Here is a 72,089-nt window from a genome sequence, read left to right as displayed (position 1 = left end):
GTTAACGAAGAGATTAAGACTCTCAGATTAGGTTTATAGTATGATACCGTATGTACGTTTTGATTATGTACTTAAGGAAATAAAATATGGGAGGGTGACAATCTAAATCAAAACTACAATGTAGTTTACATACAAATTCGAATATCAAAGTCTAAATAGAAACATCGTTTCTATACCTATTAATGTTTGAAGTAATTACAAAGAGATCATATGTATATATTTCATTTGTATAATTTAGTAGATGTATATCGCAAATTATTAATCAATTGTGAGAATTTATGATCTTGATATCTGATTTAATCTAGGCTTCATGTTGAACACATGAACTTCAATTGTTTCCTTTTATAAATTGTGCCTTGGATGGAGAGTTGTATTATTGGCACTCATACCACATCTTCCTATATCTATATAGTGATAAAAAAATAAATCACAGAAAAATTCTTACATGTCCCTTCTTACAAATAAGCTGAAGGAATCATTTAACGGTAATGAGGACAGCCATTTGTTTGATATGTGATTGTCTGTCGTTCTAGTTTGTAAGTTACCAAGCATAGTATTTCACTTTAATGCCATTTGTCAGAATTCTAGTTATAGGTTTTTTAAATCAAATCTACCAAACAATATGTACACATATCTTATTAAAATCATTTGTCATCAATTAATCCTCATTAATTTCAGGAATGCTATAGCAGAGGAGGTATGGATTGGATTAAAGGAAATTAATTCGAATGGTATTTGGATTTGGGCGGACGGTTCTGCATCAGACCAAGGCATTGGTAGGTACCATTACATTTCTTCGAAATGATAACAATTCAATGGGATATGATAAACAGTAAGTGATTTTCGAAATCAATGTGTTAAAAAATTCAATTCAAAAGAAGACATAACACTTTTACGCGATATCTATATTGTCATGTGCATGTCTTAAATTCACAATCGCCAACTAAAACGTTAAGAGAATTATCAATTTCCAAACAAACGCCTAGTAACTAGTTTTACTCCCGTTTTTTTAATAGAAAATAATACTATACGGCACAATGTGTTTGTAATAGAAACGCTTGGTATATGATTAAACAAAAAAGATTAGTCTTTAACTCTTTCCCGAATAAGACATCTTGTGCACACAGAATAAGAAATGTGTTTGTGTTTAGTGATAGATGCAGATGATTTCGCGGATTGTGCAAGACTAAAAGATGATGGCAACGTTTGGGACATACACTGTTCTAACATCTTCATGACTATATGCCAACGAGATGCAAATCTGGGTAAGCAGTACATCAGCTAGTAAGAAATACATAAAAAAAAACATGAAAAGAAATAACAGAATGGTTGTTGAATCTTAATTCTTAGTTGTTATTTCTTTCTTTTTAAGTCCCTGTATGACGTGAGCCTCAGAAGAAAAAAAGACAAATTCGTCAAAAAAGGGGCACTGTTAGTTTCCATTGGAATATCGATAGTATGTTTAAAAAAACAACATTCAAACGTAGATTAATTAGTTGCACCTGTCCTAAGTCAGAAATTTGATGTTCAGTAGTTATCATTTGTTGATGTGGTTCATAAGTGTTTCTCGTTCTTTTTTTATATAGATTAGAAAGTTGGTTTTCCCGTTTGAATGGTTTAACACTAGTAATTCTTTGGGGCCCTTTATAGCCTTCTGTTCGGTGTGAGCCAAGGCTCCGTGTTGTAGACCGTACGTTGACCCATTATGGTTTACTTCTATAAATTGTGACTTGGATATAGAGTTGTCTCATTGGTACCCATACCACTTCTTCAAATATCTAGTAACAAATATGTTTTGAATAAAGAAATCTAACAATTTGATATTGTCAGTTTCACAGAATTTTGTGTTTGAATCATAGTGTTAGTTTACTAAGTAGATATAATTAATCGCTAATATTCGTACCTAGCACTCTAAATGATCTCTGCATTGGTTTAGTATCCAAATCTACTTCAAGCCACTTCTAGAATAGGTAGTTCACAATTAATTTAAAGCCCGGCTTTGATTGCTGATACACTTGATGTTGATAATTTAGAAAGAGATTTCGTAGAACATATGGAAGATCTAGAAATATAGCATAGTTTGTAAGAACACGTAGGTAGTCTAGGTATCCAATACAGTGGTGGAATATCCAGTATTTCGTCTTTGGTTGCAGTTCCAAAGGAACATAGAAGAACTAAGAGTATTGAGGATGTCCTTGTCAGTAAGTGTTTTGGGGTAAATATTTAGTTTCTACGTAATTCATTTATCGAGCAGTGTATGTAATGTGACTTACACACAAAAACGATGGTTTTAACTCAGGGTACAATAACATATTTTGGGAGGTTGGAAAAACAAGTAACATTTGGGTGTTGAAAGATTGATGAAGCATGATTATCAATAGACCCAATGAGTTTAGAGACCACTTGTTATCAATTGTGTAAGTTGCAAAAACCTGATCACGGCATTTAGATAAGTCTACAGTTTGGAAAAATGTTAAATGTGAAAAATTTTGTAGTTTACCCTTTTCATTGAAGCTTTTGTCATTTGTGTTGCAATTGATTACACATCTTCGTAATGTATGATTGATTGTTTCATGTCGTTTGCTTGTTATTATAATGTTATGCTCTTTTGGGAATCTTGCGATTTACATATACATGTATACTCATCAATCTTTTGGAATTGATATTTGTATTCTAACAGATATGGCTAGTACTAGCAATTCATAAATGGATATGGATTTTTTTTAGCATTTTTTAATATCAGAGAATCTCGAACTGTACAGAACATATTCGTACGAGTGTCAGGTAAATGCCATCCAACTTATACTCATAAACGTCAATATAGCCTAAATATTGAGAATCTACAAAACACGTTTGTCTTCAATTAAACATATCTAAAATTTCAACTTACAGGAGGATCGATCTTTCATGGATTTCAACTGTACCTATTGATATACATCTACATTATAAAATGTGCCAATGCCTTAGCCTTTCGTTTGCATTTCTGGTTTTAATTAAAAGCGTTTGTTTTCTAATATATGTACATTCAACTATTTTACACGTATATTTCTTCAGATTTTAAAAGTAATGAATTCCAAGTAATATTTGTAATACTTTCAAATGTAGTCTGCCATTTCAAAAGGTTAATACAAAAACTTAAAGTGCTCTTTAACAATTTACAGAAGCATCAACTAAAGTGTCGACTACAAAAGAGTCAGTATCATCAACAGACAGTGAGACTAAATTCGTACCAGAAAATTTATCAACAACGTTAAAAGTATCCTCCCATGTATCTCCAGTCTACAGCAAAACTACGGCACAACATGTATCAACAGCGTTAAAAGTATCCTCCCATGTATCTCCAGTCTACAGCAAAACTACGGCACAACATGTATCAACAGCATTAAAAGTATCCACCCATTTGTCGTCAGTCGTCAGCAACATTTCCACGGAAAATCCTCAAACGCCTACTCCAACGACTAAATATACAGATACTGCAACATCCCAGACATTATACACACAGAGTAATAGAATAACACCAACCACCATCTCTTCGCCAATGGGAAAATCTAATTGTTCGAAGTCCAGTACAAACTCTTGTCGCTGTCAGAAAAGAACAATGGCTAATACTTCTGAAGATCAAGAAATGCAAACTTTGAAAGTTACAGATTATATCTGGCTAAATAAATGTGCCTTGCAACCATTAATAGATTCTGGCATGGTTGATGTAGCAAATTGTCCGTATGAGTGTTCACCAAAAGGTAGCTTAACATCTCAAGAAGATATGTTTGCATGTGTAAGGCGACCATAATTTTTGAATAAATGTATGATCCCCGATTTGTCCACAGTGTAAGGAAACCCTTTCTTATATCAAGAGTGGTTAATAAAGCAATCCTTGAGAAGATTATTTTGAGTAAGCCGGTTTTTTTTCTTCTAAATACCAAATATTTTGGTCATATGTCTAAAATATGACGAATACTTCTGTTCAATAATACAGAGTAAAAGTATACATTTGTATAGATAATCTTTCACAGTACACTCAATGGTAGTTTGACTAAGTTAGAATAAAAAAAAACACTTTTAAACGTATACCTGAGTAGATATAAAAAACAGTTACCTTATGCCGAACAGTCTTTTTTCATTAATTATTAATGCTGGTAATTTTGAATCAAATTTTAAACGTAAATGACCAATAAAAGAATCATCATGCAATTTATTGATCTTTAGAAATGAACGATGATATTTTTCAATTTTGCAAATAAGACCATTTCAAAATAGGTTATTGCATTTATAAACTATTTTTATCTGAGAGTAAACACAATAACAAGAGTTCACAATATTTGTTAGCTTTTCTTCTACGGTGTTCTGTCATGTGGTTGGCATTTATTTAGACAATAATTCCTTGTCTGATATCTGGATTTATATGCTGGGCAATATTTATCTTAAGTAATGAAGCATATGGTTGATGAACAAGACGAAGAATTGAAATTGGTATTAAAGGCAATTCTGAATCATAATGTAATATATTTATTATACTGTTATTGATTATAATTCTACTTGCTATGTCAAAAAACAATCAGGACAATAGCAAAGTGTATTTCCTTATCAAATATAATATCATGACTGCTTTATGAATTATTTAGTCAAATTTGTTTTCGTTATTTAACACATTTCCAAAGGTCAAATTATAATCTCCTTACGTCGTAACTACAATCCCCTTCCCTTTCATGAATGTGACCTACCAAATTAGACTATTTATCGGATTTGTAATCACATAAGCAACACGACGGGTGCCACATGTGGAGCAGGATCTGCTTACCCTTCCGGAGCACCTGAGATCACACCTAGTTTTTGGTGGGGTTCGTGTTGTTTATTCTTTAGTTTTCTATGTTGTGTCATGTGTACAATTGTTTTTCTGTTTGTCTTTTTCATTTTAAGCCATGGCGTTGTCAGTTTGTTTTAGATTTATGAGTTTGACTACCCCTTTGGTATCTTTCGTCCTTCTTTTATACCTTAATACAATGTATAATACTTCAACAATTTCAAGGATTATATACAATACAAAATCTCAAACAACAATTATAATGATCCAATACTGGTACAATATTGAAACAATATTGAAACACACTTTAAACCAGTAGTGTGCCTCGGATGGGTAAAGATACCATATTATTTATTAATTTGACCCTTACGAGTTTGTCCGCAAAAGATTACAATGCCAGATATTGCAGTTGTTTTTCGTTTTGACAGTGTAGGGTTGAAATCTGACTTTTTATATTGCCAGTTTTCGTGACATCTTACTCTTTTTGAAAACAATGAATGTTGGTGTATAATTAAGCATGAACATTTCATGGGACGGATAATTGCTGATATCCAAACATTTGACTTTTTGATTATCGAGGCAATACTGAAAAAGCCTTTTAACTAAATTGATTATTTGACTGTTAGTAGCTTAACATCCATCGGCAAATATTCTAGGCACCTTCATGCCAGCATAAAATGAACATTCTTGATGTATAAATTCGACCAATTTAATAACAAAGAAATAAAATTCCAAATGTTTGCGAATGACTTAGTCAAGTTTATACATGAATACATTCCTTTAAAATTTGTTTAATCCTTAAAAATCTTTAAAATAGGAATTGAATTTTTCAACTCGTAACCTCTATTACACGTACTATGTTCATTCGTGTTATTAAATTTGCCTCCTACATGCATATATTATTTTGGTTAAGGAAAAACTATGTACTCCACTAAATTTGCTATCTGATAAAAAAAAACTACAAAATTGTTTATGATCATTCAAATGAATGTGGTGTGTTTATTATCTTATTAACTTTAACGATGAACGCAAAATGAAACTTAATGATTGCATCATCGAACTGGATCGCCGCCGTGTGTTTTTTGACATTGGTTATACACAATATTTAGGTCAAGGTCTATCGAAAAATATATAACGTCAAGAGTCATTTCAGGAAGCCCTCTCAACCGATCATATTTACATAATGTGAAGACGCAAATCATTTGAGCATTTTATAATGATACACCCACTTTCAAAGAAGGAAAACAATGGATACATATTGGCATGTTAACGGACGATGACGAGCGAAGACAGACGACGAACGATACGTGATACACAATGGATCATTTGTATATTATATTGCATGAATATCGGCAGAGGTTATTTAATGTCATATCATAGTTACTCGAATTCGGTATTTCAAATTTTCTGTGGAAAGACCTATAGTATACCTTTGTTCGAAATTCATAAATCGATTGAGAAAAAAACAATAAATCCGGGCTACCGTTTTTTCTTCACGTATTAACTTGTTTCGCTTAAAAATATTTAAGATATTATATCGAACAGTTATTGCACTTACAAAACTCATCTTTTTTAACTGATTTGTTTTCGTTGTTATACATGTTATACTTCAAGTCCCAAACAAAGTTTTTCTAGTGAGTGCATCTTTTCCGTAACCAAAAGATATGTGTTCGTTACATACTCGGGAATTTTTGAATGATTTGCATCAAAGCGATTTGGTGAAATCTTATAAGAGTTATCCATCTTTAACAAATTATTATAATGGTGTTACTCATAAACAACTACCTGTTTAAAGTTAGAGTATTTTCATTTAAGGTCCTTGGGTTCTAACTTAGAAAATGTCAAAAGTTAATGTCCTGTTCAATTTAGACATTTGCTTGTTTTTGCATTTTCTTTGACACTTTCAAAAATATATATAAAAGAATTATTGCAAAATCGTTATTGTTTAATGATAAAAATGTGATTCATTAGTGTTTCAACAATACAATGGCATCTTACAGTAGTTATTGCCAATAGACTGTTTAATTTTAGTTCATATTGATTATTACATCACATTGCTATACGATAAAGCCGCAAGATCTATTGCAAAATGTTTGATGAAATATAATCATATTACTTTCAAAATGTCAACCGAAAATGACATTAAATGAACCGGAAGTAGTCTTTTTTGCATTTGAATTAATATTTAATATTTCCTAGAAAACATGTACTTATAATTAGGCATGAATAAAGCTTTCATTTGAAACCGCACATGACATTCTATAACCAGAAGTAACAAATTGTTTTCCTTATCACTGGCAAAGATATACGAGATCTATATATTTTTTGAATCAATATGAACGAGGCTATGATACGAGACCAGAAGAGATATATTCTGAACCGAAAGTAGCCAAATTCCTACATTTTTACATTTAAAAAAGTATACAGTGTATAAACCATATATTTTTAAAATCAATGTAAACACAGCTTTCATATGCAATTGGAAGTTATATTTCCTTAATCTGCAGTTGGCAATTATCTCTTGTGTTTCAGGCAAATGTACATACACACATACTTTTACATAGGTACTATTTCTGTACGAAAAAGTTGTAGTACTGGAAATTTACTTTATTCAGTACTATTTTGTTACTCTAAAATTATTGTAATATTTAGGTACCTGTATTTTACAGTACTTTATTTGTACTTGAAATTTAGGTACTACAAATTTTTGGTTAATACCGTTACATTTTCAGCATATTGAAAGTTTTTCTATTTCAAATTTCTTAAAGTTATGATTTTCAAACATGGAATATTGTATTATTTCTGTACCACAATATTTTGTTTAAATCAAGTACTGTAAATTACAAGTTCCTAAATATTACAATAGTTTTAAAGTAAAGAAATAGTACTAAATATTAAAAGTAAATTTCCAGTACTGCATTTATTTAGTACAGAAATAATACCTATGCAAAAGTAGCTGTATATATAGAAACCATATATTTATTGAATATTAATCAGTATGAAGAAAGCCATTATTTGACGTCAAAAGTTACTTTTGAGTAAACTGGAAGTAGTTTAAAAATTTAGGAAATTGGTGTGGAAAGACCATAAATTGAATTTAATCCTTTTTTATATAATGTGAATATTGTGATGTTGATATCTGTCTAGTTTCTCACTCAAGATCAAGACCTCAAGATATTGTATAGAAGTCTACTAAGTTGAAAACTGCATCATATACTCTACCCACATTTTGGTTGCATAACTAACTCATTGACATACATCTAACATATAATAGTATCCATAGGTTTAGTTCTTCATAGAAGAAACATAGAAATTCTGGATTTATAGTTTTAAACATTTTCTCACTCTTTCATCTGTAAAATAAAGGATTGTTAAACTTTTGTCGGAACACAATCCAGGAACATTATTAACACAATGGTCAAAATAAGCACAGCAATGCCGACACTTCCAATGTAAAGTGATGATTTTCTGGAATCCCAAGCACTCTGACGTTTTCTTTTGTAGGATGATAGTTTCTTTGTATCTACTGTGTATATAAACCCCTGACTGTCTTGTGTTTTATTTACATGGTTTGAGCAGACAAAAACTAAAGTGCAATGCTCTGTGTTGTTTGTTTCAATGCCAGATGACGAAGTTGATAATACTTTAGGAGAATTCGATAGAGTGGATGACTCAACAGATGTTTTAGCGTAAGTCGATAACTGTGCACTAGTTGCTGCCTATGGATCTGTGTCAGTAGTAAGTGTGGAGCTTTCCGATGTTATAGTGTGAGTCGTAGTAATTTCTGTAGATGACATAATGTCAGCGACAGATGTTGTTTCTAAAAACAAAAATACATACCAAGAGACACACCCAATATGCAGAGGTCAATAGTCAAAAATTCATAGTCTGGTCAAGAGTTCCTTATCAAAAAAACACAAAGCAGATTTTGAGGAAAGGGTAATCGTGCTACACAAAACTAACAAATATATTATCTTTATATCTAAAATAGATATATTAAGATGTAGTATGAGTGCCATTCGGACAATTCCTCATTTAATTCAAACAAAATATACAAGTTGTACATTGAGGCCAAAGGTCAAGCTGACATGAAGTTTCTATTGTCACTAGACTCGCCATCTTATGACAATACATCTACATGCAACATATTCAGAAGTAAAGCAATTGAAAATTATATTTTTAGGTCAAGGTAGTATACACTCTGTATCGCGATGACACACCCAACGTGCATAGGTCAAGAGACAAAAAGTCATATTCTGGTCAATAGTTCCATGTCAAAAATATACACAGCAGTCATGCACGAAAGTTCATCATGATACACGTAACAATGTCTTATGTCATAATGCACTACACATGCCAAATACAGAAAACTTAGGTCAGAGACAGAAAAGCAAGACATATAACTCAATGGAACAGTACATGTATTGCAGGTCACTACAATTGCCTTCAACCTAGAACATAAATTCTCGCAACACTGTAAAATTAAAACCGTATTTCACAAAAAGTAGCAGGATTCTTTGCAACGATTATCTTACCACTATCAATTGAGAATCGAGTCGTGCAGTTATGTCAATAAATTAAAACGGTAAGCACTAAAAACTAGGGTTTACCATTAATTTCAAACCTAACCATGTAATAGTTCTATAGTAAACTGATGGAAACACATAATACAGTCATGAAATTTAATATTTGCAATAGTACGACCAGAACAATACAATTATTTATCTAAATTGTACGCTTGCGTTAAACAATGGAAATTAACACTGTATATTTATATAAACGATCAATCTTGTAATAAATAAAAATAAATTAGGTCAGGGCAACAAATGAGGTGGCTCGGGACTATTCGACTGCGCATAATTTCACGCATGAATTACAAAAGTATTTGTCATAAATTCGATATATTTTTTTTTAAATATTTTGACTGATTAGAAATGTTAAATCATTGTAGTTATGTGATTATAGAATATTTCCGTTATTATCCGTATTTGTTAAAGGGCCATTTTTCAATGAAATGGTAGGGAAAATAGAGGTGTTGACATATTTTTATCGGAATATCAAAAAAACGTTCTATGACACTTGGTCCAAAACTGTAATATAAAAAGCTGAACTATATTTGTTAAAGGGTCAAAATGACATTTCACCCATTTTCACCATTTGCCCGCCAAAATTTGGGTTTTAAGGCAAAATATTTATTTTTCCTTATCCGTGACCTATTTTTTATATGCTCATTTTTTGAAGCTATAGTTCAGCTTTTATATTACAGTTTTGGACTAAGTGTCATAGAACGTTTTTTTGATATTCCGATAAAAATATGTCAACACCTCTATTTTCCCTATCATTTCATTGAAAAATGGCCCCTTTTACATACCTGTTTAAAAGTAAAATTTTGAACTTAAAAGGTCCGTGACCCCCTATTTTTTTTCGACCAATTTGATTCACTTTCTGTAAAGAATAAAATAACAAAAAATACGGCACTTCTGATAGAAACTTCGAATAGGCCCGAGCCACCTTTTCTGTTCGGGTTTATGTTTTAGACAATAAACTTGAAAATAGGGATAAGTTTGAGATAGTTCATAACATTATTCTATATTTCAGCAAAATATATAGAGTGTTTTGAGTCTGTTCAATCTTATATCAGAATTTAACAACGATTCAAAACATACACATTACATTCTGAATTCCTACCTTCTCCCACTTCATATCTGCTTACCTTTCCGGATCAACAACACTTTTGAGTGGGTTTCGTGTTGCTCAGTTTTTAGTTTTCCAAGTTATTTTGTCTAAAGTGTTGTTTTTGTTTTCGCCTTTATTTGTTTTAGCCATGGTATTGGCTGTTTGTTTCCGACTTATGAGTTTAAATATCCATGTATTATCTTTCACCTCAATAAACATGTGGTATAATGACTAAGGAGAGTTTTACCATCAAAGTTCAAATGACGTAAATGAAAGCAATTATATAGGCAACTATAACGGCGGGAAAAATCCAAATCGTGTAGGTGACTACTAAAAACCCCGACATGACAAATGGGAAACAATTCATTTGAGAATACCAACAACATAATATATAACCAGAATAATAATTTCGTTATATTTCAATAACTTCGATCACTACATTAACCTCTGGAGGGCAATGACCCAAATAGGGCCCGGGGGGGGGGGGGGGGGTAATTATTCGAGTTAAATTGATATATTTTTGTTTTTTATTACATTTTATTATGGTTTCGCAACAATCATATGTACATTGCATACTTTCGTTATAGTATAATTTTATATTTGTATGGATTTGCAGTCTCTGTTGTGGATGGCCATATAACCTACGTCATATTTATTAAATACTACGAACGTCTATATGATGTTAAAGTTTGAATGTTTTGTTGTTAATATTCAAGATTGTTGTAGTTTTATAATCAGAATAGATTTATGATTCTTTTCACATCATAATTACTATACTATATATAAAAATATTAATTTTCGCAAACCATTCAGGTCACGGAAATTCCAAAATATGGCATCAGTGAGGAGAGTTGTACACATAATGTGAATACACAGAATCCTTATCCAAATCATCTTTAGCTAAAAGTATTCATCTTTTTTTAATTTTATATGTATTAACAACATTCTATTTTTCGAAAATTTCGGTTAAAATATTCCAAAATCTGAGTTAAAATAGGTCGAATGCCCCAAATAAACATTGTCTGGTTGGTTGAAGTACTGTGGCGTCGATGATAAGCATAGCAAGCCTCGATGTAAAGCACACGCTTCACAGGAATAAGGAGAGTTTTACAAATAATGTGAATACACAGACCCTCTATCATATTTATCTATTCCTGAAAATTTTGTAGTGTTCATCATTTTCTTTGTTTCTTCTGCTAACAACATTCTATTTTTCCGATTTAAATATGTGAAACCCCGCAATACAAATAGAGGGCCTCAATGATGTAAAAGCAATGCAAAAAATTTCCGTTAATATAAATATGTTGAACTTCGACCCTGAGTCCAACCGGGGTTAATAAAACGATTCACCAAAAAAGATCTCCTTGCGCTCAATTGTAATTCTGAGTGAAGTATACAGACAACTTCGTTTACAGAAATATATACCAACTGTATCATAAATATATTGGCAGGCTTCTGCATATTCTCGTTTTTTTATGCTGAACTTTAGTCAAATTTAATTCTATACAAATTTTATTACGTAAAGCCAAAGGAAGAAGAATATGTTAGCGCCAATTTAACCAGCATCATTGCCATCATCAAAAATATTTATCGTTATCTTTGTGAATTTTCAGTTAAATAGTTTATTAAAATAGAGAAATTTTGGTAAGTAACACTTATTAATGTTGAGTTTCGCCAGATGTGCTTCTCTAACCCTTTTTGAGGGTCAGTTTTATCCCATTTATCTCAATATTATCCCCGATGACAGAAATGTCAACCCGACCTATTCGTGTCAAAAGTGATAATCTAATCTATTTGATGAACTAATTTCTTCATAAACTGAACATGCATTATTTCTGTATTATTTGATAACCAATCACATTCATGTTGCGTGTAGCAGTGTATTTTAAGGGCGGTGCAAATTGTGACCTCAGGTGCGCGATCGCGTGACATTATATTGTAACAAACCAGCTCTTCGTATAACACGTGTCTGAATTATCCGTTCCAAGAAGTCGAGGTATATAAGACATAGTTCTGAGTTGAATTTTTATATAGAATTAGTAGGTAAATCTACATGTACATACGTCTAAAAGGATGACTCAACTTTCCCTCTAATTTTTCCTGTATATTAGAAACCTGCATACTAGTTAAAGAGCATTTGCTCCATTGAACACTATTTGGCCCCTCCACCACCTCAATTCTCAATCAGGCACAACTTTTGTCATTGGTGCATATTATGCCCTACCTATGTGTATCTTCCTCCATGTACTTTAATTTTATTTTTGCTGTTACAATTGAGGTTGCAGATGTTTGGGTAAGTCAAAATGTCCTGTTGTTGCAATAAAGGCTGAAATGATTTCTAACTTCCCCGTCATTACCCTCAAAATTTGCTCAAAAGTCATACTCCGAGTCCATTTACAGTAAACGGCTGATTCGTGATTTTGACATTTTAACTACAATTTTCATATTTAACACATTCAACCATTCAGTTCCCATGTATTTGTGTCTTATACGAAGGATGCTTTAGGTCATGCTTTCCTAAACACTTTATTGCTATTTGTCTGTCTAGGTTGTTAAAACCACAAAACCAAATAACCATGAACATGCAAGTTTTCAACAATCCGAGAAAATTGGCATCCATGAAAAATAAATGAATCCACAGTAAAATAACTTCCCTTTAGGTTTTGATAAATTTGTGAATGATACATATAGACCTTAAATTCGTTTTGGTATATCCCAGTGATGACATTTGCGTGAGAATTCGTTCATTGACATCGTAATATTATTTACCTTGGATTATTATTATCTTTAGATATAATGTTTTAGGATTTAATGTGAAATTATTTGTCTCTTCTTCTATAGTACATGAGCTTGATGTCAGATTGTACACATGAAGTCTCTAGTCTAAGAAAGACAGTAATAGAACAATAAACAGATAAGCAACTGTCTAGGGTTAGGTAAGAGAGGTTAAAAAAGTCAGAATTAGTACTATTACTCAAACAATAAACAAATGCAGTCGGAACCAGGGGGTGGGGAAAATTTAGTTGATTATATAGGAAATTATTGAATCATTACTGTATCTTTGTCAACTAAAACTGTTTTTCTCGCTTGTTTATTTTGTCAAATATTTTCATCCGATTCAAAGAATAGCCTTTCAAAGTTTCATCATCTTTTTTTATTTCTTTGAAATTGCTGTTGTTAGTGACTAACAGAATCATCACCATCATAAATACTATTATTCAAAAGCAAAATTTTATCAGCAGAATCTCTTTCTAATAACGGTCTAAGCCTTATCTCGTCTTTAACTTAGATTTTGCATAAGAAAGTTTTACCTTTCTTTTTGTGCATATGGTATAGTTTCTTACTCAATTCGTCTACCTCTTTCTGTAACTTTTTTTCTTTAGTATCTATCTTGCTTGAAATATCTAGTACCTTAACCCTAGAAATATTGTCTTATCAATGTTGCCACACATATATATAGTATATCCTGTCGACAACGCCATTTTTGTAACCTCCCAAAACGATAAAAATGGCTCACGAAAGCACAAAATTAGGTTCATGAATTTATTGTAAATTCTTATATTCAAATTATACATATATAAAAAAACATTATATTAATTTTCAACGCCGAATAGTTCAATATTTGTGGAAAATAGAAAAACACAAACCGAATTTTAATGTAGATCATAAACTAACCTACACAATGTAAACTTGGAATAAAGATTGCTTATTCAAATATCAAAAAAAATGCATCAGAAACATTTATATGCAAAGCTATCTAAAAATTACAAGAACATGTTTATCTCCCTTTCTGAATATATTAACAATTCTTAACATTTCGCAAATCAAAGTATTAAACAAGAGAAAGTAATCAACATTTGTTCATGGATAATCAATAATGGTTCAATAAGAAATATAAAAAATAAACTAAACACAATCATAATATCAATCAAGGGCACATAATTGCAATTCAATATACATAACCTAGATAAGGAAATGGCAGACAATTTCACTGCAAAATACCATCCTCTAGTAGACATAGATATACCTGTGAACAATAGTGACTTTATCAGAACCTTTTATATTTAAAATGTGAAACACATCTTTCATAGTATACATATTTCTCAACAATGCCTATCAATTATATGAATTAGTTCAATAAAACCATACTTCAAATTCAAATGATTATACATTTTTCCAATTTTATTTAATTTTCAAATTTCACTTTATTTGCTGAACTCTATACAAAGAGAGATAACTCAAACATTTCTAATGTTATTTTTGTCATGTTACACTACTATGAACATACATATACTATACATAAAATGTACATTGTATTTGCTATTTGCTATTTACTATCAATTCCAAGTTTTCCATCAACTGCGGTCATATATAACATACTTAACTTTTTCTTTCTTTTTGGCTACTTATTATATGTTTATTTGATCCAACCAGGGGCGTAGCTAGAAAGAAACGATGTGCAAGCAACTACCGCCGAGCGGAGCGAAGCGAACAAATTTTGGGACCCTTTTATGCAGAAAAAGGTGGGTTTTTTTTCGGTTTTCGGTCATAGGACAGTTTAAAGAGGATATTTATTCGAAAACTAGACAACTTATTTCTACACTTCAGAGAAGGGGACCAATGGCATTCGAATGTTTTTGTACAGCACTGGTAGATGAAGGCAAGTCCAGTTTAGTACAGCTTTTAAAAGAGTCAACGATTGAATCAGAAGTATCAAAAGATCGAGTTATGATACCTATAAGGAGGTGATATCTTTGTCGTCGTCAATGAATGGGATGACAAAGTGCTTATTCACATCCGCAAATACGAAAAGAATTCAGCAGACACATATGTTCCTACAAAAAAGGGAATAGCATTGCGTTTGAACCAGTGGCAGCTTTTAGAAATGTATGTGAACGAAATAGATGCGGCTATAGGTCAGATGATTGATAAAACGTGACAGGGGTTCCTGAAATGACTTTTCATCTTGGTAAAGGTGTGTACGTCTCTGTTAACAAAACGTATCCAACCGCTGATGTCAGACAACGATGGAAGATCCCTGATTCCAATAAGATAGTTTCAACAAAGAAGGGTATTTCTCTGACATATGATAAGTGGGAAGCGTTGAAAGGCACATTTCCTGACGTCAGAGAGAGTGTTCCTGAACTGGAAACCACGACCCCTTGTATTTTATCAGAGGACCATCAAAACCAAGAAGGGATGCTCAGGTGTTCAAACTGTAACCCGTTCGCTGAACCTTTATGAAGTCATGGTATAAAAACGTTAACAGTTAAAGAGTAATCCATTTTGTCTCCTGTTGGGTCAGAGTACAACATGAATTCACGAGCAATATCTTTTGAGTCTGTAGAACGAAATGATGAGCAACCAATTAGGTTTTCTATGGGACATAAAATGCCGTCTCAGTTAAGTTTGGCATCTAATCTTTCCTCAATGTATGAAAAATATTCAATGCATTTGGACGTGATTAAATGGACTGGTGTCGTTGAATGCTTGCTCTAATGTCCACAAGTTTAGCGGTAACCAGTGAAATGTCTCGGAGGGTACCCACAAACCAGACGGACTGTAAAAGGATTACGATAGCTCATAAAAACAGTGATCCGACGATGAACAACACGACCTGTAAATATTTTGAACAGTTTGATCTACCGGGGCACTATAAAGTCACTGTGTGTTTATTCCGAAAACAAGTCCAGGTAGATATAAGACATCATAAAAGGTGCGGTATACTGTTCAGCACTAAACAATGGAGATATCTGCAGAGATTACAATCAAGTATCAACAGTGCTATGAAAAAAGCGGGTAAAGAACTGAGACAATATACATGATCGATTAGTTTGATGTTATATTTAGTATACTGTTTTATTATAATAAATTTTTTAAATAAAATATCAAATGTTTTGTTTTTATTTTAACTGAGAAGTGAACTATTTTCAATCTATCGACATTGACAAATTAAAACATACATTCACACCCAAAAACTGAAACTTCAACCGGAGATTAAGACAAAAGGTAACAGAATAAAGAATTTGATCTTAATACATCCTTAATAAATAACATGTTCACATAAAAAAAACATTATTCGAGATGAGTTCGTTAAACTATGAGGACTATTTAGATAAAATATGGCATGACCCTAAGCATGCTGCTGCATTTACGGGTTCTGACAAATTATACAACATAGTTAAACAAGAGGGGAAAATAAAAATAGGAAGACACAAAATAAAACAATGGTTACAAAACCAGGACGCTTACAGTCTATCACGGAATAATGTACACAAATTTAAACGGAGTCGATATGTTGTGGATACAATAGATAGTCTCTGGGAAATGGACTTGGCGCAATTAGATAAATTTCAAGACTTCAACTCAGGAAATAAATTCTTGTTGTTTGTTATTGATTGTTTTTCCAAGTTTCCATGGATACAACCAATTGTGGATAAAACCCACACCAGTGTACTTAACGCCTTAAAAACAATTATGAGTGGAAACAGGAAGCCTTCCTCTGTTAGACCAGACTTGGGGAAAGAATTTAAAAACCAATACGTACGGAAATATCTTTCAAACCAGGGGATTAACACGTATTATTCTCTTAACGATACAAAATGTGCAATTGTCGAGAGAAGCATTCGATGTCTGAAGTCGATTTTATTCAGGTATTTCAGGCACAACCAAACATATAAATACGTGAATGTCCTGCAAGATATGATCAAGGGGTATAACGCAAGACCGCATCGTACCCTTGGTGGATTCGCACCGTTCGAAGTAAATAAACACAATGCAGGTGAAGTTCGTTTAAGTGCATATCTTGCTCGAAACCCTAAGAGAAGGGAAAAGAAAGTCGTTAAAAAAACAAAGATCAAAAGTAGGAAAAAAAGCTTTAGATACAAGGTAAACGATCTTGTCAGACTTACGTTCAAACGTCATCCATTTCAACGTGGCTACCTACAGAAATGGACAGAGGAGATATTCAAGATATCACGTCGGTATTTCCGTCAACAACTTAGTCTGTACAAGGTCGTTGACCTTCAAGATGAAGCAATAGAAGGGACCTTCCAAGATAGTGAAGTTCAGAAAGTACGGAAGGATGGAGAGACCAAATGGGAAATAGAAAAGGTTATTAAAAGACGAAAAAGAAATGGGACTAAGCAGGTACTGGTGCGTTGGCTAGGGTACCCTAAAAAGTTCGACTCATGGGTTCCCGTTTCAGATATCCAAAATGAATAAATAACACGATCTCTTGTCATAAAACGTCATTTCTGTTCAAGATGAGTATACGTATGGTTCTTAAATCGTCCGATGGATCACATTTGTTTGAACAGAATATGGCTTACGACTTCCTAGTACAATTAGATAGGCAAATAAATCTTGAAGCATACTGGGTTGTGGCATTGACAGAAATCGATATCACTTATAAAAACGCGTCGAAATATATAGACGATGTTTACGTCTATTCAAACATTTGTGAAGAGAGTTTTGTGGGTTCATCCGAGAAACCACTCCTACGGAAAGTTCACATCAGTAAAGACGCAACAGACGCACGCGTCATTAGGAAGATGAAACACTATAGGACAAACGTGATCTTTAACACTCCATATTATGTTCCTGTTCGTTTGGGGCAAGTGAATCAAGTTCATATCTATTTAAGAGACGACAAGGGACAACCGTGTTCAGTTATCAATTTGGAAGCCTGTGTAACACTTCACTTTAAAAAGTATCCTTTTCTGTAGAGATGTCGAAATCCCCATACATAAGTGATGCATTGTTATGGCAAGAGGCCATAAATAAAGCGAGCTATTTAAAAAAGGAACATAATAATCAACTTGGAAGAGGAATTTCGAGACGTTATGGTAGAAAAAGATTTGTAATTCTGAAGAAAGACCTACCTACAAATGAAACCAGGGTGGAACAGGTAGCCCCAACAGCCGCAATCGAACATCGTGCTGTTTCAGAACTTATACAACAGACGCGAGACAAAGACCCGCACATCAAACAAGAAAAAGCTAAGTCAGTGGGTATAAAAGGAAAGAAATCAAAACCAAGAACCATTCAAGTCGAAAAACTTAAAGGAGCAAGAGGTAAAACGCAGAAAGCTAAAAACAGGGCACCACCCAAGACAAAACACTATACAAAGAATAGAAAGATCAATTTAGAAACTGAACCATCCATTTTTGATAAAAGGACAACAAAGAAATGGCGTATCTAAACGAAGAAAATAAAGACATTAGCATTCCAATGGAGTTGGATTTGTTTGACGAACCTAAGAATCAAGTAGCTATCGATCGAATATTTTTTTCGGAAACTAGGCCTATGTCAAACTTCACTTCGCCAGATGTATCTACAGTTGATTTTTTCGTTTCGGGACAAGGTCCCGAATATATGGATTTAAGACGCAGTAGATTATATGTTCGGGCAAAAGTTGTCAAGGCTGATGGAACGGCACTAGACGATACCGATACGTCAAGTATTGTAAATTTGCCTCTTCAAGCTATGTGGGCACAAATGGATGTGTATATGAACAATAAACTAGTGTCGTTAAATACTTCAAACTACCCATGGAAAGCCTATATCAACACTATTCTTACCAGTGGTACCGATGAACAGAAATCACAACTTCAGTCACAATTGTTCATGAAAGATTCAGGTGATTTAGCGAGTATGGATGGAAAAAATGGAGCTAACACTGGATCGCCATTTAATACAAGGCGTCGATTTGTATATAAAACTTTATCGTAGTAGCGACCAGTTTTTTGTCATTTCGGGTGAAGACACCCCCGCTTACAAGTTACAGTTGTTAGATTGTGTTTATAAGGCATGCAAAATTAAAGTAGACCCAGGAATCATTGTTAACCATATGAAACAGATAGAAACCAAGCCTGTCCGTTACTATTTCCAAAGGACGGAAGTAAAAAGAAACACTATCAATAAAGACTCTAGGGAGTTCATTTGGGACAATATGTTCAACATCCGTCCAAGTACTCTAGTCTTAGGGCTAATTTCACAAGAAAGTGGAAATGGTACGTACGATACTAACCCTTTCTGTTTCAACCATTACAATGCTACTGACGTAGGACTGTACGTAAACGGAGAGAGCGTTCCAGCGAGACCGTTAAAGCTTGACTTTGGGGATAACCGACAGTATGCAACGGCATACGCTAATTTATTTGAGGTCTGTGAAAAAATTAACAGAGACGCAGGACTCGCTATAACAAGAGAAGACTATGGAAAAGGGTACACCTTGTATGCTTTTCCATTGGACCCGAAAGGACTTGGAGATGACTATATAAACTTTGGTGAAGCATGGAAATGTGAGAGCGGAAATAAAGTTCAAGACTGGACTACCCTCTGCTGTCACTTGCATAGCTTTTGGAGTATTCGATTCATTTCTAGAGATAGACCATTCCCGAAACGTTCGCTATATACAGTCATGAACGGATACGAACTAGAATGTGCCCTCCGATCAAATTCGTGTATACATCGGCACGTGAAAGGAGTATTTGCTAGGAACAGTTTACCAACAAATAAGATACATTACCCCAGTGCCTACATCGTCAACAACCATACTAGTGATCTGCCGGGAGAACATTGGATGGCAATTGTGCTTAAAAGTAAATCTCACGGGATGTTTTTCGACAGTTTTGGCAGACCACCTGAATTTTATGGAGAAGAATTAAAACATTTTCTGAACTGTAAGGTGAAAAAATACGAGTGTTTTAATGTTCAAGTTCAGCCAAAGTCGTCTTCTCATTGTGGATTATTTGTGTTAACTTTTCTCATGTTGAACCTATGTTTTAAATATTCGTTAGATTGTATTGTCAAGATTTTCGATTCAAACGTTAATGTAAGCGACCATTTTGTATTTAATTTTGTCAACACCTATTATAGTTTGTGTCAATAAAATATATACATTTGACCATCGTATTAAGTTATTTATGCTGTGTCCAATTCCTTCATACCTCATCCGGACGTCAAGATGACAACTTCTCACGACGTGTTACCTTTTCAAAGTCCATGCACTTTCATGATATCGGGGGCTACTCAAAGCGGAAAGACTACGTTTGTTATGAAATTACTAAAGCATGCAACTGCCATGTTTAAGACCCCTCCGGTTCAAACAGTGTATTGTTATACCGAGTTTCAACCTGTTTCCGACCAAGCTGAAAAAAATATACCCAATTTTATTCTGCACGAAGGCTTCCCCACAAGAAGTGACCTTATGGAATGGACCAACCCGGACAAGCACACACTCCTTGTTCTGGATGACATGATGAGGTTGATCAGTAAGAGTGATGAGGCTTTACACCTGGCTACCGCTCTATCACATCACAGGAACTGTTCGGTAATTTTCATCACCCAAAACCTGTTTGAAAAAGGGACACATTTCCGATCGATAACTTTGAACACCCATATTTTTGTTCTAATGGCTAATAACAGAGATAAAAAACAACTCATCGCCTTTGCAAGTCAGGCATTTCCCGGGGACACGAAATATTTCAAAGACGCTTATGATTAAGCTATCAATTGTTTTTCAGTTGGTGGGTACCTAATATGCGACTTGTCACCTTATACGAATAAAAAGTACCGCTTACGTACTTCGATATTTCCAAGTGATGACGTCACCATTGTATATGCCCCAAAGTAATAAAACCGTGACGAGCAAACGTAAAGCACCAGTTGACAAACAATATGCCGTTGAGTATCACGTCATACAGTACATTTCTTAAATTTGCATATGATGCTGCCCCTAGACAGCAGAAAGTCTTAATTCAGTCAGCTTCGAACGACCAAATGGATATCATATCGGAAATAGCATTGAATGTGTACAGAGGAAGTATACCGGTGAGACCCTCACATATAAGAAAACTACGACCTTACATATTACACATTCGTTCCTTGTCATCCCGATCGATCACATACACACGGAAAAGGAATATTTTAGTGAGACATCCTACACTGACTTGCCTTTTGATTAAACCTGTTTTGTTATTTTTGAACGAACAGTAATGGCCCAAGAGCTCATACTAGTGTCTAAAGAACGATACGAACGTCTCGTGAATCAAACACAAACTACCCTTCAAACGGACTTTAGAAAAAAAGAAATATCGAAAACCGACCATGGAGAACACCCCGTCACTAACTTCATGCCAATGATAGATGGTACTTTACCCCAAAAACAACATGCTGCCGACCTTTACAGATTCGTTTTAGCTCAAGACAAAAACGTGGTAAATCATAACGAACAAGGCGAATTAATACGAAACGGGAAAACAGTGACTGGTTCGCATATTGTAGATCTTATTCACTACACCGTGTCAACACGGCAAAGAAAAGAGACAATTGGAAGTAAGGAGTTTCAAATCCTTTTGAGAAAAATGAATGTACCAAAGACATTAATAGCAGAACGAGGGAAAAAATCGTTAACACAGACAGGAGGATTATTCGTTAAGAAAAAGGGGAGGAGAGACATCATGCCTGGGACGACGCAGAAAAAAGAAAAGATTCGTTGGATAAAATACTGACTTTATTGTATAACATATATTATATATATTTTTTCAATAAAAATCATGCTGAAAATCATTTTTTATTTCTATAAATACCCATAAGGAACTGTATCGAAATTGTCAAGAATAACACGTTTGTCATACGCGAATTTATACTTCTTGTTTTCTTTTCTGCTGAATATTTTTCTCTGGTGAGGTAGTCGACTTATTTTAGTTGGATTTGTTAACGTTTTGGACATGTCCCTGTCCAATGTGATCATCTCCTTGACAGAATTGAAGTTAACAATGTTAGAATTCGTAAAATTAGGCGTGAAACCTTTGACTTTACACGTTTCAGTCTTGAGTGTCCGATAAGCATAGTTTTTCGGTCCACCGGACACAAATTCTACAATATGCCCCTCGTCTAATGGTATTTCGGACGTCAGTTCCCCCAAATAATCCCCTAACGACGGTTCAGGTTTTCCCTTCTGGCTTACGTAGATGCAGCTATCAGTGTCTGTGTAAAGAACTCTATCATCCAACATGTCTAAAACTTCAGACAGTTTTAATCTAGCCCACATCGTTGTGAAAATAGCGATGAAGATGTTGGTCTTCGCATCCACAGGGGGAAACTTGGAGTTTTGTGTCCATTCTAGTTGTATTGTATCGTTTGATACAATGTGAAAATTTTCGACTACTTTAGTGGGGTCTGATATGATCTGAAAGAATTTGTCGGCCTCTGATTCGTGGAAAAAAGAGTGCTTTTTCAGGAACAGTCGTTGTCCAAATTTCCCCCAGAAACTGTTGAGACACAGTTTGGCAAGACTACGTAAACCTGGATTTACCTTGATGTTGTCGTAATCTAAGTCTATGCCTTCATTTTCTTTATACAATCGAATGTAGTCTCGTTTTTCTTCCTCTGTCCGACAGTGTGGGGGGAAACCACTGGTTTCCTGTTTTATTTTAAGAAACAGCTGTACGTAGTTTGTGAACAATCCTCCGGAATTAGATTGTTTATCGTACTGTGTATCATCCGGAAAATGCCACACTTCGTACAGTTTTAACACTCGGTATCCTTTTTCTTTCACTACCATTACTTCAGGTGTAGCATAAGTACCTGTAATACTTCGTTCCTGTTCATTATGCGTGCATTTACCTTGATGTTTTGTATCAGCACATGTTCTACATAGTGGGAAAGTGAGCTTTCCGTGACATCGGTAAGGTAGAACATCGTGATACAAGTATCTAGGTGGTAAAATTTTCACTTTGCACAAACCAAAATATGTATCCAACTCTTCAAAATCTTTAGTAATGATCTCTGGGTGATGCAATGGATAGCGACAATATTTGTTTGTCCATGGGTATAAAGATGTGAAATCGACGTATTTGATCTTTTCTTCATTTTTGACTTTGTAATACAACTTTTTAGTATCTGTTCGTCCACCCTGTTAAAGAAAATAATAACAATAAGGAAATTTGAAACAAAACATTTTAAAACACTTTCAAAAAAACACAAAAGCGTTATTTTTCAAAATACATTTTTTTTTGTAAGGGGAGGAATTACAAAAATTAAAATGCTTATATACTTACAAAAAAGGCAAGGCGAGGATCAAGACGTTCTTCGATATCAAGATTACTCGCAAATAGTTTCAGTTTGGTTTGATTTCAATTGACTAGCGAAATCGTGCTCCCATATCTTTCGATATCCAAAGCCAAGTTCCCGTATGGTCTTCTCTCTTTTTTTGGTCACCACATACAATTCATCCATCGATTGTTTCGTTAAGAATGTTTTTGTTCCGCTTCTTTCACATGGAAAACATTTTTTACAGCCATGCCAAAGACACTGAAACAGAAGACAAATCAGTAAATGACAGCTCATTTTTTTGGTTTGAGTAAACGCGTTATCAAGTGACACCCCCATGGTAACGTTTCCCACAATACGCGTATCTAAGTTATCCGTTAAAACGCGTATCAATAATATGCACGCGGCGGCGGCGGCGGTGGCGGGCGGGCGGGCGGCCTACCCCTCCGTGACAAAGGAAAAACTTACCCCTAAAAATTCAAAGACTTCGTTGGTTTCTTGACAGTACCCATCGACATGAAACTTTGTTCCAGGAATTTTGAATTCCCCTCGATTCAAGGCATGTTGAATAGACATCTTTTCTTCTTTCATCATCCATTCCAACCATACTATCGAGCTTTTGCTATGATTGTATCTTTTGGTGTATCCCTCTGATGGTACGTGGGCCAGCGGACTTTTGACAAATTTTCGCTGACCAAATTTACTTTGTGGATTTTCGGAGAGAAATGTTTCGGAAGACTTCCAAGTGTCATGATCTAAAACGTCGAATCCTTTCTCTGTAAATGTCATGGGTATTTGGTCGATATCGTCAGTGTCATGCCTCAATACTTCCAAGTCATATTGTTCTTTTAAAAAAATAGTCTTGTAAACACCCATGCACACACTTGCAATGGTCACATAATCTAAAACATCAACCCCTTGCCCGTGTGTGTTTTTCGTTTTCCCCGTTCCAGTTACCTCCAACATCAAATCACGAAATCTTAAGACTCCTTCCCTTAAGATCGTCGTGTCACTGCAACAGTATTCTTTTATTTCTTTTGCAAAGTCAAATACTTCGTTTGTTTTCGTTTTGTACCACGACAAAAAATCACTCCTGTCATCTTTACTCATGTAGTCGCAACCGTAATATGTACTGTCCGGGTATGGGCCAATGTAATTTTGGTTTTCCATTGTATTGAAAAAATGAGGAAAGTAGCCTTTTTTCAATTCCTTTAGTCCAAACGCTTTCGGAATTTTCATAGGTACAAAGTTCAACGAATCTAAAACTCGGATGTTTAAACCCCGATTTATCGCCATGTACATGATTTTGGATCCATTGAAGATCACGTCTGGGCGAATAGAATTCTTTATCAACCAGTCAATCAGAAAATAATTATCGTAACCAGATCCATTGTGGGACAACACGACTGCGTTTGTGTACTGCTCTGAGAAAACCCTTCTACAGAATGCATCAGTGGCGAGTTCACCGCGAAATATTCTTTCCCTAAAACCACATGTTATGAAACATGGTTCTTTTTTAAATTCTTTTTTGTCCTTTTTATCACACATCGAGCAGCGAACACCGCAAAAGTTACATTTTGGTTCATCAGATATCTGTTTGTCTTTACAGTGGTCACATGCTGTTTGCATACAGATGAAATTCACTTTGTGTTCTTTTGAACCACACCAAGATTTGCCGCAGTTTTGACAAAGTGTACACTGATTGCACGCTTCCTCTTTGTTTTTACAATTTTGGCATCTCGAAGTGGATGGTAGATTCCCGTTTTCACATTGTCGTTTCACAATCGAAGAATATCATTTGTCTGTCGGTTCTCTCGGTATTGATTGCCCTCTGGTAGCAAAAATGTTCTTCGGGTTGATAATCTCGGCAACAGACACATTTCCATTCTCCGCATTGGTGAAGTTTGGATGGTCGTTCCTCTCGGACTAGCACTTTCTACAAGTTTTACACTCGTATTTTTTACCACAGTCCGTGTAAGAAACTCCTTTCTTTGTAATTTTTTCCTCTATGTGCCTTTGAAAACAAGCGATGGATCTACACGTTCTATTACACGCCCGACAAGACAAACTGTTCCCTGTCAGAACACAATCCGAACTGCAGCATACGGTACAATGCGTTTGGCAAGAATGTTGATCTTTGGCACTGTACGGTTTAAGACAGTCTGTACAGAAGTAGCTACAACAAAAGAAACCCGATATACTCACTATGGCTGCAAAGTGTCCACAACCGTTCTCTTCAATAAGGTAGAGAAACACCTTTTTTTCTGTCCGTTTCTCCTTCACCAACACGAATGAATTTGTTTCCTAGTTTTGAAATGACTAAAATTTGCAAGTCCACCACCTTTTCAAAGCGTTATATGTCATTAATGTTGCATTGTTTCTCCGTACTGACATCGGCTAATGCACAGAGACGTTTCGCAAAATTAATACATTCCTTTCTCCCCTTATCAAGTACATGATTGTAGAACCATTTCGGGGTGGTTCTGTGTTTCAGAACTTTATCTGTCATACACTCTGTGTCGTCTGACGTCAGTGTTTTCCATTCCCTAGGGGATACAACGCGACAGGTTTTCAGGAAGCAAACCGAAATTTCCATTGACATGCACATTGTGTCACTAGGCCTACTGATAATAGAACGTTTGCGTTTTTAAACTGTTATCGTCACCCGTCAATTTTGTAATATATACTCGACCACCACCGGATGGAATATCTATTCGCCCTACCGTAACAGAAAAACTATCGTCTACAGGTAGCTCTTCGTTGCTTTGCAGGACTTTGCTTATTTCATCCATCACCGTGGAGGCATCCATTGTATGAAGTTCTTGTAAAGGGACGACGATTGGGTCCGTTAAACCATTATGTTCGATGATAAGTCGTGCAAGACTGTTGTCTTGAGATCCTACAAGCACTTGATCGAAAACATCGTCGAATACGTTGTGTAAATCGTCGACTATGTCCGTCAGTTTTTTTTATTCTGCAACTGATTAGAGAATTTAACTTCATACGTAATGTCTGTAGCCCCATTGTTGGCGTAGGTGCGTTCTCTTTTCTTGTGAAATGTGTGTGTTGTAGGATTGTCGTCACCGGCACCATACTGGTCGGATGGGAAACTTGCTTTTTTAGCTGGAGGTGGTGTGTAAACGTCACATGAATCGGGAATGGATGTCGTCCTTTTATTAGAGTTGATAGTCGGTTCTATATGATTTTTGTCAGGAGGAGTGTCATCAAATAAACTTAAGTCAAAATCTTGAATTGTCTCGTGGTATAACATGTGAAACTCGTAGTTTTCTTGGTTACTGAACCATTCTCCACATGTCGTGCATTTGAAATCCATTGAATTGGTTTGTCTCAAATGAGTTAAGCGGAGTTGAACATACGGATCGTCCTCCAAACCATATGCTCGAACAAAAGTCAGCAATTGATCAGTGGACGTAAAACAGTTTATGATGTCTGTTAGAATCGGACACCCTTCCATCTGAGAAAAGAAATGAGATCCAATATGTTAAAAGAAACATATGTTCTGAGCAAGGGGGTGTTTACCATTGTTTCAGCTACGTATAGCGGAGGTAAATTTCCTCAATTTTAGATTCGTTTTTTCATAAAATATTAAACATACAAGAATCAAACAAAATATGAGTACGTGTACTAATCTAAAGAAACATTATTACAGTATTCACTTTCAAATATCCGTTATTATAGTATTAATGTTAGGGGTGGAGTTTGATGTCTACTAAAGGTATTGAAATGATTAACAAATTGTTTTCTTGAATGACAATGTCACACAAGTATTATTTTTTAAAACTTTTGGTTAGTTTAGTTTATCATTGTGTATTGAAACTTCTACTAATGTTAATGTAATAAAAACTTCAATTACACTGTTATGATTACAATCTGTGAATAGAAATACATTGGCTTTTTCAAAATCATTCATTGAGAATAACTCAAGGGTGTTTTGTGTCTCACTCGTTGTTGATACATCGTGAATAATTTAACAATGGTGAACATAAAACTTTATTATCTCAAATAACGCCTTCCCCATTTGAACTTTAGGGTAACAAGATTATAGTGTGTTTAATAGACAGCTTAAAAGAAACACTTTAGAAGAATTACACGACAAACGGATAGCAAATTAATGTATCTGACATAATGATTCTTGCGATTAAAATAGTACTGTTTTTTTTTAAACTTGTGTCAATGTTCAAAATTGAAATATAGTCCTAGTCTACTTAATGTTTTTTTTTCAAACTGTTTTCTTTTTCTCTTTTCATTTTAATATCTATTCACGTTTTCATTACTTCTTCGTTAATTAAATTAGAAAAAAATATCTGTAGTCAAAACTATTTCTAAAAAGGAACATGTCTTCAAATTTTTCTTTCTTAATATTTTTTTCTCTTGAAAAATTTATTTTGATATTTTTATTTTTTTTTCTATTTTCATTTACTTAATATTCGATTTCCATTGACATTCGCTTTTAATTTCCTTATTCGATTTTGAATTTTCTTTTTCAATTACTTTCAGTTCAAACTGTTTTATTCTCATTTTTCCATTTTTTTTTATTTATTCACGTTTTCATTACTTCATTATTCAAATTAGAAAAATATATCTTTAGTCAAAACTATTTTATTTGTCAAAAAATAATTCTTGAAATTTCTTTTTCTTTTTTTCTCTTGAAAAAATCATTTGGAAATACAATTTCCTTTTTTTTTTTAGAATTTTTATATTAACCCTATCGGATATTTAATTTATCCCACAGGATTATTTTGTTAGCTGAATGTCCTAAAATATAAAAAATATCCCGTAGGAATAGCTTTTATTTTTCTTAAGTGATTTTGTTAGTCCTGAGGAAGAAAATATATCCTATAGGATATTTTTATTCTCCTAAGGGATAATAGACCCTTAAGACTTAAATATCCTATGGGATTATGTCTTTATCCTATAGGATTGCTCAAAAGGATTTTTAAATATCCTAAGGGAGAATTCGAAAGTATTGATTTGCAAAATCTATTTGGTGTTTATGTACTTTTAATTCACGTACGTGGAAAGACCCTGTATTTCCCCACTGGGCAAGTAAGTTTTGAAATGATCACCCCCTAAAAAACTTAACATAATTATTTGTATACTTTAAGGTTATTACAACCTAAAATTCATTCAATTAAACAATTAGTAAAGATTGTATTGTCTACAGAGGATCCGGATGAACACAACAACTTTGACACTGTTTGGTGGAAATTTCTGCGAAGAAATCTTTTAGTATAATTCAGCTTTATATTAACACCGACAATCAGAAGGTCTCTAAAGATAACAACAAATTGAAGTGAAAATAAGATCAAAAGGTGTATGTTAAGTAAAACGAGGCATTTATTTTGTACAAATATTCTGGTACGCCGTTCCGTAATTTATATGGTTCGTTTGATTATATTCTTAATCTATTTATGTGTTCCAGTCAAGACGGATTATTCATCTCTAACCTTATAAGAACGTTCAACTGATTTTTAAAGTTCGTTCTTATGTTGTACTGTTATACCATTGTCCCAGGTTAGGGGGAGGGTTGGAATCCCGCTAACATGTTTTACCCCGCCACATTATTTATGTATGTGCCTGTCCCAAGTCAGGAGCCTGTAATTCAGGGGTTGTCGTTTGTTTATGTGTTACATATTTGTTTTTCGTTCCTTTTTTTTTATATAAATAAGGCCGTTAGTTTTCTTGTTTGAATTGTTTTACATTGTCATATTGGGGCCTTTTATAGCTGACTATGCGGTATGGGCTTTGCTCATTGTTGAAGGCCGTACGGTGACCTATAGTTGTTAATGTCTGTGTCATTTTGGTCTCTTGTGGACAGTTGTCTCATTAGCAATCATACCACATTTTCTTTTTTATAGCTAACATCACATCATCGCTACCTTTCCCTCTCTCACAGTACCGAAGAAAATTCTAAGGACAAACGTCCTCTTGGACACGATTCGTGGCTAACCACAGAGTGAGTTAATTCTACAACATTGTATTTGAACCCATCAAATTGCTCTCTTCATATTGTAACCTTTTCTCCGTGAAATACCTGAACTTTAACCGTTCTTGAATGTACAACATTTGCTTGCCTTCAACGGACTGTGTTTGCTATCAATTATATTTGACATTTCGTTCACATAACATTAATTCAACACATTTTAAATTTTCTTTTATTTGTTTTTCAGCTTTTTATCCATATGTCAGATTGGTTTATAATTAATATATATCAGCACCTGGTAGTCTTTTCTGCTTGAGCCCAGATCGTCAGTTATACTTAACAGTAAAAAGTCTACAACTTGCCTGTTGTATCTCACAGATAACGCCACTCCACTTTAGTTCTACAGCTACATATATAACAACCTACCTGTTGAGCCCTGCATGTACGCGTCATCCCTTGACGTACAGTAAATTGACAACAACCTGTCTTTACATATCTAGACAAGGAACGATAACGTAGCAACGTACATTCCTTTACACTGACAGTGGACTACATAGCTTGCATTGTGTTTACTAGGCAGTAACCCAACAACTTCGAGTCATCATGGATCCCAGTCACGTGGAACAAGAAGAGATCCAGCCCCCAGAGGGAGATGTCCCTGAACTTTTACAAAATCCGTCTAATACAACACTTTCAGATAAAAATGTCGCGACTAGGCGAATGCATGACCTCACAGAAAAAGGTAAAGGAGTTTTCACGGAAAAACGTGACAAGTTCTGTCAGGAAGTAGAGACCCTTTGGTTCGATATTGGAAATCACCAAGCCTCCTAATGAACTCCAGCAACTCTTAACAGTACAGGACAAACTTGTAAAAGCCTGTACGAATTATCGTAGGCTCATAGACGAATATCTGGAATTTCACAGTAATTGGAAATCACCAAGCCTCCTATTGAACTCCAGCAACTCTTAACAGAACAGGACAAACTTCTAAAAGCCTGTACGAATTATTGTAGGCTCACAGACGAATATCTGGAATTTCTGAAAAGGACCAGGACATTGGAGATCCAAACAGACATAGACGCGTGTAACCTTTCATTGGATTTTCGCCGTTCAAAGTTGAACTAGTCATGGAAACCTTACATGAGCATCGCCTTGCCCTTACAAAGGCTAAATCTACAAAAACAAAGACATCTAAAGGCAAGTAAACCTCAAACAGTGGGAGCTCCAATGTATCTGACATGTCAAGTCTTTTACGGAGGAAGCATGCCAAAGCAGAGGCTGCCAGATCTCAGATAGTCTTTGCTGAAAAACAGGCCTTGCTCCTAAAACAGGAGGCAATGATAGAAGAACAGACTCTTTTCAAGCAAAATGAAATGAAGGCCGAAGCAGAACAAGAAGCCATCAGAGCAGAGCAAGAAGCAATCAGGGTGGAGCAAGACGCCATACGTAGAAATGCTGAGGTTGCACACCTGAAAGCTGAAATGAAACGTGATGCCGTACGCAGGAAAACTTAAATGGAACAAGAGGCTGCCCGTGCAACACTGAAAAAAGCCGAATTAAGGCTGCTATGAACATTCTAGAAGCACAAAGAGAAGGTGCAGCCACAGAAGCTGAGGCTCGTATCCTGGAATACGACGGCAGCCAAGCTTTTAGCGATCTCCCTGATGAAACAGAAGACCCACTCCAGCATGGGCAAGATTTTGTCGATAAACATCCAGTACCAACTGCTGTACTGGAAGTAACAGGACCTCAAAAGATAAAACAAATTCCTGTTAAAATTGAGCTGAGTCATGAAGCACCAGCGTTTATGCCATCCGTGACACTGAGCATGCCGTCACAGACATCTGCTGTCATGTCTTCAGATGCTTAGTCACCGGAAGTTACCTTAATCCCAGATCTGGGAATAGTAACCGACATACAAAAACTAAGCCTTCTAGAGGAGATCCCTGCTGAACACCAAAAACAGAGCGTTAAAGCAGAGATCCCTGCTACGCATCTGTAACCAATCAATCATACATCAGAGATAACTAGGTTTCTTTTACGCAAGGACCTACTATTCTCCCGGTTAACAAGCTTTAACGACCGGGCAGAATCCTTCCATACATGGAAAGCTAGCTTTAAAAACGTCGTAGATGAATTACAAGTTTCGGACTCGGATAATATAGCTAGAGCCAGAGGCTGGTAAACATGCCATGAGTATAAGGACATCAAATGCAAACAACCGAACAAGAGGTCTACAGAGTTTATGGCAAAGACTGGATGAGCGATATGGTGCTCCAGAAATATTAGAGGCCTCTTTCACGAGTAAACTTATCAATTTCCCTACCTTGAAAAATAAAGACAACACACGTCTCTATGAACTGTCTGATATTCTATCAGAAATAGATAGAATATCACAAGGAAAATCCTAAGCTGGGATTTTTGCTCGCTTATTTCGACTCTTTGTCCGGGATAAATCCTAAAGTGAAAAAACTGCCGTACGGACTCCAAGAAAACTTGATGACAAGGGCTTCAAGATACAAGTCTAAATACGAAGCTGCCTTTCCGCCTTTCATAGAATTCTCTGCCTTCATCAGGGAAATTAGCAAAATGAAGAACGATCATGGTTTCATCTTTGGGTCAAAACTTAAACCAAATACAAAAGATGCTGCGCCAAAGTTCACACCTCAGACGTACTATAATATCAACGTACATAAGACGGATGTTGAATAGAAACCTGGAGACAGAAGTAAACAACATCTGTGTATCCTACACAAGACAAAGCATTTCTTGAATGAATGCCTAGCGTTTCGAGCCAAATCAATCCAGGAACGCAAAGACGTGTAAAGACTGAACAATGTGTGCTACAAGTGTTGTGAGTCAACCACACAAAGAAGTCGGGACTGCAACGCAAGTATCAGTTGTAACGAGTGTGGAAGTGAACGAGATACCACAGCACTTCACACCACTATAGACCACAACAATCTGTAAGTTCTCAGTTTAGCTCACACAGTCAAGCCTACGGTGGGGAGCCAACACAAGTCTACGGTGGGGAGCAGACAGAGTCAGCTGAAATAAAATTAACCTCTGTGAGTTCGACCTGCACAAAGATCTACAATGATCATAACAGCGAGAAATCTTATGCCAAGATATTACCTGTGGACGTGTACCACAAGCACAGGACAGACAAAATTATCAGGATGTTAGCCATTATTAATGACCAAAGCAACCGGTCTCTTGTCTCACCTGAATTCTTCAGTCTATTCAACATTCGTGAAAAACCTGAAAACTACTCTTCTACATCCTGCTCTGGCAGAGTAGCTACTTCCGGGATAAGAGGAAAAGATTTCGTCATAAAATCTGTACATAGTGACGTACAATTTGATCTGCCTACATTATTGAATGTAATAATATTCCCAATAATTGAGACGAAATTCCTACTCTTGGATTCGCAATGAATCCTCATCTAAAACAACTTAGAGGAAGCATTCCACCAATAGAGGAACGTTGTCAAATTCTTCTCTTAATTGGAAGAGACCTGATAGAGGCACACCACGTCCTTGAACAACGCATAGGACTATTCCGAACTCCATTTACCCAAAAGTTGAGACTTTGTTGGGTCATAATTGGAAATTCATACATTGACAAGCAGACTGTTCCTATTTAAGTCAACACGAAGATAACTAACATTTCAATCGTGGAACCAGAACAACGTCTTGCCTCAAGACCGGAAATAGTCAAGGACAAGAATCCAATTGTTGTTCAGGCTAACGACCAATACTTTCATTCGAATGCCAAGGTTGCAAAGTCGCAATCCATAAAATTCATTGAATGTACAGGACCTAATACATGTAGTACCAAACCTGGTAAACGCATGAATTCCTTTAAAGGGACAGCACTCATATCACTAAAAGCAAAATCTGTGACTGCTATAGAAAAATCTATAGATAAAGAAAATGTCATTCCAAAATCAACAAGACCTGAATTTTATGGAGAGGAAATCAGTAGCATTCTCAATCCTATTTCTAAAGAAGAACCGATTGCCAATCTCAAACTGCCTGTGAACAATCAACATCTTGTAAGCAGTTTCGCCAAATCTGACGACTTTTAGTGAAAAGAAACCAATGTTCTAATCAGGACATCATCACAAAGTAACACCTTCTCTTGGACATTACCACTACAAAATCAAACATCGAAGACGACACTTTACGGATGGAGCGACTAGATCTGCAGGATTGAACGTTAGGACGAAACGCCTAATTTCGTCTGATACTCACAAAGATGCGACATTTCGCCAAAACAGACAAGTACAAAGTACTTACTCTTGTCATACTTACCGGAGGACCATCTTCGATCGTAATCACCGTCTAACAACGTTGGAGAAAACAGTTTCTATTATCGATACAGCAGTTATGGAACATTCTACAGAACACAACAATGTCGTCCGAGTGGACATTTCACCTGTATCTATTCAATTTATATAGAGATTTATTAATTTATGTAGATCTTGTATTCATATGCGAATAATTGATGGAATAGTGATATCAGATAGACATCAGACGGGAGTATTCTATTTACCCGTTCCGTAATTTATATGGTTCGTTTGATTATATTCTTAATCTATTTATGTGTTCCAGTCTAGGAAGATTATTCATCTTTAACCTTATAGGAACGTTAAAACATCGCTTCCTTTCCTGTCTCACACGTATCTGAAACTGAAAATTGCAAGGTCATACCAGTACCGAAGAACATTCTAAGGACAAACGTCATCTTGGACACAATTCGTGGCTAACCACAGAGTGAGTTAATTCTACAACATTGTATTTGAACCCTTCAAATTGCTCTCTACATATTTTAACCTTTTCTCCGTGAAATACCTGCAATTTAACCGTTCTTGAATGTACAACATTTTCTCGCATTCAACGGACTGGGGCTACCAATTATATTTGACATTTCGTTCACATAACATTAATTCAACACATTGTAAAATTGTTTTTTATATGTTTTTCAGCTTTTTATCCATATGGCAGATTGGTTCATAAATAAAGTATTAGCACATGCGAGTCTTTTCTGCTTGAACCCAAATCGTCGATTATACGTAATGGTCAGGCCATTATACATGTTATAACAAATGAAATTTATTTTTTAGAAAAAGATGTCCTTTTAATTTCACATTTTAAATAATGTACGAACATTTTACTTCATTTCTTAAGGAAACTATTTTCGAATAAAAGCTATAGGAATGAATCATATTTTGATTTATAATGTGACTGCGTAGCAATGTAGGCAAATTCTGTTTTTATTACATATTCAGGAGTTATACAATATTTGAATAACACGAGAAAGCGTCAACTGATCGATGACAACATTGGACGTGGGAAACACATCAACCATAAGATAAAAACAAATGAACAACATGAACACAAAACAAACGCCAACATATATCGACACGAACTAGCTACATGCCTGACTTAGTACAGGGCATTTCATGAAAAAGGGGTGGTTTGAACCTGGTATAATGGCTAGCCAAACCTCCCGCTTTATGCAATGTCTAAAATGACAACACTACGTGACAGAAATACAACAAAAAACATTCATCACATAGAAACGCACAAACAAATAATAGTATAGGCGACACAACATGCAAACTGCAGAACAATGACAAACATATTCCATCAACGACAGACAACAAAGGCTAATGATACGATATCAGTTTTTCGTTTCTATATTACTACAAACCTAACGCATCTGCAGGTGGAGAATTTATATTTTGAATTATGCAAAATAATATTAACATGGAGGCCCTTTAGATTTCAGCGGTAATGTCGAAGTCATCCTTGCGATAATTTTACCAGTATTGGAAAATGACTAAAAATAATCCTTGTATTAAAGTTATTAATCGCATTCTTAATCCCTTCTTCTTTCTCGATTGTTATATCATTGCATAATCATGATATTTCTCACAATTAACAAATCGGCGGGTGCTTTTCGAGCATGATCTGCATACTTTTCTCGTCCACATGATATTAACCCCAAGTTTTGTTAGGCTTTGAATTTCATAGTCTTTTGTTTTTATATGGTATTTTGTAGATTAATCACTTGTTTATTGTATTGTATATTTTTTTTAATCTTTAGGTTTCTGTAATATTTGTTTTTACTCATTTCATTTTATTACGAGGAAAACCAATGTTGACACTTTTTATTGAAATTGATATGATTATTAATAACCATAGGTTATAGATAATGCATATTTTAAGGTTTTTCTTGTCGTGGAACACACCGAGGGGTGTCAGGATTGATCAAATGAAAGACCGACCGGAGGGAGGTCTTTTTTTGAACAATCCTGACACCCCGAGGTGTGTTCTACGACAAGAAAAACCTTAAAATATGCATTATCTGACTTATATACCGCCAAAAAATATTAATTTTATAAAGATTTGTAAAAGTTAATATCCTATTTTACCGACAACACTAAAGTGGGATATTCCTTTCTAATGCGTTCAGGTTTTAATACGCCCTGCGGCTCATTTAGAATGTGAAATAAAACTCACTAAATAATTTAGATATAAACCTTTTAAAAATTATTATCCATACACAATAAAAATATTACTGTAACTGCATGAAGTAAGATACAAATGTATTGTTACCATCCGATAACGGTGTATGACAAATACAAGACACATTGTAAGTAATTTATTGTACCACTTAGCTTATGGAAAAAGGGGGAGGGGCTATGTTTTTTTTCTATTTGTTATGTTATTTCTATCGCGGAAAAAAGTTTATGAATTTTAACAATTTTACTTGAATCGGATGAAAAATTCAGAAAGATTGTCTTTCAATTTGAATAGCAATACATTTTATTAAAAGATAATCAGGATATAATTATATACCCTCCGCACCCAACCCTTTCGTGAGTTACGTTAATGTTATTCAATAGAATATAAGATTATCTTATTAGTTGATCATTTGATAGAGTAAAAGGTATGCATAAATTTTAAAAAGTTAAGAACTGACACGAAGACGAATATAAATACATGTAGGTCACAGTATGAGTTCCTATTCAGTGTGTATCGATCTGAACATGCATGACATATTTGCCACTGGACGTTAAGCAAGCAATCAAAAATCATTCAATTGCAACCTATTCAGTTTGACTCAATAAGATTTTCAAAATCTTACACACGAATATGTTAAATCTGGATTTATGTTATGAAAGTCTACATTAAAATTCATCTGACATATATGATAATGTTTCTTTATTGTAGCAATAAATTAACCAAACTTCACGTTATTTGTTTCTAAAACTAAAATGCGGCACTACAATGACGGTTTCTTTTACACCTATCATCGATTTGACTTTAAAATATAAATTTCCAAATCGGCAACAAAAAACTATTAGACGAATAAAGTTTTGAAGTAAATCATAGATTGCATGTTTATCAAGGAAAATAATGACCTTATACAGGTCATTATTTTATGTTATTTTATGCCTTGGAGCATATATCATTGAAACTTGGTATCGTCCGGGTTGATTCTGAAAAAGAATGACCTGTCGTTCTGAAAGAAAATAACTCCATATAGGTATATAATGTTAAAGAGTTTTTAATTTAATCAAAACTGTCAATCATCAGGTCCCAAAAGAAAAAAATGTTAATGCAGTTATATAATACTAGTACTCAAAAGGAATAAATACCGCTAATGTTTAGCCCCATGCTTTTTATATTAAGTTCTGCAACTTCAATTATTCATAGCTAACTTTGTCTTAAATTTAAATAAAGTGGTAGTCATTTAATAACCAAACAACATATGTTCCAGCATTGTGCTGACAAATCAACATCACTTTTATTGAATTTAGGGTCCCACTGGTTCCCGGAAGTTAGGTAATAAAAACAACCAAGTACTTCTGAACTTAGCAACAAGGTAAAAATGCTCTGCTAGCTTAGTTTATTTATAAATACTCTAGTGGAGTTTACATGAAGTGTAGGTGTCTGAACGCCGCGTTTATTTTTGCAGCCCGTTTACATGTAATGCTTGATTCGCACACACAATTGTAGCCGATCTGTATTATTCTTTGTTATATGTGTTATATATATTTTACTATTTTCTAGCAACAGGCTTGAAACATTTGTCTACCCGTAGATGCACTTTTTTTTTTTTGTGCTCTTAGGTTGCTTTTTTTGTAAAAAATTGTTTATGTAAACATCAGAGTTTTGTGTGTCAGTAAAGTACTGTATGTACCATATTCAGCCGCGTTATGAAGGTTTTCACTATATTTCCCTGACATATCTTCCTATGCGACTCCTTACTCGTAGAACTCATGCTTCCTGCTTTAAGAAACACAAGTGCCAATGTTTGCAAGAACTAGGGAATTTAAAAGAATTTCGAAACACGATCGAACAAACACCGACCGACATGACCATCCGGTTTTGAAGTTACCTTTATTCTGAGTAAAAAATAGGAGGTCTTTCGATTCTGCCTGTCTGATTTTTTGAAAAATTCTGCAGATAAAGTTTGGAAATAATGATAGCAAATTACAGAATAAGCTCCCCTTTATCGATTCTTGTCCATTTCAACTGAATTATATATAAAAATACCAGAACAGGAAAAGCAAACAAATGTCATATTTGTGCATCATTATACATTTTGAAGTAAGTGTATTGTAAACTTGAGAGGGTTTTCGTTTATCTTTCTTTTACCATTGTCTGAATCCTAGCCAGATTTGCACTTCAAAAAAAATAATTGCATACATTGATGAAAAAACAATTTAATGTTTTTTTTATTATTAGTAAAGTTATTTTTTTTTTTAATAAAATGTGCATCTAACTGTACATGGCAAATTTTCTTAAAGAGCATATTAATCAATTTTCTAAAGAGCAATGTTTTATGTATTGATAGATCGAACATTTTACAATTATATGAAAATACAATTTACCAATCATAGTAACACATTTAACCTGTTATATGGGGAACAGATGGGAAGGGGGTTGTCGTTAGTTGGTTTGACCACTTTGTAGCGTTCCCTTAATTCATTTTGAATTGGATTATTTTCCTTACTCAATGCCGCAGCTATGTTTGAATGTTCTAGACATTTTTAAGGTCATCATTTTGGGATAAACAAAAGCCTGCTGAGTTAAGATTTCTGTTCATTTAACCAAGCCTTTTAAAGTTTTATTACAAGCATAACTGATGAGTCTTGTGTAAACGAATGCACAATCGAATGTATTGTAAGCACAAAATCTTTGATAAGCTAATGTTTTACACCTTTTTTTAAGATAGGTTGAAGGAAAGACTAAAGATACAAACAACATACTCAATCTTATAAACTCAATATAAACTGGCAATGCCATGGCAAAACAAAAGCACAAAAAAAACGACGAAGGACAACATGACTTACAACAGTCTATGAAACACAAATTACTCACTAGTGACTGAACAGCAAAAGTACACACAGAGAGTGTTTCGAGTTGTTTTTAAAGGACGAAGACCCTGACCTGTTCCACACTCGTCACACCTGTAATTTAAAATATAAGAGTATGAATTATTTTGCTCATCATTTCTCGACCATTTATAGTGCTTTGGCTTCATTATGATATGTAAAAAGGTGGTGTGTTCGTTATAGTTAGTACGTATACATTTTGGATCAAACTTTCCTATTTTATCAATTACAATCTAAAAAAAGAGATATTCGGATCAGATCTTTTTACATATGCTCTCAGAACGGTGAGTAATTCACAACTTAACGAGACAACCAACTAACAATTTGTGTTACTAACTGTCCTTTTGAATATATTTGCAATTTTTCTCCATCTCTAGTCACTTAAATAAAAATAATTGCTGTCGTTCGAATAGATAAAAACACGGTGTCGTTATAATCCATAGTTGTCTTCGTTTGCTTGATTTGCAAACAAAATTGTAGCCGATCTTATTATTCTTGTTTACATGTGTTATATATTTGTTAATATTTTTCTATGCAACAGGCTTGAAACATTTTACTACCCGTAGATGCACTTTTTTTCTCTTTTGTGTGCTGTTAGGCTGCTTTTTTGTTACAACATGTTCATGTAAACATCAGAGTTTTGTGTATCAGTCAAATAATGTATGTACCATATTCAGTCGGGCTATGAACGTTTTCACTATATTTTCCTGACAGATCTTCCTTTGCGACTCCTTACTCGTAACACCTGTGCTTCCTGCCTTAAGAAACATAATCAAGTGCCATTCTTTGCAAAGACTATGGAATTTAAAAGAATTTCGAAACATGATCGAACAAAGACCAACCCACATGACCATCCGATTTTGAAGATACTGTCATCCTGAGCTAGAAATGGTAGGTTTTTCGATTCTGTATGTCTTATTGTTTTAGAAATTTTCTGATAAAGTTTGGAAATAATGATAGCATATTAACGAATTTGCCCCCCTATATTGATTCTAGTCCATTTCAACTGAATTATATCTAAAAATTCCAGAACAGGAAAAGCAAACAAATGTCATATTTGTGCATCATTATACATTTTGAAGTAAGTGAATTGTACACTTGAGAGTGTTTTCGTTTATCTTTCTTTTACCATTGTCTGAATCCTAGCCAGATTTGCACTTCAAAAAACATAATTGCGTACATTGATGAAAGGATACAATTTAATGTTTTTTTCTTTTTATATAATTTGTTTTCATTTGAATAATATATGCATACAGCTGTATTATGTAAGCTGTTTTTGTAACAAAATATTCATACAACTGTACATGACAAATTTTCTTAAAGAGCATATTAATCAATGATCTAAAGAGCAATGTTTTATGTATTGATAGATCGAAAATTTTACAATTATATGAAAATACAATTTACCAATCATAGTCACACAATAAACCCGTTATATGGGGAACAGATGGGAAGGGGGTTGTCGTTAGTTGGTTTGACCACTTTGTAGCGTTCCCTTAATTCATTTTGAATTGTCTTATTTTCCTTACTCAATGCCGAAGCTATGTTTGAATGTTCTCGACATTTTTAAGGACATCATTTTGGGATAAATAAAAGCCTGCTGAGTTAAGATGTCTGCTCATTTAACCAAGCCTTTTAAAGTTTTAATACAAGCATAACTGATGAGTCTTGTGTAATGAATGCACATCCCCGAATGTTTTGTAAGCACAAAATCTTTGATAAGTGTTTTACACCTTTTTGTTTTAAGATAGGTTGAAGAAAAGCCTGAAGATACCAACAACATACTCAAGATAATAAACTCAATACAAACTGGCAATGCCATGGCAAAAACAAAAGCACAAAAAAACGACGAAGGACAACATGACAAACAACAGTCTATAAAACACATTTTACTTACTAGTGACTGAACTGCAAAATCCACATAGAGAGTGTTTCGAGTTGCTTTAAAAGGACGAAGACCCTGGCCCGTTTCACACTCGTCACACCTGTATTTTAAAATATCAGGGTATGAAGCATTGTGTTTGCCATATCTCATTTATCGTGTTTTGGCTTCATTATGATATGCAAAAAAGGGGTGTGTTGTTTAGTACAATTTGGATCAAACATTTCTATTTTATCAATTACAATCTAAAAGAAGGGATATTCGGATCAGAGCTTTTTACATATGTTATCAGAACGGTGAGTAATTCACATCTTAATTAGACAACCAACTAATAGTTATCAAAGGTACCAGGATTATAATTTAGTACGCCAGACGCGCGTTTCGTCTACATAAGACTCATCAGTGACGCTCAAATCAAAATATTTATAAATCCAAACAAGTACAAAGTTGAAGAGCATTGAGGATCCAAAATTCCAAAAAGTTGTGCCAAATACGGCTAAGATAATCTATGCCTGGGAACTACAATGTTTGTAAGCAACTGTCCTTTTGAATATATTTGCAAGTTTTCTCCATATCTAGCCACTTAGATAAAAATAATTGCTGTCGTTCGAATAGATAAAAACACGGTGTCGTTATAAGCCATAGTTGTTTTCGGTTGCATGATTTGCACACACAAATGTAGTCGATCTTATTATTCCTTGTTCCATTGTTATATATTTGTTAATATTGTTTTAGCAACAGGCTTGACACATTTTACTACCCGTAGATGCACCTTTTGTTGTTTTGTTTTGTTTGTGCTGTTAGACTGCTTTTTTGGGATAACATATTCATGTAAACATAAGAGTTTTGTTTATCAGTCAAATACTGTATGTACCATGTTCAGCCGCGGTATGAAAGTGTTCACTATATTTTCCTGACAGATCTTCCTTTGCGACTACTTACTCGTAACACCTGTGCTTCCTGCTTTAAGAAACATAATCAAGTGCTATTCTTTGCAAGGACTATGGAAATTTAAAGAATTTCGAAACATGATCGAACAAAGACCAACCCACATGACCATCCGATTTTGAAGATACTCTCATCCTGAGTTAGAAATGGTAGGTTTTTCGGTTCTGTATGTCTTATTTTTTTTTAGAAATTTTCTGATAAAGTTTGGAAATAATGATAGCATATTAAAGAATATGCTCCCCTTTATTGATTCTAGTCCATTCCAACTGATTTATATCTAAAAATTCGAGAACAGGAAAAGCAAACGAATGTCATATTTGTGCATTATTATACATTTTGAAGTAAGTGAATTGTACACTTGAGAGGGTTTTCGTTTATCATTCTTTTACCATTGTCTGAATCCTAGCCAGATTTGCACTTCAAAAAACATAATTGCGTACATTGATGAAAGGAAGCAATTTAATGTTTTTTTTTTATATAATTTGTTTTCATTTGAATAATATATGCATACAGCTGTATTATGTAAGTTGTTTTTGTAACAAAATATTCATACAACTGTACATGACAAATTTTCTTAAAGAGCATATTAATCAATTTTCTAAAGAGCAATGTTTTATGTATTGATAGATCGAAAATTTTACAATTATATGAAAATACAATTTACCAATCATAGTTACACAATAAACCCGTTATATGGGGAACAGATGGGAAGGGGGTTGTCGTTAGTTGGTTTGACCACTTTGTAGCGTTCCCTTAATTCATTTTGAATTGGCTTATTTTCCTTACTCAATGCCGCAGCTATGTTTGAATGTTCTCGACATTTTTAAGGACATAATGTTGGGATAAATAAAAGTCTGCTGAGTTAAGATGTCTGCTCATTTAACCAAGCCTTTTAAAGTTTTAATACAAGCATAACTGATGAGTCTTGTGTAATGAATGCACATCCCCGAATGTTTTGTAAGCACAAAATCTTTGATAAGTGTTTTACACCTTTTTTTTTAAGATAGGTTGAAGGAAAGACTTAAGATACCAACAACATACTCAAGATAATAAACTCAATACAAACTGGCAATGCCATGGCAAAAACAAAACCACAAAAAAAACGAAGAAGGACAACATGACAAACAACAGTCTATAAAACACATTTTACTTACTAGTGACAGAACTGCTAAAATCCACATAGAGAGTGTTTCGAGTTGCTTTAAAAGGACGAAGACCCTGGCCCGTTCCACACTCGTCACACCTGTTTTTTAAAATATCAGGGTATGAAGCATTGTGTTTGCCATATCTCATTTATCGTGTTTTGGCTTCATTATGATATGTAAAAAAGGGATGTGTTGTTTAGTACAATTTGGATCAAACATTTCTATTTTATCAATTACAATCTAAAAGAAGGGATATTCGGATCAGAGCTTTTTACATATGTTATTAGAACGGTGAGTAATTCACATCTTAATTAGACAACCAACTAATAGTTATCAAAGGTACCAGGATTATAATTTAGTACGCCAGACGCGCGTTTCGTCTACATAAGACTCATCAGTGACGCTCAAATCAAAATATTTATCAATCCAAACAAGTACAAAGTTGAAGAGCATTGAGGATCCAAAATTCCAAAAATTTGTGCCAAATACGGCTAAGGTAATCTATGCCTGGAAACTACAATGTTTGTAAGCAACTGTCCTTTTGAATATATTTGCAAGTTTTCTCCATATCTAGCCACTTAGATAAAAATAATTGCTGTCGTTTGAATAGATAAAACACGGTGTCGTTATAAGCCATAGTTGTTTTCGGTTGCATGATTTGCACACACAAATGTAGTCGATCTTATTATTTCTTGTTCCATTGTAATATATTTGTTAATATTGTTTTAGCAACAGGCTTGACACTTTTTACTACCCGTAGATGCACCTTTTGTTGTTTTTGTTTTGTTTGTGCTGTTAGACTGCTTTTTTGGGATAAAATATTCATGTAAATATCAGAGTTTTGTTTATCAGTCAAATACTGTATGTACCATGTTCAGCCGCGCTATGAAAGTGTTCACTATATTTTCCTGACAGATCTTCCTTTGCGACTCCTTACTCGTAACACCTGTGCGTCCTGCTTTAAGAAACATAATCAAGTGCTATTCTTTGTAAGGACTATGGAAATTTAAAGAATTTCGAAACATGATCGAACAAAGACCAACCCACATGACCATCCGATTTTGAAGATACTGTCATCCTGAGTTAGAAATGGTAGGTTTTCGATTCTGTAACTATGTCTTATTTTTTTTAGAAATCTTCTGATAAAGTTTGGAAATAATGATAGCATATTAACGACTTTGCCCCCCTATATTGATTCTAGTCCATTTCAACTGAATTATATCTAAAAATTCCAGAACAGGAAAAGCAAACAAATGTCATATTTGTGCATCATTATACATTTTGAAGTAAGTGTATTGTAAACTTGAGAGGGTTTTCGTTTATCATTCTTTTACCATTGTCTGAATCCTAGCCAGATTTGCACTTCAAAAAACATAATTGCGTACATTGATGAAAGGAAACAATTTAATGTTGTTGTTTTTTTATATAATTTGTTTTCATTTAAATAATATATGCACACAGCTGTATTATGTAAGTTGTTTTTGTAATAAAATATTCATACAACTGTATATAACAAATTTTCTTAAAGAGCATATTAATCAATTTTCTAAAGAGCAATGTTTTATGTATTGATAGATCGAAAATTGTACAATTATATGAAAATACAATTTACCAATCATAGTAACATAATTAACCTGTTATATGGGGAACAGATGAGAAGGGGGTTGTCGTTAGTTAGTTTGACAGCTTTGTAGCGTTCCCCTAATTCATTATGAATTGGCTTATTTTCCTTACTCAATGCTGCAGCTATGTTTGAATGTTCTCGACATTTTTAAGAACATCATTTCGGGATAAAAAAAAAAAGCCTGCTGAATTAAGATCAGTTCTCATTTAAGTTAGACTTTTAAAGTTTTATTACATGCATGACTGACGAGTCTTGAGTAAATGAACGCATATCTGAATGTTTTGTAAGCACAAAATCTTTGATAAGCTAGTGTTTTACACCTTTTTTAAAGATAAGTTGAAGGAAAGACTGAAGATACCAACAACATACTCAAGATAATAAACTCAATACAAACTGGCAATGCCATGGCAAAAACAAAAGCAAAAAAAAAACCGACGAAGGACAACATGACAAACAACAGTCTAGAAAATACAACATACTAACTAGTGACTGAACAGCAAAAATCCACACAGAGGGTGTGTCGAGTTGTTTTAAAAGGACAAAGACCCTGGCCCGTTCCACACTCGGCACACATTTAATTTAAAATATCAGGGTATGAAGCATTGTGTTTGCCATATCTCATTTATCGTGTTTTGGCTTCATTATGATATGCAAAAAAGGGGTGTGTTGTTTAGTACAATTTGGATCAAACATTCCTGCGCATTTTTGCGCCTGTCCCAAGTCAGGAGCCTCTGGCCTTTGTTAGTCTTGTATTATTTTAATTTTAGTTTCTTGTGTACAATTTGGAAATTAGTGTGGCGTTCATTATCACTGAACTAGTATATATTTATTTAGGGGCCAGCCGAAGGACGCCTCCGGGTGCGGGAATTTCTCGCTACATTGAAGACCTGTTGGTGACTTTCTGCTGTTGTTTTTTTTTATGGTCGGGTTGTTGTCTCTTTGGCACATTCCCCATTTACATTCTCAATTCTATTTTTTCAATTACAAGCTAAAAAAAAAAATTATTCAGTTCAGAGCTTTTTCATGTGAGTATCATCTGGATAGTGAAGTATAAAGAAAGATAAGAAGATGTATGACGAGTGCAGGTCACATTGTACAGCAGGTAAACAGTTATATTTTATTTTGCTTACATGTTGGCATTTGTAGAGAAAAGTATATACATTAACAACGTTTGGTGTCTTACATTGTACCCGGTCAGTAACCGTATCGGTGACTCTTTATTTTGACTAAAATAGACAGACGAATACACGATAGTAACTATGCAGACCCCTTTGTTTATGCGGTCTCATCGTCCATCGTGATACTAGAAAATACTTGTAAAATACCTGTGATTATTGCACATTTTGATATTGTTTAAATTACAGAAACAAACGTTTCTTACGGTGTTTATATTTCACAACTTGTTCGCTATGCCCGTGTCTGTTGTGACGTTTTTGATTTTAACGAACGCAACCTATGTATTACTGGTAAATTATTAAACCAGGGATATCGTTACCATAAATTACTTAAAACCTTTACTAAATTTTCCCATAGATATAAAGATTTGGTTTTGAAGTTTGGTTGTACCTGTAGAAAACTTATTTCAAACGGGATAGCACATCCTCATTTTTACGGAAATGTTGTTAACCGTGCCCGGAAATTTAGAAATGATCCATGTAAACTTGTCGCTCCTTTAAATAAACTTATTCTAAAAGGTTACCTATTCAACACTGTAATAAGATCATTGAATATTGTTTTTATTGGTATAAATATTGATTTTGTTATCAGTAAATTAAAAGCTAACTAAATATTACTAGTATGTCATATGCATATACATATTCATGGATCTACAATCTATCGATACCTGTAACTTGGCATTGCACAAGGTCATGTTTTATCTGGCTGTTTATGACGTCTTTATACTAAATCCATTGGATGTTGGATGTGTACGGATTGATATTTTAGTCTTAGATGCATGATTTTTTTATTAGTTGTTAATGGCTTTGAACTAGCTGTCAGATAACTGCGAGTACTCTCAGATCTGTTCATTGTGTCTTTTTGTGTCGGGATGTATAAGTACCGGGCCACGTCCACTTGTATGTTTGTCCATCTGATGAGTTAAACCTTTTTAAACTGATTTTTATAGTTCGTTCTTATGTTGTACTGTTATACCACTGTCCTAGGTTAGGGAGAGGGTTGGGATCCCGCTAACATGCTTAACCTCGCCACATTATTTATGTATGTGTCTGTCCCAAGTCAGAAGCCTGCAATTCAATGATTGTCGTTTGTTTATGTATTACATATTTGATTTTCATTCATTTTTTTTACATAAATAAGGCCGTTAGTTTTCTCGTTTGAATTGTTTTACATTGTCTTATCGGGGCCTTTTATAGCTGACTATGCGGTATGGTCTTTGCTCATTGTTGAAGACCGTACGGTGACCTATAGTTGTTAATGTCTGTGTCATTTTGGTCTTTTGTGGATAGTTGTCTCATTGGCAATCATACCACATCTTCTTTTTTTTTATATTAAGATGATTTTTCCAAACAAATACAATTGTGTTTCTGTCATATAATTTTAATTTAAACATTGCCTGAAATCGTTTTCACTTGAAAGTATATGCTATTTTTAAAAGAAACACCATCTGTTGGAAAGGTACATGTAATTACGTGTTTGTACAAATACGTGTTTATTAACCCACGGACATATCTTATTGGCTGATATGAGGACTAATGAAATGGCAATTGTTACGTGTCTAGCTAATTATGAGGTATAAAATTACCCACATCTTCTCGTGCGTTAAGCACAGATACTGTAAAATTCACTTTTAGTAAAATAACAACGAAAATAGAGTCAAGGCATGCATGCACCACTTTCACCGGTGATTTACGTTGCTTTAATAACCAGTCTATTGGATAATGTGATAGGTAAGGAAACTTTGCATTATGAAGTTAATTAGCTTAATATATAACAATGGAAAGGGTAAAGTAACGACTATTTAGATTAAAGATTGTAATTTTCATTATTAAACTCGGGCAAGTTCTCACCTCTTTCAGCTACAATTCCTGCAGACGTGATCCACAAAAACGTATGCGGTTAAATACATTTGTGTTGGCAGTATTCTGAAGATTTAGATAAGTAACCTAAAATTTCTCGATAATTGCAAAATAAGTGAAATCATAAGATCTAAAGAAACCCGTAAGGTGTATTTCGAAGTGTCTGCTTTCTACAGAGAATACAATAAAATAAGTGAGTTCTTTGAATGGCTTCATGTAGAAACGAGAAAATTTGACGACAATTTCCCGTTAAAAAATCACGACTTTTTAAAATGTAGATATCATTGAAAAAACTCCAAATTATCTCCCTTTGGTGCAAAAATGCCATTTTTGGCATTAAAATTGAAATATCTTTTGCATCTCATTTGGTACCTATATGTTTTATTATAATTTTCAAATAAGCTGTACACAATGTAAACTATTGTAAATTATGACCGATTTCTGTCATAAAGTTCTTTTTTTATTTCGATATTACCTCTTTTTCTCCAATTAGTTCAACAGAAAAAAAGTACCTTTACAAAAACGTATGCTTCTTTCAGAGGCAGATTGTGGGCGTAAATGAACGGTGACCCCATAAGAATATGTTTTATTTCAATCGTGCAATACTAACTGTGTATTAAAACAATCCCCGTCTACTAACCCTATCTGAAATATATGTACGATATCCACGAGTTTGCTTTCATATTCATAGAAATAAATACTAGAAAGTGGTAAGATGAACATTTGTTACAAGTCAGCCATCTGTATAATTGCATGAAATGCATAGGGTTAGTCTTATAAACGAATAATTAGTGTTGCATGTGCCACTGTCGAGTATGTCAGCGCTCAGCAATGTATTTCTTTTTACTTTTATGAATAAAACCAGTCCATTCATGGTTATTGTCGCTCTATGTATATGTACATTCAAAAGAGACTGCTAAATGTACAACATCGTTTATTGTTGTTCATTTCTATTGTATGTAATTTGTAATATGAGGATTGTGAAATAATATAAATGCACGCATTTCGTTCATGACTATTATATTATATCTCAGTGAATGAACAATACATTCCGACAGTCCTGCAAAATTACCTCGGTTGTAAATATTTCTACCCACACAACATATTTGATATTTAGGCATATGTCTCCTTCAACAATCGGGTCAAGGAAATGTGATCGAAAAGGTTATTTCATACAAGAATCAAACGCTGTAAATTGATTAATGTTTACGATAAAATGACCGAACGGGGTAACATAATTATTATCAATCCGGATCGGAAAACCGGAAACTTGGCAATAGATAACAGATAAAACAAAAGATGACGAAAAAATAATCTGTCGTTATCGTTGCAGTCATTCCCTTTTTATGTAGATTTACACCGGTTGATGTATCAATTCCATATTGTTTTCAGCATGCAATATTATTTCATGCCAGAATATTAAACAAAGTTTTTTTTAACAATATGCATACCATTGAGTTTCATATATTTTTGTTACAATTAATCATACTAAACTCTCCGTCTAATATTTCTAGAAAGTGCATGTACGTTTCCGTCATATTTAATTGGTGAATGGACTGATGTGACCAAAGGTCTAAGCATAACATTCCAGTCAACGACTCCAAATCTACTCGGATGGAAAATTCTTGTTACAGGCGAAGTTATGCAGGATCATAAGTGTATCAAGAGTACCGGGAACGTCTTTGTTTTTGAGTATGCATATTTATTAACTATTTTATAATACATTTCTTCTAACATAATTACGTAAGATTATAAAGGATATTTTGCTTCATAGTTGTTGTCTTTGATATTCTTGAATTGACAAACAAAAATAATTTCAGTTAACTGCTACTATAAAAATAGGAAGATGTAATATGATTGTCAATAAATTAACTATCAGGCAGAGACCAAAATTACGGAAATATAAGCGTGCAATGTTAAGCTGAGCAAGAGCAAGGTGTCTAATTTTGTTCCTTTCGAGTGTTAGGGGACAGGCTTATTGTTATAGACTTCTACCTTCATGTTTCTTTACAATTAACAACAATAATTCAGACTATAACAGCATCAATACGGATATTAGTAATAAGACTTTAACATTTATATAAGTAATTCTAACATGACGTCCTTCAAACGCTTTGAGTACACACCAGTGGTAAAATATGAATATATTGGTTGGGCTGTTCTGATTGTACTCCCACGTCATATGATTGTTTATGGATGGAGTACACGACGTCATAGAATGATAACGTAATAGTTTAAGCATTTTTCGGGAAAATGCACGCTTCTGATACCGAAAATCATCACCAGAATGAAACGTAAACAAACAATACTAAAATGTGGTATAAGCCCTTTTTATATACATAGAAGATATATAAGTAAATTATCATTAAAATTCATCCAAATCTATCTAAATATATTATTGTAAATAGTTTGAGCATGTCACTAAATCTGTTTGCTCCGTTCTTTACCGCCAATCTTAAAGTGGGTTAATTTATGGGAACGGCAAATATTTGCCTCCATCTAGTGCGCTTTGAACCAAAACAATTGCTATATTTGTCTTATCAGAATCGAAATAATTCATGGGGGCTTGAATATATCTAAATTTTACCACGGGTTGTCCCTTTATGCCGATATTTTACCCCTCGCTATCGCTCAGGGTAAAATATTTGTCATAAAGGGCCAACCCGTGGTAAAATAACGATATATTCAAGCCCCCATGAATTATTTCTTAATTATATGTTATTGTTTGGGGGCTTGAATATATCTAAATTTTACCACGGGTTGTCCCTTTATGCCGATATTTTACCCCTCGCTATCGTTCAGGGTAAAATATTTGTCATAAAGGGCCAACCCGTGGTAAAATAACGATATATTCAAGCCCCCATGAATTATTTCTTAATTATATGTTATTGTTTGTATTTCTAGAGGACGCTATTTTTGGATTGGTGATTCGAACGACTTTCAAAACCTAAACTACTATGTGTGTATGAAGATTACTAAGATAACTGATGATGTGCTATATTACTATCTCCTATCAGGTAAGACTATTCACTACACATGAAAACGAAATTCATCAATAGCCAAGCAATACATTCTGAATTTCAACATCTGGTATTTTGAACAGATATATCATGTAAAGGAGGGGTATTTGCAAAAAATACCAGTCGAGAGAATGTTAAGGGGAATTCATTCTCAAAACTGGTATTTTTCGCAAATACCCCTCAAGAACATGCTATATCTGTTTAATTACACCGAATGTTAATCTTCAAAAACGCATTGATGATCGTGACGTAGCAAGCGTCCAGTCGGATAGAGTAGTTTGGGCAAATACCACGGCAGAGAGGGTAAAAAAAGTCATATCCCCTTTTCATATACCCCGAAAACGTTAAAAATGAACGAAATTCATTTGATAGCAGTAAATTGGTGAAAAATACACTGGCTATCAACCAATCAAAACCCAGGATTCATACATAAGGTGTAATTAAGGTGCTATCATGAGCATCTAGTTACTCTTGTTACTATGGGTAGCTGTGCATTACAATGTTCTATTTACTTTATTTTATAATGTGAACCTTCGGTGATTAAAAGACAGAAAACAAGTGGTCAGATCCGGCTGTCCAAAGACTTGAAAATAACCATAGATACATTAGCTTCGTTTTCAACACTATAAGAATTGCGCTTGAATATTAGTTTATATGTGTTAGTAACGATATAAAGCAGTCCTTAATGTGTTTGGGGTATTTTATATTTCAAGTGCAATGTGAAACATTTGATTGAAATAATAATCAGACGACGCATTATTTTATTAGAAGACGTTGTCGAAGGCAAAGACTAATTCTAGTTTCTTTTAATTTTGTCCTGAAAGTCTATTGTGTATATCTGGCGTTTCACCAAATGAGAAAGTAAATATAATATAATATTAAATTGCAAAAGGAAGCCCTTTCCGCGTTGAAAATCACTAAAATTATAGCGTTAGCAATAAGTTATCATTTAAAAATCCACAATTTTGATGCTATAAGTTCCTAACTGACATTTTGTTGTACCATCAGCACGATCAGGGCTAAACAATAAAATAATATATGTTTTGGCTCATGTACATTTTGGTCTGCCTAGGAACAAGCCATTTATGTGTGTAGAACATATCCCTATGTCGATACCATATGCATGAACTTATTGTTTACAAAAGAGGCGAAAGATACCAAAGGGATATTATATATGTCGAACTAAATGTTAAACTGACGACGCAATGAGCTAAAAAAAGAAACGACAAACTTCAGTTTACAAAACACAACATATAAAACCAAAGATTGACCAACACGAATCTAGAGAGGCAGTATTTATTAACTAGATGTCATTGAATAAACCGTAATAACCTTGATTGTTAAATACATTTTATGTGTGGTCTACAACCATTACAACTAATCTACGAAAATTGATTTTAGATAAAAATCATATAGGAAACGATGAAAGAATTTACACACCGGTCCCAGTACCAGATGCCAATACTACTGCGACATGCGATTATTGTCAGTTTACCGAGACGATACCTGACGGCGATTTTAGGGAACTGAGAAAATCTGGTATGGCCTTATATATAAAAGTTATTATCAACAATTGCTACTCCATTTCATACACTTTGTGTGTTTAAGTCTGTACACCTCGAAAAGATTCACAGACATAGTTACATGTACATGTATATATAACGATGTGTTTCTGGTAACCCCTCTATACATCAATATTAAGATTCGTAAAACTAATCTACTAATTAAAGATAACTTTAATAATTTTTGGAGATAAATATGTAGACTTCCGCTGCAAACTGAATCAATGAGTTATGTATTAATTATATGAAATTCCTCTTCATACGGGATAGAGTTCATAGCTTAATTATTTATCACTTACCATAGTTTTGTGGAATGTAAGTACAAAAATCTAATAAATCTTGATATCTATACGTTGTTCTATCATTAAAATAAGCAGAATGGTCGCCATAGGAATTTTCTTTGTAGACGACAGGTAAAATAATAAGTAAACAGATATATGATGTAGTACTGTACATACTTTGTTCGTGTATTTTGCATTGGCACCTTTTTAACTTTAAAAATTATGAAAACATTTGGATTTTATAAGATTTGAATTCTAAGAGTTATACAACTAAAACTCCAAAAACAGCCAAAATTTTCAAAGGCTACATAAATAGTACTAGTGGATTCCAATTTTTTACAGCACTTAAAAATCACGTGAAGTGTGGTAATCCTGTATCCACTCCAATGGAGAAAAAATTAAAATTACAAGAAATATAACAAATTATCATTGTCTAAAAGGAATCGTTATATATAGTTAAATGATAAAAAATTGCAAAAACATAAAAGATTTTCTTTTGGCTAGTGTAGACTTTTGACCCGGACATAACAACTTATTGTCGAAATATCTTTAGTTCGATGTAAGAATATATTTATTTCTTAAGATATAATATTCTATATAATATTTTTAGGTACAGCTGAAACGTTAACCACTGATCCTCAACTCTGTCTGCCATGTAATTCAACCTGCGACTCAGGTAAGTTAATGGTGCCTAACGTTAACTTAGTCATTTACTCAAAATAAAACCATAAAAAGTAAGCATTTTGGTGTATCTAAATCACGTACTGGTCACCAAGGTAATAGGCGGCATTGAAAGATGATGTGTTAAGACTAAGCTATTGTTCATAGAGAGAATCTTCGAAACCACGTCATGATTAGAAATTTGTACGGGTTCCGCGGAACCCAGTGTCTCGCCAACTCTTGCTGTTAACAAATATGAGTGAAAACAATACCAAAAATTTCCCCCTCAATACTACCTTTTAATTGTAAGAAGCTTCTGTCCAAGTTTGGTAGTTTATGAATCTATAAAAGAACTTAGAATTCATGAACTTTGTATTTTGACCCTATTTTAATATTTCGATGTTTAAAAACATTCTGATTCTGAATTAGTTGAAATTTAACAAAAAGGAAAAACACAAGGTCTTTCAATTGTTGTCTTAACCTTAATTCTCTCCGCGTCAGAAGTCCCAAAACGCCTCCACGTGTTTTTCCACCCTTTTCTATCTTCTACCGCTGATCTAGCTACGTTCTAACTTGACCATCCTTGTTGGTTCTTTTCTCTCTGTATTGTTCTTCCCCGTGTAGTTTTTGTCCTTCCTCTAGTTCTTTTCCCTTCAGATGCCCATTGTAGTGCTACATAGCTGTTGCTGTCTCTTTCACGCCTTATTATGTCCTATCCATGTCCACCGTCTCCTTCTGATTTCACAACCGATATTTCTGGTGTTAGCAATTTCGTTTACTGTTTTGTTTGATGTTTTACTTGCCATCTTATATTTAGGATCTTTCTTAGGCATTGGTGTTCTACAGTATTTAGATTCTTTTCTTCAATGTTTGAAAGTTTCCATGTTTCGTATCCATACAATAATACAGGTCTTACTAACGATTTATATTCTAAATACACTTGCTGTTATAAACTGTTTTGCTGCTTAAGAAAAAAAATGTTAAAATATGTATATTAATTTATTTAAATGAAGAATTTCTAAATTGAGAATATCATTAGTAAATGTGTAGCCATTGCAGTTCAGCCATCATTTTCACAATCAATTTTGCGAAACATTTCGACTTAACATTTTATTTGTTACTGGTCCAGTTTGCATCAAAGTTTTAAAAGAACATTGTAATTATCTTTTTTATTCATTATGCAACCTTAAACGATCATCGTAATTGTGCAACTGTTGTTGGTGTTTAATGTGGAGTAAAAAAATGTTCTTCTAACTAATTAAAATTACTGTTTGCTTATACAATACACTACATTTAACTGTATTTTTTAATTATAGGAACAATAGGTGAAACGGGGGAAAAAGGAGATACAGGTAATAGATAAATGTATAAAATTTCTATACACAGGTTAAAAAAAAAAAAAGTAAAAAAAAAGAAACATCTATACACCTTATCCCGGCTGACCTCATAATCGGTCCGGTCGAACTATTAACGTCATACAACAATCACTTTTTTTCATTGTAACGTCATATATTTTGTATTATGACGTCAACATTTTACGGGAACCTGTGTGGTGTCGAGTAATGGCGGACAAAAAGCGATGAGACGTATAATTTTACAATTTATAAAGAGATTGTAAAACTTAATACAGCAAAGCTGTTTTAAATTGACAGAATTATTCAGTTCTTACTTTATTTCCTATAGATAGATCTTCTAAGCGACGACAAAATCGTTATCAATTTGAAATATTCAACCGCAGAGTATTGTTTCAAGTAATACTATAAATGCGATGTTTTAGTTTCTAATAAAGCCTGATTTTGTTGTATTACGTATGAATTTGATAATTAAATCTACAATAACACATTTATTCGATATGCAATTTGCCTCATATAGCAATGCTTTAAGAAATGTATTTATGATGCAGAATTATGAAAGCCCCTTGTAACATTTCATATCTTAAAACCAATTGTGTTTACAATTACAGGACCGACAGGACCAAAAGGAGATACTGGTAAGAGTTAAAGTATTCAAGTAAATATTATCTAAAAAGAATTGGTAATGATTGAAATAAATTGGATATAACATAAGTCAGCACATGTAAAAATGATTCATTATATTATTTTGAATTGGATAATTAAATTTACAGTTAAAACCACTTTTCTATCGTGAGCACTTCACCGCTGAAATTTACCCAAAATGTATTTATAATGTCCACTACAGTATTATGACATCCGCTTGTTACATTCCATATCTTAAAATCAATTGTGTTTGCAATTACAGGACTGACCGGACCAAAAGGAGATACTGGTAAGTGTTACAGGAGTCAAGTAAATAGTATTTTTAAAAGAATTGTGATAATTAAAACAAAATCGTGTCTTACATTGGTTGTCAAATTTGAGAATGATTCATAATACTGCATTGAATTTGGTAATAAAATCTGACTATAACATATATTATAGATGCGTGTTTCCTTACATACCAATATTTAAAGAAAGCATTATATCGGCGATTTCAAATCTGAAATAGACCCAAAATATATTTATTATGTCCCATGCAGTATTATGAAAGCCCCTTGTTACATGTTATATCTTAAAATCAATTGTGTTTACAATTACAGGACCGACAGGACCAAAAGGAGATACCGGTAAGCGTTTAATTAGTTAAGTAAATATTATTATTTTTAAATGGTTTTAAATAATGGTAATAATTGAAAATAAAATCAAGTCTAACATTATTCGTCAAACTAAACAATAATTCATTATATTATATTGAATTTGGTAATAAAATCTACAGGCAAACAAATATTCTAGATGCATTTATCCTGATATAGCAACTTTTCAAGAAAGCATTATTTTATTTATCTCGGCGACTTGACAGCTGAACTTTACCCAAAATTTATTAATAACGTCCCTTGTACATGTAGTAGTATGAAAGCACCTTGTTACATTTCATATCTTAAAATCAATTGTGTTTCTAATTACAGGAGCAAAAGGAGATACCGGTAAGAGTTAAAGTTTTCAAAAAAATACTTTTTTTTTAAATGGTGATAATTAAAAACATGTATCGTCAAATTTAAGAATGGTGTTCATTATATCATATTGAATTTGATGATGAAATTTACAGTCAAACACATATTCTAGATTCGTGTTTCCTGATACAGCAATGGTTTAAAGAAGCTTTCTCTCGGAGACCTCAAAGCTGAAATACACCCAAAATATATGTATAATGTCCCATGCAGTATTTAGTAAATCCTTTGTTACATTTCATATCGTAAATTCAATTGTGTTTATAATTACAGGACCGACTGGACCGAAAGGAGATACGGGTAAGAGTTAAAGTATTCAAGTAAAATGGTTTTTTTAAATGGTGATTATTAAAAAAAATCGTGTCTAACATTAGTCGTCAATTTAAGAATGATTCATTACATTATATTGGATTTGGTAACAAAATCTTCTATAAAACACACATTCAAGATGCATTTTGCCTTGGTAAGCAATGCTTCAGGAAAGCATTATCCGGGCGCCTTCAAAGCTGAAGTTTACCAAAAATATATAGATAATGAATCATGCAGTATTATAAAAGTCCTTTGTTACATTTCATATCTTAAAATCAATTGAGTTTACAATTGCAGGACTGACAGGAGCAAAAGGAGATACTGGTAAGTGTAAAAGTATTCAAGAAAATATTACTTTATAAAAAAAAGGGATTATTTAAAATTTTAAGAATGATTCATTAAATTATATTGATTTGAATTGAATAATAAAATCTACAGTAAAAAACAGTATCTATATGCGTTTTGCCGTATAAAGCAATGCTTCAAAAAATTATTATCTCGGCGACTTTACATCTGAATTTAACTAAAAATGTATTTATAATGTCCCATGCAGAATTATGAAAGCCCCTTGTTAAATTTCATATCGTCAAATCAATTGTGTTTACAATTACAGGACCGACAGGACCAAAAGGAGATACCGGTAAGAGTTAAAGTATTCAAGTAAATATAACTTTTATAAATGGTGATATTTAGAAATAATCGGGTCTTACATTAGTCGTCAAATTTAAGAATGATTCATTATATTATTTTGAATTGGATAATAAAAACTACAGTTGAAAGCATGTATCTATCGTAGGCACCTCACAGCTGAAATTTACCCAAAATGTATTTATAATGTCCACTACAGTATTATGAAATCCGCTTGTTACATTCCATATCTTAAAATCAATTGTGTTTGCAATTACAGGACTGACCGGACCAAAAGGAGATACTGGTAAGAGTTAAAGTATTCAAGTTAATAGTATTTTTAAAAGAATTGTTATCATTAAAACAAAATCGGGTCTTACATTGGTTGTCGAATTTAAGAATGCTTCATAATATTGCATTGAATTTGGTAATTAAATCTAGAGTATAACATATAGTCTAGATGCGTGTTTCCTTATATACCAATACTTCAAGAAAGCATTATATTGGCGATTTCAAATCTGCAATAGACCCTAAATGTATTTATAATGTTCTATGAAGTATTATGAAAGCCCCTTGTTACATGTCATATCTTAATATCAATTGTGTTTACACTTACAGGACCGACAGGACCAAAAGGAGATACTGGTAAGCGCTTTAAAAAAATATTATTTTTTTAAATGGTTTTTAAAAAATGGTAATAATTGTAAAAAAAAATCAGGTTTAACATACGTCGTCAAACTAAACAATAATTCATTATATTATATTGAATTTGGTAATAAAATCTACAGTTAAACACATATTGTAGATGCGTTTATCCAATTTTTCAAGAAAGCATTATGTTATTTATCTCGGCGACTTTACAGCTGAACTTTTATAACCAAAACGTATTAATAATGTCCCTTGTAGTAGTATGAAAACACCTTGTTACATTTTATATCTTAAAATCAATTGTGTTTACAATTGCAGGACTGACAGGAGCAAAAGGAGATACCGGTAAGAGTTAAAGTTTTTCAAGTAAATACTATTTTTTTAAATGGTGATAATTAAAAATACATATCGTCAAATTTAATAATGATTCATTATATCATATTGAATTTGATGATGAAATTTACACGGATTTGGCTATACTTTTTGGACCTTTTGAATTATAGCTCTTCATCTTTTATATAAGCTTTGGATTTCAAATATTATGGCCACGACGAGCATCACTGAAGAGACATGTATTGTCGAAATGCGCATCTGGTGCAAGAAAATTGGTACCGTTAATTTTATTACTACCACTGGGTCGATGCCTCTGCTGGTGGACTATTAGTCCCCGAGGGTATCACCACCCCAGTAGCCAGTACTTCGGTACTGGCATGAAAATACGGATTTTTTTGTGTTACTAAAATTTACTGTTACAAAATGATAGAAATTATTATAAATTAAGGAATGTATCTCTCTCATGCAAAGCTCTGGTTCCTATCACGGATTTGGCTATACTTTTTGGACCTTTTGGATTATAGCTCTTCATCTTTTATATTAGCTTTGGATTTCAAATATTTTGTCCACGAGCATCACTAAAGAGACATGTATTGTCGAAATGCGCATCTGGTGCAAGAAAATTGGTACTGTTAATTTTATTACAGTCAAAAACATATTCTAGATTCGTGTTTCCTGATACAGCAATGCTTCAAAGAAGCTTTCTCTCGGAGACCTCAAAGCTGAAATAGACCCAAAATGTATGTATTATGTCCCATTCAGTATTATGTAAGTCCTTTGTTACATTTCAAATCGTAAATTCAGTTGTGTTTACAATTACAGGACTGACAGGACCGACAGGAGACACTGGTAAGATTAAAAGTATTCAAGTAAATATTACTTAAACAAGAATCGGTATTAATTAAAATAAATCGGGTTTAACATTAGTCGTCACATTTAAAAATGAATCATTATATTATATTGAATTGGATAATAAAATCTACAGTAAAAAGCAGTATCTATATGCGTTTTGCCGTGAAAAGCAATGCTTCAAGAAATCATTATTTCGGCGACTCTACATCGGAATTTAACTAGAAATGTATGTATAATGTCCAATGCAGTATTATGAAGTCCCCTTGTCACATTTCATATCTTAAAACCAATTATGTTTACAATTACAGGACTGACAGGACCAAAAGGAGATACTGGTAAGTGTTAAAGTATTGAAGTAAATATTATTAAAAAGAATTGGTGATATTTAAAAAAAAAGGTCTTACATTTGTCTTTATATCATATTGGATTTGTAAATAAAATCTACAGTAGAACACATCTTCTACATGTATGTTTCCTAATAAAGCAATACTTCTAGAAAGCAAAATCTCGGAGAATTCTAATCTGAAATAGACCCAAAATTTATGTATAATGTCCCATGCAGTATTATGAAAGCCCCTTTTTACGTTTCATATCTTAAAATCAATTGTGTTCACTTTTACAGGACCGTCAGGACCAAAAGGAGATACTGGTGAGAGTTAAAGTATTCAAGTTAATATTATTGTAAAATGTTGAAAATGATTGTCAAACAAAAATTGGGTCTAGCGTCATTGTTAGATTAATGTTACACGTATGCTGTTATTTATATTTGTTGTTAACCATATTTCCAAAACCTGAAAACAACACGTGTAATAATGTCATGCATCTGAAGCACTTTTCTGGATTGACATATATCAGAAACGGACGCTCAAAGCCAAAACAATTGACATCAGAGGATGTATAAGTACCTCTCAAGGAAATTTCTTGTCAGCAATTTTCTAAAAGAGATTCCTTAAACAACAAGTAATATTGAATTTGATAATTAAGTCTACAGTAAAAAGTAAAATTACAAATTCAAAATACTAAACTCCTAGAAAAATTCAAAACAAAGTCCTTATCAAATGACATAATCAAAAGCTCAAACGTATCTACAGTAAAATTGTAAGTCTATTCTAGATGCGTTTTTACTTATATCGAATTGCTTCAAGAAAGCATTATCTCGACGACTTCACAGCTGAAAGTTAACCAAAATATATTTATAATGTACAATGTATAATATCCTATACAGTAATCTGAAGTCCCTTTGTTACATTTCATATCTTAAAATCAGTTGTTTTTACAATTACAGGACAGACAGGACCAAAAGGAGATACTGGTAAGAGATAAAGTATTGAAGTAAATAGTATTTTAAAATATCGGAAATTATTTTTAAAAAATTCGGGTCTAACATTAGTCGTTAAAAGGATTCATTATATTATTAGTATTATATTTTTTCACAAAGTTTAATGTATTAAGTGAAATAATTGCTTTTTGTTATGCTTTAGATCTTAAAAGCCAGTGTTATTTCATTTACAGGAGCAGCCGGGCGTAATGGCACTGCTGGTAAGAAATAAAGATATTCAAATTTTCATAATATTTTATTGAGTAAAAGATTAACAGACTTTTTCCGTCATCATAGATTAATTTTTAAGTCAGCAGAATGCATTATATGTTCCAAATAAATGGTACTTTAGTTCCTCAAAAAAGCTTGAATGTACCCTTTTAATATACCTCCAAGCTTGACATAGATTTTTACATATATTTTGTAATGTACCATGCAGTTTTTAATTGTATTATGTACTCGTTGTTGTTTTTATTTCTGATAAGGGCTGATTTCGTGATGTTACATATTCTAAAATCGGCTATGTTTTGATTTGCGGGAATACAAGGAGATCCTGGTGAGAAAGACTATTAGTCAATTTCATATCATTTTACAATTAAAAACCTTAATGTAACACGTATCGCTTATTTGTTCTTGTTGTTAATCATATAACCTGTCAAGGTGGTTTCTTATCAGATATTTTCTACAACAACGATTAATATTGAATTTCAAAAAATAAAATATACAGTAGAAAATCTTTTCAAGATGCGTTTATCCTTATATAGCAATGCTTCAAGAAAGTATTATCTCGGCGACTTTACAGCTGAAATTTACCTCAAATCTAAGTATAATGTCTCATACAGTATTATGAAAGTCCCTTTTTACATTTCATATCTTAAAATCAATTGTGTTTACTATTACAGGACCGTCAGGACCAAAAGGAGATACTGGTAAGAATAAAAGTAGTCAAGAAAATATTATTTCAAAATATTGAAAATTATTGTCCAAAAAAATTGGGTCGAGCGTCATTGTTACATTAATGTTACACGTATCCTGTTATTAATTTTTGTTTCTCAACATATTACACGTACCTGTCAAGGTAGTTTCTTTTTAGATATTTTCTAAAAAAAATCCTTGAACTACGATTAATATTGAATTTGATAATAACATCTACAGTAAAACATCTCTTTTAGATGCGTTTATTTTTATATAGCAATGCTTCAATAAAGCATTATCACGGCGTCTTCACAGCTGAAATTCACCAAATATGTATTTATAATGTGCCATGTAGTATTTTGAAAGCCCTTTGTTACATTTCATATCTTAAAATCAATTATGTTTATAATTGCAGGACTGACAGGAGCAAAAGGAGATACCGGTAAGAGTTTACGTTTTTCAAGTAAATACTATTTTTTAAAAATGGTGATAATTAAAAATATTTATCGTCAAATTTAATAATGATTCATTATATCATATTGAATCTGATGATGAAATTTCCAGTCAAAAACATATTCTAGATTCATGTTTCCTGATACAGCAATGCTTCAAAGAAGCTTTCTCTCGGAGACCATAAAGCTGAAATAGACCCAAAATGTATGTATAATGTCCCATGCAGTATTATGTAAATCCTTTGTTACATTTCATATCGTAAATTCAATTGTGTTTACAATTACAGGACTGACAGGACCGACAGGAGATACTGGTAAGAGTTAAAGTATTCAAGTAAATATAACGTAAACAAGAATTGGTAATAATTAAAATAAATCGGGTTTAACATTAGTCGTCACATTTAAAAATGATTCATTATATTATATTGAATTGGATAATAAAATCTACAGTAAAAACCAGTATCTATATGCGTTTTGCCGTGAAAAGCAATGCTTCAAGAAATCATTATCTCGGCGACTCTACATCTGAATCTTACTAAAAATATATTTATAATGTCCCATGCAGTATTATGTAAGTCCTTTGTTACATTTCAAATCGTAAATTCAATTGTGTTTACTTTTACAGGACTGACAGGACCAAACGGAGATACTGGTAAGAGTTAAAGTAGTCAAGTAAATATTATTTCAAAATATTGGAAATGATTGTCAAAAAAAAATTGAATCGAGCGTCATTGTTACATGAATGTAACATGTATCCTGTTATTAATTTTTGTTGTTCATCATATTACACGTACCTGTCAAGGTAATTTCTTATTAGATATTTTCTGAAAAATGATTCCTTTTTAAAACTACGATTAATATTGAATTTGACAATAACATCTACAGTAAAACATCTCTTTTAGATGCGTTTATTCTTATAAAGCAATGCTTCAATAAATCATTAGCACGGCGTCTTCACAGCTGAAATTTACCAAATATGTATTTATAATGTGCCATGTAGTATTTTGAAAGCCCTTTGTTACATTTCATATCTTAAAATGAATTGTGTTTACAATCACAGGACTGACAGGACCGAAAGGAGATAAAGGTAGGTGTTAAAGTAGTCACGTAAATATGATTTTAAAAAATTGGTGATAATTATAAAATAAATTTGGTCTTACTTTATTTGTTCAATTTAAGAATGATTCTTTATAACATAAAAGTTTTACTATTATATTTTCATAACCAGTTTGATGTATTAAGTAGGTAATTGATTTTCGTTATGCTTTAGATCTTAAAAGCCATTGTTTGTTTCATTTACAGGAGCAGCCGGACGTAATGGCACTGCTGGTAAGAATTTTTTTATTTAAATTTACATACTATTTAATTGAGAAAAAGATAAACAGACTTTTTCAGTCATCATAGATTAATTTTAAAGTCAGCAGAAAACATTATTTATGTGAAATAAAATGTACTTTAGTTCCTCAACAAAGCTTGAATGTACCCTTTTATTATACCTCAAAGCTTGACATAGATTATTACATATATTTTGTAATGTACCATGCAGTTTTTCATTGTATTATGTACTCGTTGTAGTTTTTATTTATGATAAAGGGTGATTCCGTAATGTAACATATTCTAAATCGGCTATGTTTTGATTTGCGAGATTACATGGAGATCCTGTTGAGAAAGAATATTAGTCAATTTCATATCATTTAACAATTAAAAACCTTAATGTAACATGTATCGCTTATTTGTTCTTGTTGTTAATCATATTACCTGTCAAGGTAGTTTCTAAAAAAAGATTCCTTCAACAACGATTAATATTGAAGTTGATAATAACATCTATAGTATAACACATATTCTAGAAACGTGTTTTCTTATATAGCAATGCTTTAAAGAAGCCCTCTCGCGGAGACTTCAAAGCTGAAATAGACCACAATGTATTCATAATGTCCCATGCAGCATTATGAAAGTCCCTTGTTATATTTCATAATTTAAAATCAATTGTGTTTACAATTACAGGACCAACAGGACCAAAAGGAGATACTGGTAAGAGTTTAAGTAGTCAAGTATAATACTAAATATTATTTTAAAATATCGGAAATGATTGTTACAAAATCCGTATTTAACATGTTGTTAAAAAGAAAGATTCATTAATATATTATAAAAAAAAAGTTATTGTATAATATTTTCATAACCAGTTTAATGTATCAAGTGTGAAACGATTGCTTTTCGTTATTTTTAAGATTGTAAAAGCTTCAGCAGAATGCATTATATATTAAAAAAAGATACTTTAATTCATCAAAAATGCTTAAACATTCCCAATAAATTTCCCCAAAGCTGTACATATAGGTTTCAAATTGGTAATCTGCCATGCAGTTTTTGATTGTATTATGTATTCATTTTAGAATAGATTTAAAGGCATAAGCATTCGTTTATTAATTTTTTTTGTAGGAAAAGATGGTAAGTATACTAAGTTTCAACATTTTAAAACTATGCATTTCAACAAAAATAAATACAACTTAAGATAAGGTTGAGAAGCAGAACAAGAATAGTTTGCAAATCTGATTCTACACACGTGTCAATACTGCATTTGAATAGTCACGTTTGCAGTTTTTAAGGCAAATTAGATATTACATGCAGTAAATAACACAATGTCATTAATTTATATTGGCTTTCAAGAAATGGCAAATACGAATGTTTATTTGATAAAAGCTATCTTTTTCAATACCAAAACCGAACGTAAGACACAGTAATTAATCTAACCAAATATAAGATGTAATTGTATGTTAATTTGACTGTAAGGTTATATAATTAGAACATTTAAAAAAAAAATATACACATTGATTCGTTTATGAATTAAAAAGAAAAAATCAAACTTCTACATATAAAGCTTGTTACATTTGTGTATGGATACATGTATATTCTGTATTGTGTTAACAGGTCACATGGGAATGAAAGGAGACAAAGGAGATACAGGTAAGACATAGAATTATCAAGTTTATATAATCTACGTTTGAAGAAAAAAAAAGTTAGACACAGTGAGGGATTAATTCTAATATAACACGAAAATCATTTGCACATACAAAGCTTGTGAAACCTCTCTAACGATATATTTTGTGTTTTACAGGTTACATTCTCAATTATAAAATACTTGCAATACATGCGAAATATTTCGTTTCTACGTTTGGTCAACACGTACCACATGTTCTTGTCATGCTTCTACAAACTATTAAAATTTAAAAAAAAAAACAGTTGCAATTGGAGTTGTATCTGGCTATTTCCATAATCTGCACACATTCTCCAATCAAACGTGGTAATGACACTTTATGGTATGCATGAAAAGGGAGACCCATGTACGATTAAATTATCAGTATGTGAATAATCCTACATCATTTAAACCTTTTTAATTGTCATCCGTGGCTGTTAAAGGCGAGTTATCTTACGTAAATACAAATTCTTATTCCAAGATTTTTACTGTCTAGATAGACATTACTACCGTTGTGTTGAAACTTTCCGTAATACACTCACCAATTCTGTTTTCATCTATTTCTTTAAATGTATGCTGTGTCATGCAATATTTAGATGTTTAATAAATGCTAGTCTTCCGAAGGCATACTGGATATTTTACGGAGGGGACCAACCTAAATAAATGCGGACTCTGTTATCCTTTATAATTTAAATTCGACTACGATTTTAATTACAGGAATGAAAGGAGATTCTGGTGAGAATTATTTTTAGTCAAGTTGATATTAACAAGCTTACCTACAAATGTAAAACACATCTTATTGTCCACCATTGTTATTTTACGTTTTACTGTAATAAGGAGTGAATGACAAGAATTTGCGTGACATATGTGCTTGTCAACTCACGTTTTTTCCCAATGTGTTGTGTTGTAAAAGATTTTTTATAATAGTTAAATTTCAAATTGAAATTGAAACAAAAAAATGAGCAAACACGGTCTACTAAGGCTGTTACGATACGTTCATTCATTGCTATTTCAGAAATTTAGTGGAATAGAGAAGTAAACAACTAGGTATCTTTATGAAAAATATGTCTGTAAACTCATGTGAATTATCCCTTTGTTTTGTAGGTAAAGATGGTAAGTAGTATGATTTCAAATATCAATTGAAAACAGTAAAACTTGAATAAGTGAACAAACAAAATTTACTGATATGCATTAAACGCAGAGAAAACATGGTCTTCAAAATCAGACCCTGCATCATTGATGCCGGAAAATAACACTGTATAAGTTGATTGTTTTCGAAACGCTTCTCTTAAGTTAACCTTCAAGAAGAACGATTACTTGAAATATTTGAAAGCCAGTCATGTGAACATATGTTTCTATGAAATAAATGCTGATGTGGTTAAGCAGTGAATAACAGTTTTTCTGCAATATTTAACAGGTTAGGTGTTGATTTTTTTTATATGAGTTTTCGTGTAATATAAATATATCTTTAAATAGTTTTTGAATATTAGAATATCTATTTATGGGCTAAATTAAAATGCATCCGTCGTTTCGGCAATAAGCCTTTGTTTATTCTTTTTATCCTTGTTTTGTAGGAAAATATTATAAGTAGTAAAAGTTTCAACCTTTTAAAATCTTTCATTTCAAACAGTGAAAAGCTATTAGAAAACGGAATAGGGCTGATTCGAGGATTAAGAACGGTTTACAAACTTGACCCAACATACGTGTTAATTTAATTTTCCATTTTACTAGTCCTGTTTAAAGTTTATAATGCATAACCATGCATTGCATGTAGTAAATTAAACACTGTCATATGCCGTTAGTTTATATCGCTTTTCAAAAAATGGCAAATATGGTTGTTTATTAGATATACACTATCACTATCATTGCCGAAACGTCATTTAAACACAGCAGTGAATCTGGCCAAACATAAAACTGAAGATATTGTTGATGTAAAATAAACAGTTACACGAACAAGTAGTCTTGTTCTTTGAAAGGTGAAAGGGAAAAAATAAAACATTTATTAACCTTCATTATGAATGTAATGAAAATGTATATTATGTAAAAAGCAATAAAAAAGGAGGTAAACTTGAATGGGTATTAAAATTATCTCAATTTTTTTCAGGGATATTTGATGTACGTGTTCATTTGTATGTGGAGAAAGGCAGACTAAGAATAGGCAGAATTGGTAAATAACTTATAATTCTTCCAAACCTTTGATACATTTACAAAAGCTTACGCGTATACACCAATCATTATGAATGGTATTCAACCAATGTAATTATTTATTATACTAGACACATTTAATCAAAGAGTGTAAGAGACATTTATATGTATCTCAAATTATTTCAGCGTTCAGCAATCATTACCAGGATTTTGATATATGATACATTTAAAGATCACAATATAAAACTTGTCGTCGGATAACTGTAGTGAACGTTACAAAGAAATCTATATATATCATTCATACATGGGTAGGGGTTACATTTGCCTTAATCTTTATACTGAATGTAAGCGAGTTGTGAAATATCATCAAATATTTTGCATATCCATGTTGAAATGAGCATAGAACATGAATGGATATAATTATTACGATTTTAATAGGACGATTTAGATTTTTTGTTTTTCCAAGCAGACCTGTAACAGGTATAAAACATGCAATTGATTTGATAAAGTTAAAACGTAAAAAATATCAATCATTGCACGATAAAAAAAAAAAGAACAGATACCTGTTAACTTACAATTTGGGAGAGAGAAAAAATTGTAGCAAAAATATAGAACACAATTGTCGAATTGTATTTCCTGCGTTGTTCAAAACGTGTATTTTGATAGATTTACATTTTTATGTTTTTGAATTTTTAATTTTGTGGTCTCAATCATATCTTATCTCATTTTCTTTTTTTGCAGGAAAATACAAAATAAAGAAAGCTGTGAAAAATTATATGTACGGACATTATTACTAATAAAAGTACCGTAATATCATAGAAATAGTGTGTTGTTTTTTTAATCACAGATTGATACACAAAGTTTATAGGAATACGTGATTATTTGATTGCTGTTTGCTTAATTTCCAGTGGCAATATTTCACATATGTTCATACTTGCAAGAAAAGAATAAGACGCGCAACCAATTATACAAGTATTGACTTTAAAAAAACCCATCTGTTATCCACTTACAAAGCTGCAAATAACCAAAACTAAGTGTGACATGCAGATAAAATAACCAAGTTCACAGAGTAAGACTTCACATTTAAATGTTCTTATAACAAAAAGTATCGATAAGATAATGTTGATAGAACTCAGTTTTTATTATTAATAATCATATGATTCATTCCAAACTAAATATAAGAAGATGTGGTATGAGTGCTTATGAGACAACACTCCATCCAAGTGTGGTATGGGTAATTCAAAATATGAGGGTACACATCAATGTTACTTAATGTACACATCGTGGGTTAACACAGACCGTGTAATCGACAACTGATTGAAATTATTTTATTGTATCAATAAAAGTAGGCGAAATAAACCTCAACAAAAATCTACAGAAAACCTCATGTGTATAAAAAAAGCAAAATTATGTACAAAAATCACAGACGACTTTAAATAGGACTGAAACGCTTTAGTGTTATATCAAAAGACATTCTAGAACGTACCTGACATTTGACGTCGTAATTAGAATTCGCTTTATCAATGAGTGATGTAACCGTCAAAGCATAAATCCGTACAAATTATCTCCGTGCATATGCCTGTCCTTGCAATGTGCATATGTTTTTTTTTTACCTTCACTGTATGAATAAATAAAAAATATAAAAACTCAAAAGTGTATTTAAAGATCAATTTACAGTCTTTAATATTAGAAACAGTTTACAGTGTTTTACTGACAAGAGCACCATGATAGGTGTCACATATTGACAAAGTCCCGTCCGATATTGTATGGAGTCCTGGTGATAAGTCGCTCGTTTTTAACCGGATTTTGGTGACAAAAATGTCGGTTATTGATTTGGGGATGTACGGCGGGTGGTCGGCCGGTGGCAGCCAAATGTTGTCCGTGCATTTACTCATTAACCGTTCAACCAAAGCTTTTAAAATTTTAAAATGTTGTTACTGACAACAAAATGGGGGTCAAGTTAAATAATGACGATTTTGGCTTTTACGGTTATGGAGTTATGGTTCATTGAAAGATTGAAAAACGGTGTTATCAGTCATGTTGTTGCATTTACTCATGAACCGTTTAACCAAAGCTTTTAAAATTTTAATATGTTGGTACTGACAACAAAATGGAGGTCAAGTTCAAAAATGACGATTTTGGCTTTTACGGTTATGGAGTTATGGTTCTTGAAAGATTGAAAAATGTTGTTATCAGTCATGTTGTTGTTTTTTACTCATGAACCGTTTAACCAAAGCTTTAAAAATTTTAATATGTTGTTACTGATGACAAAATGGAGGTCAAATTTGATATTGATGATTTTCACTGTAACTGTGCATCAGCTATGGTTCATGTGATATGGAAAAATGTCAGGACACAAATGAATATTAATAAATACGGTTTGCTGTCGCTCTGACAGCCTCTTGTCTGTAGTTTATTTTGTGTCTTTTGAAATTTTTTATGGCATTGAAAGTAAATAGTTATCAAAGGTACCAGGATTATAATTTAGTACGCCAGACGCGTGTTTCGTCTACATAAGACTCATCAGTGACGCTCAAATCGAAATATGTATAAAGCCAAACAAGTACAAAGTTGAAGAGCATTGAGTATCCAAAATTCCAAAAAGTTGTGCCAAATACAGCTAAGGTAATCTATGCCTGGGATAAGAAAATCCTTAGTTTTTCGAAAAATTCATAGTTTTGTGAACAGGAAATTTATAAAAATGACCACATTATAGATATTCATGTCAACCATGACTTGATACTGGCATATCAAATGTACTTAACATTTGGATTTTTCTGCATATCCAAATGAGGAGCCTCTTGCTTTTGTTAGTTTTTTTTTTAATTTGGGATTATTTACATGTAATATGTAATTAGATTGACTAGTATACTTTTTAATTTCGTCGGGATGTTTTTTAACACTTTGTTTTGTTTTCATTCTCAGTTTTTAATCCGTGAAATTGTTGCACGAGTAAATTAATATTCTTAGATTAATACATAAGCCATTTTTCTCCCATTTTAAAATGGAGGGGCGGAAGATACCAGAGGGACAATCAAAATCATACATCGAAAATAAGCTGACACCGCCATGGCTAAAAAAGGAATGTGAAAAGACTACTAATAGTACACAAGACACAAAATAGAAAACTAAAGACTAAGCCTAACAAATCCCACCAAACAATTGGGGTGATCTCGGGTTCTTAACACACGTTGCACCCGTCATATATAATCAAGTTGTTTTATTAATGATTCAATAAAATTGAGAATAGAAAATGGGGAATGTGTCAAAGGGACAACAACCCGACAACAGAACAGGCAACAGCAGAAGGTCACCAATAGGCCACTAAACAAATATCTATACTAGTTCAGTGATAATGGACGTCATACAAAACCCCAAAATACACAAGAAACTAAAATTAAAAATCATATAAGACTAACAAATGCCAGAAGTTCCTGACTTGGGACAGGCAAAAAATGCGGCGGGGTTAAACATGTTTTTTAGATCTCAACCCTCCCCCTATACCTCTAGCCAATGTAGAAAAGTAAACGCATAACAATACGCACAGTAAAATTTAGTTCAGGGAAAGTCCGAATCTGATGTCAGAAGAGATAACAAAAGAAAATAAACAAAATGACAATAATACATAAATAAGAAACAAACTACTAGCAGTTACTGACATGACAGTTTCAGACTATTTCTCATCCAATCTTTTATGGTAATATTCTTTACAAAGCACAAAAATGTCAGTATTCAACTCAGAAGCTAACAAAACCTTGAAACAGACTTATTAAGAAGGGATATAGTTACGATACTGTTGTCAGGTCATTGAAGATTGCATATGTTTGCTTTAATATTGATTCACCTATAGGGTCTTTGCATCGGAATTAAATACAATTATTTAAAAACCAGTTGTTGGCATAACACGGGTTATGTTCTTCTCCTATATTTTATGATGGTATAAAACTAAACCTCTAAAATGACGCTTTCATATCCCCTTTATCAGTGAAAGTATTCATTTAATCCAGAAAAGATCGATTTTATATTGTTCGAGAACCTTATTGTTTCTAATTACTCTTAATGTTTCACCAAAAATGAAGAAGGTTTTTCATAGGAATTGGAAATTATCATTTGGTTTATACAGTTTAATATTGAACAGAGATGTGCAAGAATTACTCTCCTTGACATTTAATAGTCTAACAATAACAAGTAAAATAAGCCAAATGTAACGGACTTTAAGGATCAATTCAATTGGGATTGAAAAAATAAACCAAGTAAGACTTATAATATCTTCTTGACAGACAAAGTATTTGCGCAAAACTTTAAATTACATGTCAACCGTCTTGTTTTCCACAAAGATGATACATGTATAATTGAATATTAATTGTTTCTCAATGTGTACATTCGACGGATGATATATTTGAATAACATCTGCTTACAATTTCGGCACAAGTAATATCAGCAATTTTTGGTTGGTTAATTTTTAGCTAACCGGACCTGATTTTCCAACGTGAGCTTATGCCATCACTTGGCGTCTGCCGTCCGTCGTGAAATTTTGAGACGAATCAAACCTCCCATTGTTGAGTTGTTGCCACTTAATTTGTAATTTGAAGATTTTGCTGTTGTTGGTTATCATCTTGAATGTTATAATAGATAGAGATAAACTGTAAACATCAATAATGTTCAGCAAAGTAAGATCTACAAAAAGCCACGTTTAATATGACCAAAATTGTCAATTGCAAATTAATGTTTTGTGGCTCTTTTTAAGACAATTTTACACAATTTGTTCATCATGTTTGTACTAATTTAAAAATATGATTTCTGAAACTACTTTACCTAATACTTTTAAACTTTACCTGAATGTTCTCATTAGTCTCTAACTACATTTGATTTGTAGTTCATTAATTGTTTCCAATGTATTGATCTATCAACAAACATAGCTGCCATGGCTAAACAAAGAACATAGGGATCAAATGCAGTGTTTGGCTAATATCTCAAAAACTAAAGCATTTAGTGCTAATCTGACATGGGTTTAAATGTTTGAAAGGCCATGATCTATTGGCCCGGACATTTTCAGTTTAACTGAACAACTCTTTGTTAGATTGCTGCCACTAAATAAATTGTTAATTTTAAGGAAATTTTGAACATTAGTAAAGATACTAATAAACTTAAGAGCAAAATGTTCAGCAAAGTAAGATCTACACAAAAGTTATTAAGAACAAGATTTCAATTGACCTCTGAAGGAGTTATTGCTATCTAAAGACTGTGTTTCACATATTGTTTATCTAGTTTCTTGACTTCCTTTGATAAATCTTCTGCTTTTAAAATGTGAAATTATTTTTAGCCAAACAAGGGCTGAATGAGTATCAAAGTATCTTGTATAGATTTAGTATTTTATTACCTTGCCGGTCAAGAAAAATGGCCGCACGTCATGAAACATGGCCACTATGCTATAACAGAATATACGAACATGTACGAGATTGA

At 33.1% G+C, this 72,089-nt stretch overlaps 4 protein-coding genes across 7 annotated transcripts in view; 3 read left to right on the top strand and 1 right to left on the bottom strand.

The window, feature by feature from the left end:
• Positions 1 to 7,041, top strand: part of LOC139486932 (uncharacterized) — a 7,321-nt gene extending 280 nt beyond the window's left edge. The window contains exons 2-4 of the mRNA XM_071271976.1: positions 679 to 776; positions 1,152 to 1,265; positions 3,162 to 7,041. Of these exons, the coding sequence (XP_071128077.1) occupies positions 679 to 776; positions 1,152 to 1,265; positions 3,162 to 3,790 (841 nt within the window). The 3' untranslated portion in view covers positions 3,791 to 7,041. The remainder of the gene's footprint in view (positions 1 to 678; positions 777 to 1,151; positions 1,266 to 3,161) is intronic.
• A 9,520-nt stretch (positions 7,042 to 16,561) lies between these two features.
• LOC139483991 (uncharacterized) lies at positions 16,562 to 17,701 on the top strand. Its single transcript, XM_071267711.1, has one exon. The coding sequence runs from the start codon at positions 16,562 to 16,564 to the stop codon at positions 17,699 to 17,701; it is 1,140 nt and encodes a 379-aa protein (XP_071123812.1).
• Positions 17,702 to 22,061: 4,360 nt separating this feature from the next.
• On the bottom strand, positions 22,062 to 24,646 carry LOC139483990 (uncharacterized). Its single transcript, XM_071267709.1, has 2 exons — positions 24,005 to 24,646; positions 22,062 to 23,399 (listed from the first exon to the last, which is right to left on the bottom strand). Exons 1-2 carry the CDS (start codon positions 24,644 to 24,646, stop codon positions 22,062 to 22,064), a joined length of 1,980 nt encoding a protein of 659 aa, XP_071123810.1.
• Positions 24,647 to 47,240: 22,594 nt separating this feature from the next.
• On the top strand, positions 47,241 to 67,448 carry LOC139485061 (collagen alpha-1(I) chain-like). Of its 4 annotated transcripts, XM_071269175.1 has the most exons (26): positions 47,241 to 47,400; positions 49,044 to 49,221; positions 50,434 to 50,546; positions 51,951 to 52,088; positions 53,003 to 53,068; positions 54,369 to 54,404; positions 55,016 to 55,042; positions 55,312 to 55,338; positions 55,649 to 55,675; positions 56,015 to 56,032; positions 56,330 to 56,356; positions 56,663 to 56,689; positions 56,979 to 57,005; positions 57,273 to 57,299; positions 57,611 to 57,637; positions 57,959 to 57,985; positions 58,796 to 58,822; positions 59,134 to 59,160; positions 59,448 to 59,474; positions 60,111 to 60,137; positions 60,338 to 60,364; positions 63,515 to 63,541; positions 64,436 to 64,471; positions 65,199 to 65,216; positions 66,586 to 66,648; positions 67,368 to 67,448. In XM_071269175.1, exons 1-26 carry the CDS (start codon positions 47,334 to 47,336, stop codon positions 67,421 to 67,423), a joined length of 1,194 nt encoding a protein of 397 aa, XP_071125276.1. In that variant the 5' UTR covers positions 47,241 to 47,333; the 3' UTR covers positions 67,424 to 67,448. The 4 variants fall into 4 exon arrangements, with proteins under 4 accessions (XP_071125276.1, XP_071125277.1, XP_071125278.1 ...); XM_071269176.1 differs by lacking the exons at positions 59,448 to 59,474; positions 60,111 to 60,137; positions 60,338 to 60,364 and adding exons at positions 62,571 to 62,597; positions 62,813 to 62,839; XM_071269177.1 differs by lacking the exons at positions 63,515 to 63,541; positions 64,436 to 64,471; positions 65,199 to 65,216; positions 66,586 to 66,648; positions 67,368 to 67,448 and adding exons at positions 61,046 to 61,072; positions 61,474 to 61,500; positions 61,798 to 61,824; positions 62,136 to 62,188.
• Positions 67,449 to 72,089: the final 4,641 nt, after the last annotated feature.

The sequence above is a fragment of the Mytilus edulis genome, chromosome 8, assembly GCF_963676685.1.
Source record: "Mytilus edulis chromosome 8, xbMytEdul2.2, whole genome shotgun sequence".
NCBI lineage: Eukaryota > Metazoa > Mollusca > Bivalvia > Mytilida > Mytilidae > Mytilus > Mytilus edulis.
This window is presented reverse-complemented; position numbering and strand designations above follow the sequence as displayed.

What these genes read in the sequence shown, in the direction of transcription:
- LOC139483991 (XM_071267711.1), top strand. Translation starts at nt 16,562, where the DNA reads ATGAGTTCGTTAAACTATGAGGACTATTTAGATAAAATATGGCATGAC.
- LOC139483990 (XM_071267709.1), bottom strand. Translation starts at nt 24,646, where the DNA reads ATGAGTAAAGATGACAGGAGTGATTTTTTGTCGTGGTACAAAACGAAA. An exon ending in AAGTCTTTGAATTTTTAGGG is followed by an intron (nt 23,400 to 24,004) that starts GTAAGTTTTTCC and finishes TTTCTTTAACAG; the next exon opens with GGTGGACGAACAGATACTAA.
- LOC139485061 (XM_071269175.1), top strand. Translation starts at nt 47,334, where the DNA reads ATGCATGCACCACTTTCACCGGTGATTTACGTTGCTTTAATAACCAGT. An exon ending in AGGACCAAAAGGAGATACTG is followed by an intron (nt 59,161 to 59,447) that starts GTAAGTGTTAAA and finishes TCACTTTTACAG; the next exon opens with GACCGTCAGGACCAAAAGGA. An exon ending in AGGACCAAAAGGAGATACTG is followed by an intron (nt 59,475 to 60,110) that starts GTGAGAGTTAAA and finishes TTACAATTACAG; the next exon opens with GACAGACAGGACCAAAAGGA.